The following is a 72,089-nucleotide window of genomic DNA, read 5'->3' as shown; positions in this document are numbered from 1 at the left end:
ATTGAATAAGAAAGCGCGTGGACCTTTCATTACCTCACGAAATTTTAATGTGCACCATATAACACGAAAAAAGAGCAAGAATTGGCCATTTATTGACAGAGGTTTCTTGACAGAGGTTTCTTGACAGAGGTTTCTTGACAGAGAGACCACAGTCAGTCTGTGTTGGCAGGAACATCTCTGACTCCATCACACTGAGCACTGGATCCCCATAAGGCTGAGTGCTTAGCCAATTGCTGTTTACACTGCTAACACATGACTATGCAGCCAGATTCAAGGAGAACCAGATCATTAAATTTGCAGATGGTACCACAGAGGTGGGGCTCATCAGCAAAAATGATGCAACGATGTACAGGGAGGAGGTCAAACACCTAGAGAGCTGGTGCAGGGATAACAACTTGATGCTTAATGTCACCAAAACCAAGGAGATGATCGTCATTTCAGCCTGAGCACACACCCCTCAGCATCTGCGGCTCCACAGTGGAGAGAGTGGAAAACATCAAGTTCCTTGGGGTGCAGATCTCGGACAATCTCACCTGTTCCAGGAACACCACTGGGATTGTGAAACAGGCCCAGCAGAGTTTGCACTTTCTGAGGAAGCTTAAACAAGCATCACTCCCCACTAACATCTGAACTACATTCTACAGAGGTGTGGTTGAGAGTGTGCTGACCTTTTGCATCACAACCTGGTACTCCAGCTGCAGTGCTGTCGACAAAAAAGCCTTGCAGAGGGTGGTTAGGGGAGCAGAGAAGGTTATTGGGGTCTCCCTACTGTCCAAGACCTCTTTCAGAATTGATGCCTCCAGAAGACACGGTACATCATCAAAGACCCCTCTCACCCTTTCCCTGAACTGTTTGTTCTTCTGCCATCAGGCAAACGTTACAGGAGCATCAAAACTAAAACCACAAGGCTACTAAACAGCTCTCTCCCACAGACTGCTAAATAGCTGCTCCACCTAACTGTGTTAGACACTTTTAACTTGCACTGGACATTTATAACTGATTTTAACTGACATGTGGCTGTTGTGTTTTACTATTTATTGTTATGTTTATTATTTAGTGCTGCGCTTGTTATGTTATGATTGCACTGCCCCTGAGAAACGTTGTCTCATTCTGCCCTGCAGAGCTGATGTATGGTTAGAATGACAATAAACTTTTTGAATCTTTTGAATCTTTTGAACCTTTTGAATTTGGCCCTGTGAGCTAACATATTCAACAGGATCTTTCTTAATTTCTATCTCACTATTTTCCTACCTTCTTTCCATATTCTTGATTCTTCTAATATCCAGAAATTAATGAATCTCAGATTAGTATGAGGTCAATGACTCGGCCTCTATAAGAATCAGAGGATTAAATTTGAAAGCAGAAATTTCTTATTTCTATCCTAAATTGCCTGTCCCTTATTTTGAGAATATGTATCCTAGTTCTTGGTTCCTGACTCCTCAAATATATATACCGAAGAGCATAATATCTGTGGTGCAGTCAGAGGTTGACAAGGCAGTCAAGCTGTTTATCTATTTTGAATAGGTTCACTCTTTCTGATACATGCGTGTAACATCATTATGTACTTTCCACTTCACAAGCAGTTAATTATTTATCCTTTCATGCCCATGCTGGTATTTTAGTTATTATTTATTTATTTTATTTCTTGCATCCAAAGGAGTAAAAATCTTTTTATGTTGCATCTCCATCACTATGTACAAGCAATAAAGAAGGGAAATGTGGGATGATAATTTCCCAAACACTGAAATTATATACATAATTGTCTTGTATGCATGTATGTACAGTCAGATACACAATCAGATACAATGGACAGTCAGATATGCAATCAGATCAATGTCAGTGATACCTCTGAGAATGAATCCCAAACTGGCAAACGCAGATGTTGCCATTGAAGGGTTGGGTCGTGTCTCCTTGCGTCCTGGCACTTTTGACTGAGGTACTTCAGCGTTGCTCTTTGAATATGCAGGTGCCTTTGTAGACTGCCAGGTGACAGGCATTACAATCTTTGGCCAAGGCCTCCCAACCAGTCACAGGGATATCGCATGCCTTCAAGGACGCTTTCACTCAGTCTTTAGAGCGCTTTGTGGGACCTCCCTGCTTTCTGGTGCTGTGTGCCAGCTCGGAAAAGAATACCATCCTTGGAAGGCAGTTATCTTCCATCCAGACCACATTTCCAACCCATCAAAGTTGAGCCTTCATGATCAGTGTCTCAGTGCCAGAGCTCTTGGTCCTTCGTAGCACTCGTGTGGTGGACTCTCTGCCTTGCCATGAGACGCCCATGGTCTTGCAAAGGCATCGCAGGTGGAACAGGTCAAGTATCTTCATGTGCCTGTTGTATGGGGTCCATGTTTCACAGCCATTCAGCACAGAAGTCAGGACGGCTGCTCTATAGACTGCCTTCTTGGTCTTCAGCCTGATGCCACGTTCTCTCCACACACCTGTACATAGCCTGCCCAAGGATGCTCCAGCTTTTGCAAGCCTGTTTGAGCCCTCTCGATCTAGATTGCAGGAGGAGTTGAGGCAGCTTCCCAGGTCGGTGAAGACATCAACATTGTTGAGCTGTGTGCCTTCACTCTCAATTGGGTGCAGGCTGAAGTAGAACTTCTGTCCTCTGCAGGCTGCTGGTTAGGCCGAATTTTTGTGCTGGCACGGTGAAACAGTCGGCGAGCTCCTGCAGTCCCTTTCACTGTGCTGCAAGAGCACAGTCATCTGCAAAGGGGAAGTCTCGTACTATTGCTTCCAGAACTTTGGTCTTGGCCTTGAGGCATCACAGATCAAAGAAGCAGCCATCAGTCATGTAGCAAGTTGTAATTCTCGCATCAGTCTGTGAGAGAACAGAGAACAGCATCATGTCAGACAGCTGGCTGAACAGGGTAGGTGCGTGGACACAGCCCTGCTTGACAACATTAGTTACTACAAAGGGGTCAGAGGTGCAGCTGCTTTTGATGACCCTGGCCATCATGCCGTCGTGGAATGACCTGACAATGCTGACCACCATGGAGGGGAGCCTAACTTGGTAAGGATGAACCAAAGGCTTGTATGAGTGACGGTATCAAATGCCTTTGTCAGGTCCACAAAGAGGATGTAGAGATTCTGGTTCTGTTCCTGGCACTTCTCCTGGATCTGTCTAACAGCAAAGATTGTATTCACTGTCCCTCCATTAGATCTGAAACCACACTGGCTCTCTGAGGCAACATCATCAAGGAGGTGAGAGGTCATCCTATTCAATATGGTACGGGCCATGATCTTCCCAGCTATGTCAGGAGAGAGATGCCTCTGTGGTTGTCACAGGATGCCCCTGTGGTTGTCACAGGATGCCCTGTCCCTTTGTTCTTGTACAGATGGATGATGTTTGCATCCCTAAAGTCCTGCGATACACAGGCATTCTTCTAGAATGGCTGCATGAGCTCTGTCAGCCTCTGAAGAAGGGTTTCACCACCCTCCTTGAAGACTTCTGGTGAGATCCCTTCTGGACCAAGGGCCTTACCTGGTTGCAGCTGGTTGACTGCTTTCCTAGATTCTACCAATGTGGGCGGGGGGGGGCATCATCAAGGGCCTCCAAGACTGGGCGCTGGGGCATGTCTTCTACAGCCTGGTTATCTATCTGGGATGGCCTGTTCAGAAGCAGGTTGAAATGGTCTGCCCAGTATTGGACAATGCCACCTTGGTCAGTGAGAGCGCTCCATCCAAGGAGCATACTGGTGTCGTGATGTTGGAGGAAGGTCTGTACATTGCCTTTAGACCACCAGAAAACTTCTTTGTATTGTTCTGGTCAGCATAGCGCTGAAACTCTGCTGCTTTGACCTCCACCATTGATCTTTCATCTTCCACAACTCAGCCTGGACCTTACTACGGAGGTGCTTCAAGCGGTCACGTTTGGGAGTTGACTGCTTGTCACTGAGCCAACTTGCAAAGGCTTCCTGCTTCTGCTTGAGAAGGGTGATGATATCAGAGTTGTGCTCATCGAACCAGTCCTGATGCTTCCTCTTGGGCTGCCCAAGAACAGCACTTGTAGCGCTGTACAGTCATAGTCATACTTTATTGATCCCGGGGGAAATTGGTTTTCGTTACAGTTGCACCATAAATAATAAATAGTAATAAAACCATAAATAATTAAATAGTAATATGTAAATTATGCCAGAAAATAAGTCCAGGACCAGCCTATTGGCTCAGGGTGTCTGACCCGCCAAGGGAGGAGTTGTAAAGTTTGATGGCCACAGGCAGGAATGACTTCCTATGACACTCTGTGCTGCATCTCGGTGGAATGAGTCTCTGGCTGAATGTATTCCTGTGCCCACCCAGTACATTATGTAGTGGATGGGAGACATTGACCAAGATGGCATGCAACTTAGACAGCATCCTCTTTTCAGACACCACCGTGAGAGAGTCCAATTCCATCCCCACAACATCACTGGCCTTACGGATGAGTTTGTTGATTCTGTTGGTGTCTGCTACCCTCAGCCTGCTGCCCCAGCACACAACAGCAAACATGATAACACTGGCCACCACCGACTCGTAGAACATTCTTAGCATCATCCGGCAGATGTTAAAGGACCTCAGTCTCCTCAGGAAATAGAGATGGCTCTGACCCTTCTTGTAGACAGCCTCTGAAGACAGCCCTAGTTGTTTCTGGGTCTACTTTCTCAGGCAGTTGCTCAAGTTGTTCATCTAGTTTGCTGATCAGCTCTGATGCTAAACAAGATAAGAGCTCAGGGTTACAGGAAAGATGCTAACATGCATAGAAGATTGACTGACTAGCAGAGGCAAGGAGTGGGAACAGAGGGGATTTGTTATGGTTGACTGCTGTCGACTAGTGATGCTATGCAAGGGTCAGTGTTGGGTCTGTGAATACTGCGGTTTAGAATAATGAAGGGGGATACTAACATATATTGGAAAGCCTGGATAGTGTGGATGTGGAGTGGATGTTTCCAATAATAGGAGAGCCTAGGACCAGAGGGAACAGCCTTAGAATAGACTTTAGAACGGATGAGGAATTTCCTTAGCCAGAGGGAATTCATTGCCACAGATGGCTGTGGAGGTCATTATTGGGTATATTTAAAGCGGAGGTTGATATGTTCTTAATCAGTAAGGGTGTCAAAGGTTACAGAGAAGGCAGGAGAAAAGGGTGAGAAGGAAATATAAATCATCCATGATTGGATGCCAGAGCAGACTCGATGGGCCAAATGCCTAATTCTGCTCCTGTGTCTCACAGTCTTATGCTCTAAAAATATTCAAAGACTTTGCCTTTGGGGAAGAGATTTCAAAGATTCAAAGATTTGAGAGGGGGAAAATCTGTCTTAGATGGGCAACCCCCTATTTTTAAACAATAATCCTTTGTTCCAGGTTCCACTATTAGATAAAGCAACCTCCAGCCTGTCAAAATCTCTCAGGATCTTGAATGTTTCGTTCAAATTGACTCAGTCTTTTCTCTATCCTGTGTGAAAATGAGGCATGGTTGTCAAATTGCAAATCTAAAGTTTTTTTTTAAATGTTTTCTGATCTATCCAATGTCCTCTTCCTTTTGCAAAGCAAGGCAGTGGATATTTTTCTACTGCTAAATCCTTGCTCCATTTTGCAAGCTGTCCTTCAGATGGAAAGTAAGGCCAGCATTCATATATGACCTTACACAATATGAAGAATAATAATTGCTACAATGTAGAAAATATTGCTAGTTTATGTAAAGAAATCTGATTATCCGTTTTATTTAGTTGGTCTTGTGAGAGCTTCCTGCTTGGAGTGGAAAGGGGAGTGCATGTGAGTGGGTGTGTGTATTTGTAGGTAGGGTGGTGAGCAGTGCAGTGAGGGTTTTTTGTAGTGGAGGTTGGGAGGAGGAGATGTCTGCAGAGAAATGACAGAGAAATGGTTTAGGTGAAAAGGCCTAATGCAGGATGAAATATAATCATCTCCATAACCACCAACATACAAAGTATAAATTGTCTCTTTAAATGCCACAAAATTAAAAAGGCTTTCTTTCTCAAAAACTGATGGAAAATTATTTTAAAATCATATGTGGAAGTAGATAGGATTTTTAAACTATGTTGATGTTCTTGAATCTGCTTCATTTTACACCAGAGAGTAAATTTTAAAGCAGCAACAGTAACTGTTTGCTTAACTCTAGTTTCAGTGTCCCCTTACATTTTGTGGTCTATTTCAGAGCTTTATAAAAGATGCAAGATGCAGCTATTAAATTGACACGGTTACATATCGTACAATTAGTGCAGCACAGTGACGCAGCTGGTCGGACTGCTGTCCCAACACTCCAGTACTTGGGTTCAGTCCTGATCGCAGATGCCATCTGTGTGGAAGTTGCATATGAGTTTCTCCCAGTGCTCTGGATTCCTTCCACATCCCAAAAATGTGCAAGTTAGGAGGTTAACTGGCCAGTGTACATTGCCTCTGGTGTGTCGGTGTCTAGTAGAACTCAGAGGTTGATAGGAAAGCAGGGCAAATGAAACTGTGATTAGCATAAATATGTGCTTGATATTTAGGATGGACTTTGAGGGTTAAAGGGTCTGTTCCCCAGTTGTACTTCTCTGTGACTCTAATCGATCTATTTGGGAGTTGACGTCTTTGTCCCATGGTTAGGAACAGCTTTGTGTGGCATCTGCTTGGAAGTGATCGTCAATGATTTGACTTGCACTATGGAGACAAGCTACTGTCTTGCTTGTTTCTGGAAACCTCTGCCACAAAATGAGTTGTTTCATGTGATAGTACTTGAATGCAGATCGACGTTAAATGTCTGGGCTTAAAGCTGGTTAGACTTCTATAAAATCTACCTAGCTCATTTGGGTTGAAATAAAAATAATCAGCTCACACGTATTATTGATCTATGGAAGTCTTTGGAGTTTAGTTCACTGAATTTAGTAGACTATTTTAATTTTTCTACAGAAATTAAAAGCATAAGAGTTGCTTCCTGATTTAATTCAGTTAACACATGGCCAGAGAGGGTACAACTGCAAATGAGGCCTTTACTTCTCAAATGGTGCTTGGGTCCATAGTTTGGCAGTGTAGGATTCAAAAATTAACTCTTTTTATTATTAAAGAAATACTAATAGCCATGTCAATAAAAATGAAAAGAAAAGTAAGAAATGAAAAATACAAGAAAAAGTTAAGGCAAATTTTATCTTCGCAAACACGAGGAAATTTTTTCTTGTTGCCTCGACAATATCCTAACCATCCTTCCAACCACTCCACAAAGCTGTTTTCTTGTACCTTACTCAAAACAAGACAAGACAAGACAAAGGAGCAGAAGTAGGCCATTTGCCCCATCGAGTCTGCTCCACATTTACCATAAAAGTAAATTCAAGCCAATTCAAATGTCTCCCAAAGTCTCCATCTACTGTACATTTCTCCTATATTACAAAGTCATCTACTGAACACGGCCTAACTTTGATGCAGAAGATTGCTGGTTCAAGTCTTGTTTCTGAAAACTGATGCTGCAGCACAGTCCTAGGGTAATGCTGCATTGTGATGGGTCTCATTCTTATACCTTCACACTTGAACTCATACCACACTGTTCCAACAGGAGCAAGGGAGGTCTGTCCCATATAAGATCTCTTTCCACAATAAGCACTGAACAGCAAATGATCTGGTCATGAGCACTGCTCTCTGTGGAACGGTCACTGTCAGATATTCTGTATTTCAAGAAAACATTTCATTTGCAAATTTCCTTTTTTGTTTATTGTAGTCATCATCCAGGCTAAATATATTAACCTATTGATTCCTCGCTTCACCTTCACATTAGCGACCCTTCTGTATAACAATTACTGTCAACTGAAACCAGATGGTTTCTTTCCTGACTGTTTGACCTATTCAAGGTGTCAATGAGTCCATCTGTCCCATAAAAACCTAACAGATTTTCAGTACTCCCTCAGTGCTGAACGCGGTTGTTGTTTTCTGCATTTACCTCTTTTCTTTTAATTTCCACATTCTCCTTTTTGATTTTCCCCTTCTCTCCTCTCCATTATTCAATTCACATCTCTAACCACCTTTTCTTTCCTATCCTTGCTGTAATTTCTTCACTTCACCATAGCTCTAGCCAGTAGGATTTTATCTTTTAACTCCCTTTTCCCAACTCAGTCCAGATCCAGCTTTTTTAAAATCCCAATGGCCTGAGTTATACCAGCAGTGCAAACAGAGAGCATGAAATGGAAAATGAAAATAAACAAAAACATTGTTAGTTTTGTATTAGCAATAAATAATATTGATCTATTGTCTTCGTATTACATTTGTGAAAATAGGAAAAGATGATTACTTTTATAAAAATCAAGAATCTTTTTGCAGAACAAGTCAAAAGAGTAATTTTATTTAAAAATTGAAAGTGAATTTCACTATGAAGTACTTCAGTGAAGAAGAATGAGCAAAAATGGACTTTGAGAATATTGCTATATAAGAAGTAGAGCATTGAAGTGATTGGTACTTGCATTATAATCTGTAATATCATAGATTTTGGTCTCCTTAAAAGAGAGGAAGTACTTGTGAGTGTTGGGAAGGCAGATTGTGCAGTGGTCATGTTAGGTGCAGGAGTCAGCCATCTGGCCCGTCGAGCCTGCTCCAACCTTCAATAAGATCATGGATGACCTTGCTGGGAATCAGATACACCTGCCTGCCTTTCCCCCATGACACTTAATTCCCCTGCTATGCAAATATCTATCTGATCATGTCTTAAGCATATTTAATAAGGTAACCTCTGCTGCTTCCCTGAGTAGAGAAGTCCACAGATTCACTACTTTCTGGGAAAAGCAGTTCCTCCTCATCTCTGTCTCAAATCACAGTTTAATCGCTGTTCTCTGTTATACTAAAAAGAAAGGGAGACAAGTGCAGGGATGTAATCATCTTGGGCTGTGGAAGAAAATTAAGAAGAAAATTAAATTTTGAATTAAACGTTGTTGTCAAGTTTGATTCCTCAAGACCTGGGTCATGAGAGTGAGAGGATTAAGTTGCCTTGCTTGTGTGAGCTAACAATAGCTAGCGGTAGATCATGCTAGTGATGAGGTATTCTCAACCTCTGTCCGAGATTGCAGAGGGACTGACTGTAGACGTGTAAATCCATTTTTATGTATCGTGCGGGAATGTTTCTATGCTTGCTGATATCTAACAAATGCTTCTTGAAATCACTGACCAAAATTTACTGTATAAATTTAAGATGTAACCTGACATTAGCGGAGTTGTAAAAGACGGCTCCCCTGATCATATATTAAAGGGTTAACGTATACCAAGGTCTGTGTCTTTATTTCTGTTCCCTAACAGAGTAAAGTCTCTCACAGTAATTAGGCGATGAAATTCTTTGACAGTAAAATACGACAAATCGAGGAAATTCTTCAGCAGGCTTCAGAGCAGATCTCTGAAGTTGTCCCAGTCCACTTGACGATCACTTTGTACAGGTTGCCAGGACACATTTTTGGGATTATTGGGTGAATTGCTGAACGGCCACTAATTTCCTCATGATTGCTAGAAAGTCGTGCTGTAAAAATAAGTTGGACGATTTTGCATTCTTCAAACTGAAAAATATTCTTTCCACATGGCCAACCTGAGTATTTCCTGTATTTTCCATTTTTACTTCTGACCTTCAGCATCTGCAGTCATTGTTTTCACCAGAGAGTAGGTGGGCAGAGATGAACTTGTTGCATTCTGGGGGAGACTAAGGAATCAGTATCAGGTTTAATATCAATGGCTTTCTGGGAAGAAGCTTAGGAGGATTAATGGCACCTAACGGCGACTCCTCTGCTTGCATCTTCAGAGACAGCTCTATTTCCATCTTTAATATCTCTATTTTTCCCTTTCAGTGTTCTTTTGAAGACCCTGACCTGGAGTTACACACTGACTACGGTTCTTTGCGGGAATTGGACCCGCTGTCGAGGTTTCACAATGGGCCATTATTCGGCATGCCAAGGACTCAAACCTAAGTGCTTCGTTCGCCTTCGGAGGACTGAGATTTTGTGGCTCCTGAGACGGTGGGATTAGAGTTCAGCGTCCAGGCAGAAGACCAGAATGTCATGGGAGGTGGAAGATCAAAGGCTGTGTGCCTAGAGACCTGAGATCTTTGGGCACAGAATCGGAAAAAATGACACAACACACTTTTTAACATCATAAACCAGCAAGTTGTTTGTTATGTGTCCCCTCTCCCTGTGAAACAGAGACATCTCTTTCTCCCTTTTTAGGGAGAGAGAGTGAGAGCCTGTGGTATGTCGAATACCGGGTGAACTAGTAGTCTTTGGGTTACTGCAAGTCTTCGTCTTTGCTGTTGCTTTGCTCATGCTTGAGTGCTCAGCGGCAAGCGCTGATGCTTTTTTTTTGCCGGTGAGGGGAGGGGGGATTGTTGCTTGCTGCCACTTATGCGCAGGAGGGAGGGGAGCTGGGGGGGGACTTTAGGGTTCTAACATTTAACTGTCATTTATTCTTTGGGGGCTCTTCTCTGTTTTCGTGGATGATTGTGAAACCTTTAAATATGTCATGAAATTCGATAACTTTGTGCCATACATGATAAATATAGAAAAAACACTGAATTACAGTAAAAAAACATAGGAACATAGAAAACCTACAGCACAATCTAGGCCTTTCAGCCCACAAAGCTGTGCTGTACATGTCCTTACCTTAGAACTACCTAGGCTTACCCATAGCCCTCTATTTTTCTAAGATCCATGTAGCCATCCAGGACCCTATTGTTTCCGCCTCCACCGCCGCCGCCTGCAGCCCATTCCGCGCACTCACCACTCTGCGTAAAAAACTTACCCCTGACGTCTCCTCTGTACCTACTTCCAAGCACCTTAAAACTATGGCCTCTCATGCTAGCCATTTCAGCCCTGGGAAAAGCCTCTGACTATCCACACAATCAATGCCTCTTATTATCCTGTACACCTCTATCAGGTCACCTCTCATCCTCCGTCGCTCCAAGGAGAAAAGGCCGAGTTCACTCAACCTATTCTCATAAGGCATGCTCCCCAATCCAGGCAACATCCTTGTAAATCTCCTCTGCACCCTTTCTATGGTTTTCACATTCTTCCTGTAGTGAGGCGACCACAACTGAGCACAGTACTCCAAGTGGGGTCTGACCAGGGTCCTATATAGCTGCAACAATACCTCTCGGCTCTTAAACTCAATCCCACGATTGATGAAGGCCAATACACCGTATACCTTCTTAACCACAGGGACAACATGCATTGCAGCTTTAAGTGTCCCATGGACTCGGACCCCAAGATCCCCCTGATCCTCCACACTGCCAAGAGTCTTGCCATTAATGCTATATTCTGCCATCATATTTGACCTACCAAAATGAACCACCTCACACATATCTGTGTTGAACTCCATCTGCCACTTCTTAGCCCAGTTTTGCATCCTATCAATGTCCCGTTGTAACCTCTGACAGCCGTCCACACTATCCACAACACCCTCAATCTTTGTGTCATCAGCAAACTTACTAACCCATTGCTCCACTTCCTCATCCAGGTCATTTATAAAAATCACAAACAGTACATGGATCAGAACGTGCAACTATGATGTGGCCATTACTGAAACTTGGCTGGAGGAAGAGCAGGATTGGCTGATGCAGGTACCGGGGTTTAGGTGTTTTAAAAGGAATAGGATGGGAGGTGGAAAAGTTGGGGGGGTGGGGGAGTAGCATTACTGGTCAGGGATAGCATCACGGCTATAGAAAGGGAGGACGCTGCAGAGGGAGTGTCCACTGAGTCCGTGTGGGTGGAAGTCAGAAATAGGAAGGGTTCAATCACTGTGCTATAGGCCCCCAAATAGCCCTCGGGACACTGAGGAGCAGATAAGCAGGCAGAGTTTAGAATGGTGCAGGAAATACAGGGTTGTAGTTATTGGATGATTTCAACTTCCCTCATATTGACTGTCACCTCCTGACTGCAAGGGGGATAGATGGGGCTGAATTTGTCAGGTGTGTTCAAGAAGGATTCCTGACACAGTATGTGGACGAGAGGAGAAGCCATACTGGATCTAGTTCTGGGTAATGAACCTGTTCAGGTGGCAGACCTCTTGGTGGGGGAGCATTTTAGTGAGAGTGACCACAACTTCCTTATCTTCAGCATACCTATGGAAAAGTATAAAAACAGAAAAAATGGGAAAGTGCTTAACTGGGGAAGGGATGAAGGGGGAAGGGGTTAACTATGAAGGGATGATGCAGGAACTAGTGAGAGTAAATTGGAAACAGATGTTCAAGGGTGAAAGCACAGAAGTAATGTGGAGGAAGTTTAGGGACCACTTGTGCCGGGTTCAGGATAGGTTTGTCCCACAGAGACAAGGAAAAAATGGTAGGAAAAGGGAACCGTGGCTGACGAAACATGTGAGGCAACTCATCAAGTAGAAGAAGGAAGCGTATGTTAGATATAGGAAGCAGGAGGGGCTCATGAGAAATATAGGGTAACCAGGAAGGAGCTTAAGAAAGGACCTAGGAGAGCTCAAAGGGCGCATGAGAAGGCCTTGGCATGTAGGATTAAGGAGAACCCTAAGGCATTCTATGCGTATGTGAAGAACAGAAGGATGACAAGAATGAAGGTGGGACCGCTAAAGGATAAAGAAGGCAACGTGCCTGGAGGCGGAGGAGGTTGGGGAGGTCCTAAATGAATACTTTGCTTCAGTATTCACAAGCGAAAAGGACTTTGATCAGGGTGAGGTCGAAATAGAACAGGCCTGTGTGCTGGACAATGTGGAGATTAAGGAAGAAGAACTGTTGGATCTTCTTAAAAACATCCAGATTGAAAAGTCCCCAGGGCTGGACGTGATATACCCCAGGTTGCAGTGGGAAGTGAGAGAAGAGATCGCTGGAGCAGCAGCTATGATCTTTGAATCCTCTTTGGCTGCAGGGGAGGTGCCGGAGGATTGGAGAATAGCAAATGTAGTTCCCTTTTTTAAAAAAGGTAATAGGGAGAATCCTGGGAACTATAGACTGGTGAGTCTTACGTCAGTGGTCTGCAAACTGTTGGAAAGGATTCTTAAGGATAGGATCTAGGAGCACTTGGAGAAGTACAGTCTACTCAAAGATAGTCAACGTGGCTTTGTGAAGGGAAGGTTGTGCCTCACGAACCTAATTGAGTTTTTTGAAGAGGTAACAAAAGAAATTGATGAGGGTAGGGCGGTAGATGTGGTCTACATGGATTTTAGCAAGGCATTTGGCAAGGTCCCCCATGAGAGACTCATCCAGAAAGTCATGAGGCATGGGATCAGTGGAACCTTGGCTGCTTGGATAAAAAAATTGGCTTACAGGAAGAACGCAGAGGATAGTAGTGGAAGGAAAGTATTCTGCCTGGAGGTCAGTGACTAGTGCAGTGCTACAAGGATCTGTCCTGGGACCCCTGCTCTTTGTGATTTTAATAAATGACCTGGATGAAGAGGCGAAAGGATGGGTGAGTAAGTTTGCGGATGACATGAAGATTGGAGGAGTTGTGGATGGAGCTGTAGGTTGTCGAAAGTTACAAGAGGATATAGACAGGATGCAGAGTTGCGCAGAAAAGTGGCAGATGGAGTTCAATCCTGAAGTGTGAGTTTCGGGAATTAGGCAGAAGGCTGAAGAACAGGACCTCAAGGGTGGCGTTCTCAGGATTGCTGCCAGTGCTACGTGACAGTGATGGTAAGAATTGGAGGAGATGGCAGTTGAATGTGTGGCTGAGGAGTTGGTGCAGGGAGCTGGGTTTTAGATTTTTAGATCACTGGCATCTCTTCTGGGGAAGGTGGGACCTGTACAGATTGGATGGGTTGCACCTGAACTCGAGGGGGAGCAATATCCTTGCAAGTAGGTTTGCTAGCATGGTTCAGGAGGGTTTAAACTAATTTGCGAGGGGGATGGGACCCAGAGCAATAGAGCAGTGAAAGAAGTGCATGGAGTAAAGCCAGATCTAACATACAGAGAGGCTTTGAGGAAAGAGAAGCAGAATAAACGGTGTAAAGACAGTAAGGTAGAAGGGCTGAAATGTGTGTACCTCAATGCAAGAAGTATCAGGAACAAAGGTGATGAACTGAGAGCTTGGATACATATATGGAATTATGATGTAGTGGCCATTACAGAGACTTGGCTGGCACCAGGGCAGGAATGGATTCTCAATATTCCTGGATTTCAGTGCTTTAAAAGGGATAGAGAGGGCGGAAAAATGGGAGGAGGGGTGGCATTACTGGTCAGGGATACTATTACAGCTACAGAAAGGGTGGGTAATGTAGCAGGATCCTCTTCTGAGTCAATATGGGTGGAAGTCAGGAACAGGAAGGGAGCAGTTACTCTACTGGGGGTATTCTATAGGCCCCCTGGTAGCAGTAAAGATACAGAGGAGCAGATTGGGAGGCAGATTTTGGAAAGGTGCAAAAATAACAGGGTTGTTATCATGGGTGACTTTAACTTCCCTAATATTGATTGGCACCTGATTAGTTCCAAGGGTTTAGATGGGGCAGAATTTGTTAAGTGTGTCCAGGACGGATTCCTGTCAGAGTATGTGGACAGGCCGACCGGGGGAATGCCATACTAGATCTAGTACTAGGTAATGAACTGGGTCAGGTCACAGATCTCTCAGTGGGTGAACATCTGGGGGACAGTGACCACCGCTCCCTGGCCTTTATAATTATCATGGAAAAGGATAGAATCAAAGAGGACAGGAAAATTTTTAATTGGGGAAAGGCAAATTATGAGGCTGTAAGGCTAGAACTTGCGGGTGTGAATTGGGATGATGTTTTTGCAGGGAAATGCACTATGGACATGTGGTCGATGTTTAGAGATCTCTTGCGGGATGTTAGGGATAAATTTATCCTGGTGAGGAAGATAAAGGATGGTAGGGTGAAGGAACCATGGGTGACAAGTGAGGTGGAAAATCTAGACAGGTGGAAGAAGGCAGCATACATGAGGTTTAGGAAGCAAGGATCAGATGGGTCTATTGAGGAATATAGGGAAGCAAGAAAGGAGCTTAAGAAGGGACTGAGAAGAGCAAGAAGGGGGCATGAGAAGGCCTTGGCGAGTAGGGTAAAGGAAAACCCCAAGGCATTCTTCAATTATGTGAAGAAAAAAAGGATGACAGGAATGAAGGTAGGACCAATTAGAGATAGAGGTGGGAAGGTGTGCCTGGAGGCTGTGGAAGTGAGCAAGGTCCTCAATGAATACTTCTCTTCAGTATTCACCAATGAGAGGGAACTTGATGATGGTGAGGACAACATGAGTGAGGTTGATGTTCTGGAGCATGTTGATATTAAGGGAGAGGAGGTGTTGGAGTTGTTAAAATACATTAGGACAGATAAGTCCCCAGGGTCTGACGGAATATTCCCCAGGCTGCTCCACGAGGCGAGGGAAGAGATTGCTGAGACTCTGGCTAGGATCTTTATGTCCTCGTTGTCCACGGGAATGGTACCGGAGGATTGGAGGGAGGCGAATGTTGTCCCCTTGTTCAAAAAAGGTAGTAGGGATAGTCCGGATAATTATAGACCAGTGAGCCTTACGTCTGTGGTGGGAAAGCTGTTGGAAAAGATTCTTAGAGATAGGACCTATAGGCATTTAGAGAATCACGGTCTGATCAGGGACAGTCAGCATGGCTTTGTGAAGGGCAGATCATGTCTAACAAGCCTGATAGAGTTCTTTGAGGAGGTGACCAGGCATATAGATGAGGGTAGTGCAGTGGATGTGATCTATATGGATTTTAGTAAGGCATTTGACAAGGTTCCACACGGTAGGCTTATTCAGAAAGTTAGAAGGCATGGGATCCAGGGAAGTTTGGCCAGGTGGATTCAGAATTGGCTTGCCTGCAGAAGGCAGAGGGTGGTGGTGGAGGGAGTACATTCAGATTGGAGGATTGTGACTAGTGGTGTCCCACAAGGATCTGTTCTGGGACCTCTACTTTTCGTGATTTTTATTAACGACCTGGATGTGGGGGTAGAAGGGTGGGTTGGCAAGTTTGCAGACGACACAAAGGTTGGTGGTGTTGTAGATAGTGTAGAGGATTGTCAAAGATTGCAGAGAGACATCGATAGGATGCAGGAGTGGGCTGAGAAGTGGCAGATGGAGTTCAACCCGGGGAAGTGTGAGGTGGAACACTTTGGAAGGACAAACTCCAAGGCAGAGTACAAAGTAAATGGCAGGATATTTGATAGTGTGGAGGAGCAGAGGGATCTCGGGGTACACGTCCATAGATCCCTGAAAGTTGCCTCACAGGTGGATAGGGTAGTTAAGAAAGCTTATGGGGTGTTAGCTTTCATAAGTCGAGGGATAGAGTTTAAGAGTCGCGATGTAATGATGCAGCTCTATAAAACTCTGGTTAGGCCACACTTGGAGTTCTGTGTCCAGTTCTGGTCGCCTCACTATAGGAAGGATGTGGAAGCATTAGAAAGGGTACAGAGGAGATCTACCAGGATGCTGCCTGGTTTAGAAAGTATGCATTATGATCAGAGATTAAGGGAGTTCGGGCTTTACTCTTTGGAGAGAAGGAGGATGAGAGGAGACATGATAGAGGTGTACAAGATAATAAGAGGAATAGATAGAGTGGATAGCCAGCACCTCTTCCCCTGGGCACCACTGCTCAATACAAGAGGGCATGGCTTTAAGGTAAGGGGTGGGAAGTTCAAGGGGGATGTTAGAGGAAGGTTTTTTACTCAGAGAGTGGTTGGTGCATGGAATGCACTGCCTGAGTCAGTGGTGGAGGCAGATACACTAGTGAAGTTAAGAGACTACTAGACAGGTATATGGAGGAATTTAAGGTGGGGGCTTATATGGGAGGCGGGGTTTGAGGGTTGGCACAACATTGTGGGCCGAAGGGCCTGTACTGTGCTGTACTATTCTATGTTCTATGTTCTATAAGTATGAGGTGATACATTTTGGAAGGACAAACCAGAAGGCTGAGTACAGGGTTAATGGTCGGTTACTTAAGAGCGTGGATGAACAGAGGGACCTTGGGGTTCCAATCCATGCATCCCTCAAGGTTGCTGCACAGGTTGGTAGGATAGTTAAGAAGGCCTATGGGATGCTAGGCTTCATTAATAGGGGGATTGAGTTCAAAAGTAGAGAGGTCATGTTGCAACTCTACAAATCTCTGGTGAGACCGCATTGTGTTCAGTTCTGGTCACCTCATTATAGGAAGGATGTGGAAGCTATGGAGAGGGTGCAGAAGAGATTTACCAGGATGTTGCCGGGATTGGAAAACAAGTCTTATGAGGCAAGGTTAGCAGAGCTGGGACTTTTCTCTTTGGAGCATAGAAGGATGAGAGGGGACTTGATAGAGGTCTACAAGATTATGAGAGGCATAGATAGGGTGGATAGCTAGTACCTGTTTCCCGGGGAACAAATAGCAAACACCAGAGGGCATATGTACAATATTAAGGGAGGGAATTTTAGGGGAGACATCAGGGGTAAGTTTTTTTACACAGAGCTGGGTGCCTGGAATGACTTGCCAGGGATGGTGGTGGAGGCTAAAACAACAGGGGTATTTAAGTGCCTCTTGGACAGGCACATGGATGAAAGAAAAGTAGAGGGTTACGGGGTAGTGTGGGTTTAGTATGTTTTTTTAATGAATATATGGGGCGGCACAACATTGAGGGCTGAAGGGCCTGTACTGTGCTGTAGTATTCTAGTGTCTAGTGTCTAGTAGGGGTCCCAGAACAGATCCCTGAGGCACACCACTGGTCACCAGCCTCTATGCAGAATATGACCTGTCTACAATCATTCTTTGCCTTCTGTGGGCAAGCCAGTTCTGGATCCACAAAGGAATGTCTCCTTGGATCCCATGCCTCCTTACTTTCTCAATAAGCCTTGCATGGGGTACCTTATCAAATGTCGTGCTAAAATCCATATACACTACATCTACAGCTCTTCCTTCATCAATGTGTTTAGTCACATCCTCAAAAAATTCAATCAGGCTCACATGGCACGACCTGCCTTTGACAAAGCCATGTTGACTATTCATAATCATACTATGCCTCTCCAAATGTTCATAAATCCTGCCTCTCAGGATGTTCTCCATCAAATTACCAACCACTGAAGTAAGACTCACTGGTCTATAATTTCCTGCGCTATCCCTACTCCCTTTCTTGAATAAGGGAACAACATCCACAACCCTCCAATCCTCCGGAACCTCTCCTGTCCTCACTTATGATGCAAAGATCTTGCCAGAGACTCAGCAATCTCCTCCCTTGCTTCCCACAGTAGCCTGGGGTACATCCCATCCGGTCCCGGTGACTTATCCAAATTGATGCTTTCCAAAAGCTCCAGCACATCCTTTTTCTTAATATCTACATGCTCAAGCTTTTCAGTCTGCTGCAAGTCATCCCCAAAATCGTCACGTTCCTTTTCCGTAGTGAATACTGAAGCAAAGTCTTCATTAAATATCTCCCCTATTTCCACTTTTCCACTGTCACACTTGATTGGTCCTATTCTCTCACGTCTCATCCTCTTGCTCTTCATATACTTGTAGAATGCCTTGGGGTTTTCCTTAATCCTGTCCACCAAGGCCTTCTCATGGCCCCTTCTGGCTCTCCAAATTTCATTCTTAAGCTCTTTCTTGCTAACATTATAACTTCTAGATCTCCATCATTACCTAGTTTTTTGAACCTTTTGTAAGCTCTTCTTTTCTTCTTGACTAGATTTACGACAGCCTTTGTGCACCATGGATCTTATACCCTACCATCCTTTCCCTGTCTCATTGGAACGTACCTACGCAGAACCCCATGCAAATATCCTCTGAACATTTGCCACATTTCTTCCATACGTTTCCCTGAGAACCTCTGTTTCCAATTTATGCTTCCAAGTTTCTGCCTGATAGCCTCATATTTCCCCTTACTCCAGTTAAACGTTTCCCTAACTTGTCTATTCCTATCCCCCAGCAATTCTAGTTTAAACTCTCCCCAGTAGCCTTAGCAAACCTCCCCGCCAGGATAGTGGTCCCCCTGGGATTCAAGTGCAACCCATCCTTTTTGTACAGGTCACACCTGCCCCAGAAGAGGTCCCAATGATCCAGAGATCTGAATCCCTGCCCCCTGCTTCAATCCCTCAGCCATGCATTTAACCTCCACCTCATTCTATTCCTATACTGACTGTCACGTGGCGCAGGCTGTAATCCCGAGATTACTATCTTTGATGTCCTGCTTCTCAACTTTCTCCCTAACTCACTGTCGTCTGCTTTCAGGACCTCCTCCCTTTTCCTACCTATGTCGTTGGTACCAATATGTAACATAGCGTCTGGCTGTTCACCTTCCTACTTCAGGATATTGTGGACGCGATCAGAAACATCCCAGACCCTGGCACCTGGGAGGCAAGCTACTATCCACATTTCTTTCCTGCGTCCACAGAATCACCTGTCTGAGCCCCTAACTATAGAGTCCCCTATCACTGCTGCCATCCTCTGCACCAGAGATGCAGCCACTATTGCTTCCCCCAGGTAGGCCGTCTCCCCCAACAGTACTCAAACAGGAGTACTTATTGATAAGGGGGACAGCCACTGGTGTACTCTCTAGCATCTGCCTCTTGCCCTTCCCTCTTCTGACTGTTACCCACTTCTCTGTCTCCTGAGGCCTCGGAGTGACTATCTGTCTATAGCTCCTTTCTATCACCTCCTCACTCTCCCTGACCAGACGAAGATCATCGAGCTGCATCTCCAGTTCCCTAACATGGTCCCTGAGGAGCTGCAGCTCGACACACCGGGTGCAGATATGGTCATCCGGGAGGGTGGGAGACTCCAGGACCTCCCACATCTGACACCGAGCACAGAAAACCAACCTCACACACATACTTCCTGTCTATATTCTAAACAGATAACCTACATCGCCTCGACCCTTTATCGCCTAAGCCCCATTGAGCTTTTCTACTCTCTCTCCCTCTACTCTGTTGTCCCCTCTTTGTCTTCTTTTTAAACTCTTCCCGCTGTCCTCACTGGCGCTTGCTCAGTCGTGCCCCGTTCAAACCGCTGAAGAAATAACCATCACCTTTTCAACTCTGTAAGTATACATAGTAATAGTTAAATTAAAATGAGTAGTGCAAATACAGGAATTTAAAAAAATGTAGTTCATGGATTCCATGCCCATTTAGAAATCTGATGGCAGAGGGGAAGAAGATGTTCCTGAATAGCTGAGTGTGTGTCTTCAGGCTTCTGCACCTCCTTCCTGATCGCAACAGTGAGAAAAGGGCTTGTCCTGGGTGCTGGGGGTCCATAATGATGGATGCCAGCTTTCTGAGTCATCACTCCTTGAAGATGTCTTAGATACTATGGAGGTTAGTACCCATGATGGAGCTGACTAATTTTACCACTCACTGCAGTTTACTTTGATCCTGTGCAGTAGTCCCCCACACCAGATGGTGATGCACTCAGTCAGAATGCTTTCCACAGTACATCTGTAGAAGTTTTTGAGTGTTTTAAGTGATAAACCAAATCTCCTCAAACTCCTAATGAAATACAGTGTAGCTGCTGTCTTGCCTTCTTTATAGCTGCATCAGTATGTTGTGACCAGGTCCGATCCTAAGAGGTATTGACATCTAGGAACTTGAAATTGTTCACTCTCTCCACTTCTGATCCTCCTATGAGGATTGGTTTGTCTACCCTCATCTTAGCCTTTCTGAAGTGCACAATCTCCTCTTTAGTCTTACTGACATTGAGTGCAAGGTTGTTACTGCAACACCACTCATCTAGCTGGTAGACGTATCTTACTCCTGTACAGCTTCTCATCACCACCTGAGATTCTGCCAACGATGGTTTTATCATCAGCAAATTTATCGATGGTGTTTGAACTGTGCTCAGCCGCACAGTCATAGGTATAGAGAGAGTAGAGCACACACACCTGAGGTGAGTCAGTGTTGATTGTCAGTGAAGTGGAGATATTATTTCCAATCCACACAGATTGCGATCGAGGATCCAGTTGCAGACAGAGGTACAGAGGCCCAGGTTCTGCAGTTTTTCGATCAGGACTGTAGGAATCATGGTTTTTAACACTGAGCTATTATCAATGAACAGCATCCTGACATGGGTATTTGTGTTGTCCAGGAGAACCAAGGCCATGTGGAGAGCCATTGAAGTATTGTCTGCTGTAGACCTATTGTGGCAATGGGTAAACTGCAGTGTGTCCAGGTCCTTGCTGAGGTAGGAGCTGATTCTAGCCATGACCAACTTTTCAAAGCATTTCATCACTGTAGATATGAGTGCTACTGGACAATAGTCATTAAGACTGTTCACGCTGCTCTTCTTGGCTGGTGGTATAATGGTTGCCCTTTAGAGGCAGGTGGAAACTTCTGACTGTAGCAGTGAGAGATTGAACATATCTTTGAATTGCCCTGTCAGTTGGTTGACACAAGTTTTCAGAGGCTTACTATATTGGGGCCTGCCGTCTTGTGAGGGTTCACCCTCCTGAAAGACAGCCTGACATCTGCATCTGAGACAGAGATCACATCGTCATTGGATGCTGCAGGGAACCTCATAGCTGTGGTTTTATTCTCCCTTTCAAAGCAAGCGTAAAAGGCTTTGAGCTCAGCTGGTAATGAAGCATCGCTGCCATTCATGATGTTCACTTCGCAGAAAGTAATGTCCTGCAAACACTGCTAGAGTTGACGTGCGTCCGGCGTCACCTCTAACCTCTCCCAGGATTATTTCTTGGCTCTTGAAATAGCCCTTCGCAAGTCATACTTGTTTTTCTGGTACAGGCCTGGGTCGCCAGACTTAAATGCCACAGATCTAACCCTCAGCAGACAATGAACCTGCTGGTTCATTCGTGGCTTTTGGTTTGGGTCTGTCATTAAGGCAGTGCACACACTCATCCACATGGGTTTGAATGAAGTTGGTGACAACTGTGGTGAACTCATCCAGACTCAAAGATGAGTCCTTGAATACAGTCCAGTCCACCGGTTCAAAACAGACCTGCAAGTGCTCCTGCACCTCTTTTCTATACTTTCAATGTCCTCACTACTGGTGCTGTAGTCCATACTCAGGGAGTAGAAGTACAGACAGGTGATCAGACTTTCCAAAGTATGGGCATGGACTCTGGGTTAGGCTGCAGGATTTGTGTAGTGCGACTCTGGGAGAAATATGATCAGCATACAGGAGTGGCCCAAAGGATGGGGAATTGTAGCAGATGGGACAGTGGTGAGGAAGGGATGGGTAGTCTTACCCAAGAAGGGTTGAGAAAGGAGCTGCAGAAGAAGAGAGTGTGAATTTGGTGCAAGATAGTTGGAATAAAGAGTGAAAAGAAGAGAGCAGAAGAGCCTAGGAGGAAAGGGGTTGTGCATTAGGAGGGAGGGAAGGGTCAATGGGAGAACAGATGACAGGTCTCAGGGAGAAGATGAAGGAGGGAGTTCACAGTTGTCTGAGGAAGAGAAGTTGAGGGAATAAGATAGAGGGGCTGAGGAAGTGTGTGCATGTATCTGTTTGTGAGTGCTTGTGTGAACTGTGTGCAGCAAAGTCTGTCTTGGATTTATTATTCGACCAATAGCTCTTACTGCCAAGCCTGTGGAGTAGCTGATAGTGAAATGGCCACTTGGTGTTAAAAACAATTTGCATACAGGCAAAATTCCACCCCTCAGAAGCAAAGTGGAACCAAATTATCCATGGCTGTCATTGGCCAAATCAAGGCCGGTGATAATCAGCATATAGGAGGGAGATTCAAAATCTGGCTGAGTGGTATCACAACAACAATCTCTCACTCAATGTCAACAAGACCAAGTAGATGATTATTGACTTCAGGAGGAGGAAACTGGGGGTCCATAAGCCAGTCCACATCTGGGGATCAGACGTGGAGAGGATCAACAATTTTAAATTCCTTGGTGTTATCTTTTCAGAGGATCTGTCCTGGTCCAGTACATAAGTGCCATTACAAAGAAAATACAACAGCACTTTTACCTTCTTAGAAGTTTGCATAGATTTGGCGAGTCATCTAAAATTTTAACAAATTTCTATAGGTGTGCGGTGGAGAGTACATTGACTAGTTGCATCATGGCCTGGTATAGAAATATCAATGCCCTTTTATGGAAAATCCTAGGAAAGTTGTGGATACGGCCCAGTCCATCACAGGTAAAGCCCTCTCCACTATCGAACACATCTACACGGAGCGCTGTCGTGGGGAAGCAGCATCCATCATCAAGGACCCCCACCATCCAGGTCATGCTCTCTTCTCGCTGCCGCCGTCAGGAAGAAGGTACCAGAGCCTCTGGACTTCACCAAGAGTTTCAAGAACACTTACAAATCCTCAACCATTGGGCTCTTGAACCAGAGGGTACAACTTAACAAATTTCACGTCACATGCCAGTGATAATAAGCCTGATTCTGATTCTGAATTTCACTCACCCATCACTGAACTGTTCCAATTAAACTGATCTCACTTTCAAGGACTCTTTAAATCATTTTCTTGATATTTATTGCTTACTTATTTATTATTCTTTATTTTCTCTTTCTTTTTGTATTTGTATAATGTTTCCTTTTTCTTTTTTGCACATTGGTTGTTTGTCCATCTGTTTGGGTGTGGTCTTTGATTGATTCTATTATGATTTTGTATTTACTGTGATTGCCTGCAAGAAAAGGAACCTCAGGGTTGTGTATGGTGACATACAGGAGATGTACTTTGATAATAAATTTACTTCGAACTTCAAAGGGCCTGACTAAGAAACAGATCACAAGTTTTGGACGCAACATTCTTAACACAGATTCTTTTGAAGTTACCTGATGGTCTTCTATAGAAACTTGCTTACCCAATGGATAAGTTTGTTATCTTAAGCATATTAACATCAAAGCCAACCGATTATGAAGCAAAGGGTGGAACAGGAAATACCATAGAACAGCAGGTCATGACAAAACACCAAGCATTCCTAACATAACAAAACTTATTTGGATCATGATATGACAGATGTAATGGCTCTCAAAATCAGGCCGGAATAAAAAAATTGCATTTCATTGCTATAAATTCATAATAGAGTTATCACTAACAGTACTCAAACATCTCAATGCTACAATTCCAAAATGTTGTAACATCCTTTCAGCATTTCCTGGTTTATTTGAGATTTCTAGCCTCTGCTGTTTTTGTGTAAATTTTAAACTATCCTGGCCTTCAAGCTCAATATCACTGTACCTTTGATATTATTTCTTAACCTCATGACCTCTAACCTTGAACAATGAAGGCAACTTTGTCATTAGTGTCCTTATCACTGGTAAATGATTCTTCAGTTTGTACTCTGTTTTGATTTTGGACTTCACGTTTCTCTACGATTGTCAGTGGGTCAGTATCACAGAATTCCTTGCGGCACAATGGCTGAAAAAGTTCAAGGAGAAAGCCCACAAGATGGAGTAAAACAGGCGTTATCTGCAGCTCAGGTATCATCAGCACCACAGGAACAAATATATCAAAACCGAGACTCAAGAGGCTCTGAGACTTCTTTCAAGAATTAAACTGCAGGGATCTTATAAATGATAATACGGTAACAGCAAGTCATGGCAGTGTTTGTACTTTGTCAAACACACCAACATTGTGACTGATTTTAATTCAAGAATCAAGATTCATAATATTATCAAAGAATGTATAAATTATGCAACCTTGAGATATGCTTGCTCACAGGTAGCCACAAAGCAAGAAGTCCAAAAGAACTCAATTTGAAGAAAAAAAAGAATAAAAATAAAAATGAAACACCAACACCCACAAGCAGGAGAAAGAAAAAAATTTAAAAATCATCAAACAATTGAAGCAGAAAATTACAGTATTCAGAACCAAACTTGAGACCTCAGATCCGTACCCTGGAGCAGCCTGAAGTAGGCCTAAAGCCTTGCTTATCAGTTCATCATATTAGTGGGCACAGAGCACAGCACCCTCAGCGCCATGGTGATGACCATCGCGGAGAACAAACAAAATCAGCTTTCATCCCAAGCGACCCCATGTCTTTTCAGTCTATCTGGGTTGGCGTAACTCAATAATGGACCAGCAAAAGGCCCTGGAGGGAGGAGTGAAGATCACGTAAAGTAAATTTGGCTCTCATCTCCAATCTGGGCTGTCATTTAACTTGTCTAAACAGTGAATCGTACCTCACACTAGGACCCAGCTACTACAAAGGACTCGGGGCCTAGACCACGCCACCCAGCAACTTGCTCCAGGCCCAGATTTCGCCGCCCAGTCTAAAGCTGCCAAATCTCTCCCTTTTCGTCTATTGTTTCCCTTCATTATGGATCCCCAAGTTAAGTGCTTTCTGCACTGGAGGACGGTGATATATGAGGGTCAGAGTTCAGGCAGATTTTATCACTAACACAGGCATGGAAGGTGATCATATTGGTAGCCACCAACAAAAATTAAAACAAGAAGACTTAAACTGCCACAGTTTATTCCAGTAGCAGAACTGATTGATCCAATGGCACATTTCTACACATAATTATCACAGAGTGAATGGGATTTTTTCCAACAGGGGTATAGAGCATCACTTGCAATTGAGATGCTAATTTTTCCATTGTCACATCCAAAATGGTGGTTGTTCATTTGTTATCTTTGCTGTCAGCGTCTTTCATTTGGAGGCTGTAAGAGGAAGCTCATCCTGGAATGATTGCATGCATTGCCTTTCCTGACAAGAGTGTTGGGCTGCTCAGGATACCTTGTGGAGAAAACCTTACAGCATGCAAACCTTACATTAGAAAATATTTGTTTCAATATTATAAAGAGGGCAACATCAACCACAATGTAAAGTGTAATTTAATGAAGGCATTAGCAAATAACAAAGTGCCAACTGTACCAAACCCATATAAACTCCACTCCGTCCTGGTGTCAAACTCTGCAATGCAAGTTCTCAGTAAACTGGAAGTGGTTTATGAAAGGATTAATTCTTCTTGAATGCTGGTAATTAATGAAACTACAAGCCAAGAACAGTAATTAGATGTGTCACAGAGGGGATTGAAAGGATATTGAAATGAAGGAAGTTTCCTACTGTGTTGCTGATTACTCAGGCAGTGGAAATGGATATCAGTGCAAACTATTTCTCTTGGATAATCCCACTTAGTGATCTGATCACTTAATATTTAATTAATTGACATATAATATTAAAACCTGTACCTGGGAGACGTATAACGTAGAACAGACCAAACTACATGAAACACAGGAAGTTAAAAAGCAGGTAAGCAAGGAATTAGAATGGTTAATAGAATGCTGACCTCTATTACAATGGATGTGAATTATGAAAGTAGGGAAGATTTGGTGTGCTGGTGAGTATGTGTACACTGTTGGTCTCTATTTTAATGGGTGGAACAGAAAAAAAAGATTCACTAGGCTGATTCCTAGGATCAAGGCAGATTGAGCCAATATTCATTGGAACACAGAAGAATAAGAAGTGATCTTTTTGTTACAAACAAAATGCTGGAGGAACTCAGCTAGTCAGGCAGCAGTTGTGGAGAGAAATGGGCTATCGATGTTTCAGGGCTAGACGCTTCACTAGGACTGTTCTAGCTGACTTTGTAGAATAGTATAAAATTCTGAGGTGAACTGACAGGATATTTTCTTAACAGACCATGTAGAACTTGGGGCATGGTTTCAGAATATAGAGCCACCCATTTAAGATGGCTATGAAGTAGAATTTCTTTTTTCAGAGGATCATGACTCTTTTTTTGAATTCCCTATCACAGAGAGTTGTGGTGGCAGATTCATTGAATATACTCAAGATGGAGTCTGACAGATATTTAAACAATGAATGAGTCAAGAGCAGCAGGGAAGAAGTAGGAAAGTGATTTTGAGGTCAAGATTGATTCAGCCATAATCTCACTGAATGGCAGAGTAGACCTGAGAGGCTGACTGGCCTTCTGCTTCCATTTCATGTGTTCTTATGGTTCTTCTTGGTATTGGCTAGGAAAGGATTTCATTTCTATATTGATCAGTCTTACTAGAGGGGCATATTGAAAGGCCTAGATAGAGTAGATGTGGAAAGCATGTTTCCTATAGTGGAAGAGTCTAGAACCAGAAAGCACAGCCTCAGAAAATAAGGACATCCTTTTAGAACAGAAATGAAGAGAAACTTCTTTAACCAGAGGGTGGTGAATCTGTGGAACTCATTGCTACAGACAGCTGTGGCCATTGGGTATATTTAAAACAAGGGTTGATAGGTTCTTGATTCGTAAGGGAGTCAAATGTTGCAGGGAGAAGGCAGGAAAATGGGATCAAGATAAATGATAAATCAGCCATGATGGAATGGTAGAGCAGACTTGATGGGCTGAATGGCCTAATTATGCTGCTATGGTCTTATGTTCTTATGGATGTTTGTTGGATTTAGTGGGTTATCCTTCTTATTTTGAAATGAAGCTGCTGAATGCCTTCTTAAAGTGTAAGCCCTTTTATCTCTTATGAAGAAGATACTTATTTCCTAGATGATTCAGTCAAACAGCTAGTCAATACTCATTCTCCAAGTCTGATTATAGAGAATGACTGTTGACCAAGTGTTTGAGTGCGGTGGACGATATAATGGAAGACGACTTTACTTACTGCTAGAGCTTAGAAGTTTGCACTTTCCAGTATGCCTCAGCAACACCAAACAGGATCAGAAAGCAAAGGCAAAGGACTCTACTACTCATAACACGCTGGAGGAACACAGCAGGTCGTGACCCCAGCATCTGCAGATTATCTTGTGTCTACTACTCATGTACTCAGTATCATTTAATTTTTTTATTTGCACTTTTTGTCTTTTGTTGTACATTGGTTGTTTGACAATCTTTATTTGTATATAGTTTTTCCATAAATTCTATTGTATTTCTTTACTTTCCTAATAAATGACTGCAAGAAAATGAATGTCAAGGTAGTTTGTATGGTGACATACACATATTTTGATAATACACTTACTTTGCCTTTGACTTTGAATTTACCAAATGGGAATGAGAGGTAGAAATGGCCATACTGCTCTTGCACCCTCGTCAGCTCTCAATGGGAGCACAGTGGAATCTGTAACTGAAGTTCGCCTTCCCACCCAATGTCCATAATCACTGAACCCCTTGGTATCTAAAAATCCATCGTTGTCAGCCGTGAGCATACTCAATGACCCATCTGAGAATGATCTTTCGAAAGATTTGCAAATCCATATGAAAACAATTCTTCACAATGGCCATCCCTTAACCAAGTTCATATCCCCTTGTTCTTTATCACTCAGCTGAAAGCCACCAATTTTTATATGCCTTTGGTAGAGTTTTGAGAACAAGGAGACATGGCCTCAGAGTTTATTTATTTGTTTATCTATTTAGAGATCCAGTGTGGAAAAGGCTCTTCTGTCCTAGTGAGCCACACCATCCAGCAACCCACCTATTTAACACTAGCCATTCACAGGATAATTTACAATCACCAATTAACCTACTAACCAGTATGTGTTTGGACTGTGGGAGAAAACCAGAGCACCTGGAAGAAACCCACCCAGTCACAGGATGGACATATAAACCTCTTACAGAGGATGCCAGAATTGAACTCGGAACTCCAATGCCCCAAACTGTAATTGTATCATGCTATCCACAATGCTACCATGGCGCCCCAGGACTAGGAACAGTCAATATCTTCAGCGTCACCATGAAATCGTCCCCTAAACTCTGTTAGTCTGGACCAAGATTGCTCGATCTTTTTTTGAGCATGGAAACCAAAACTGCACGCAGTAGTCCAAATGTGTTCTCACCAAATCTCTGAATGCCCACAAAAATAATCTGTTACTTTTGGTGCTACACACACACACACACACACACACACACACACACACACACACACGTAATTGAATTGCTGACACATTGCAGTTGCACTTGATGTCAGCCTGCCCAACATATGCCAAAAATAAACATGAGATCCTGCAGCTTAAGGAGGCCTTCACTTTTTTTGAACTAAGAAAAGAAAACTGGATACTAAATTTCTTTCTTTGATGCTCACGTTAGCTGTCTACAGATTCTGTTCTTGTAGAATATCCTCCTGACAGTATCCCAGAGTACTTGGGAACTGATATATTGTTCTTCACATAAAATACTGCTCAAATAAATTGTTTTTAATTCAGAATCTGGACACTAGCTCATCACTTTCACCTGAGCTTAATGATGGTTTTGATTAATATTTCTAATCCAGTTATGTTATGAAATATTTGCTTTGCACAAATGGGCCATTGATTTTATTTTAAATTACTGTTTTTAATTCAATAGAAGTTGAATGATTCCTGATGGAGATGGCAGTTTAATCGAAGTATATTAATATGCATTCACACTCCTCAACAAGAAGGTAACAAAATATGATTTTCATCTTCCGTGATGAGATATGACTAGCTGAAAAATGGAACAGGGTTCAAGATGTGGTTTTGCAATAAATAGGGATGAGAAGAATACTGTTTAAACTGGCCTTCAAAACACTGATCATATTCAACATTATTTAGTATTGCAATCACCAGTGGCATTTCTATTAGAAACTGATTCATTCATTTTCAATGGATACCCGAGAGATCATTATTTTGATATATACTTGGTGGAAGTAAAATATTGTTGGTGTGTTTTATTTTAACAAATTAATTTCAGAACATTGATTAGTGTAGCAGATTTGAACAGAAGTGGATTTTCGAAGCTTTTTAAAATAATGACAAACAAATGAGGCATTTGAGCACAAATGGAATTTTAAAAATGTGCCAAGCTTCAAACTGACAATTAAGTGCTTTCTTCTTATATCAGGTTGTAGCAGGCATGTATCAGGCACACACAAATAAAAAAGGGAGGATTTGGCAGAATGAGAATCCTCCCAACTATTCATTGTTGGAGCTAGATAATGATTTCACTCCTTACAAGTGAAATTCTAAAGGAATGTCTTTTCTACAATGAAACTGCATATAGGTGACAAAGGTCTAGCCCATAATCCAAAGAATGTCTTTCCACCCTTTATTGTGCTAGCTGCTTGGATCACATACAATTTTAGCACTGCCAATAATATAAATCTTTCTTTTTATTCTGCAATCTCTTTTAATTATCTCTCCTTTATTAGGTTCTTCATTTCCCCCCTTTTGGTTTATCTTTTATTCACCTTTTACATTGTTCATGGTTCTTTACCCCTATTGATTTCTTTTTAAGAGTTGGGCTACATTTTATATTCTTTTGTATCTTTTTAATTTCATCTTGAAATACTACTGTCACTCTTTAACAATATGAATGGGGGATCTCATTGTCCTACCAAGCAGGATATAGTGCTAAACGACACAGCTTTCTTTTTGCCAATGATCTCTCAAGCAGTGGATAGCAGAAGCAAAACCTCTGTCTGAACTTGAGAAGCGATCCATCTGGAAGCCCACGATAAAGAGACTGAATCCCACTAATACGTCTTTAGAACAAAGTATTTCCCAACACTCCAAAATACTTCAATATTTCTTAATACTTTTTTTACTCTTGCTTCAGTGACTTATAAAAGTTTACTTCATTACAATGCTTTACATTCGTTCTATTGCACATAATTAGCTCATCTAGCTCACGCTGGTGTACCAGCACCACACTAGTTCGATGATATAACCCAACGAAAATGTCCTTCCATTTCTTGCTCCTTCCAATTTTTTTCTAGTCTCTCCTTAAAGCCTGAGTTGTGGCACTCAAAACCTCTAAAGATAGAAGATTTTTTTTCTAAAATTCCAACCATTGTTAAACATCTCATGGAGACATGGAGTCATAGAACACCTCAGCACAGAACAGGCCCTTCAGCCCATTTAGTCCATGCCAATCTGTTCATCTGCCTAGTCCCATCAACTTCAACCTGGACCATAGGCCTCCATATCCCTCCCATCAATGTACCTATCCAAATTTCTCTTAAATGTTAGAATCGAACATGCCTCCACTACTTTTGGTGGCAGTTCATACCATGCCCTCATGATCCTAAATGAAGAAGCTTCCCCTTATGTTCCCCTTTAACATTTCAACTGTTGCCCTTAACCTTTAGTTCTAGTCTCACCCAATCTCAGCGGAAAAAAACATGCTTGCATTGACCCTATCTATACCCTTCATAATTTTGTATACCACTATCAAATCTCCCCTTATTCCCCTGTTCTAGGGAATCAAGTCCAAACCTGTTCAGCCTTTCTCTGTAACTCATGTCCTCAAGTCCAGGCGATATTCTTGTAAATTTTTTCTGCACTCTTTCAATCTTATTGCTATCTTTCCAGTAGGTACGTGAGCAGAACTGCACACAATCCAAATTAGGCTTCACCAATGTCTTATACCACCATCTCATAATTATGTCCTCATGTTCTGGATACCTCCAGAAATGGATGATGTTCTCCACAGCCAATGGATTCACTTCCAAGGACCCTTCATCTTGTGTTCTTTGTATTTATTCTTTACTATAATTTCTTCTTTTTGTATTTGCATTGTTGTCTTCTGTACTCTGGTTGAACACCTTAGTTGGTGGTCTTTCATTGATTCTGTTATGGTTATGATTCTATAGATTTATTAAGTATGCCACAAAAAATGAATCTCAGGGTTGTGTATGGTGACGTATATGTACTTTGATAATAAAATTTACTTTGAACTTTGAACAACTATTATTCTTTGCTTTATGAATATCTACTACCTCACTCTTCAACTCACCCTTTTTAAAGAAGACCCGACCCTGAATTTATAAATATTTCCTCTCGCTTCTGATTTTATAAAAAAATTATTCATTTATACGAAGTAGACATTGCTGGCAATGCCACCATTGCAGGCTACCCTGGCATCAACAAGAAGACTAAGTAGTCACCACAGTGGTGTATTTTCCTTCCTGAAGTACATTGGTGCACAAAATGTGCTCTTGAAAAATCTATAGAGAATGATATTGGCTTATCATTCCACATTAAATTAGTTACTTGAGATTAAATTCCCCAGGTACTTTGGTGGGATGTCCTTGGATCAAGGGTGGCTTGCCTTGCCACAGCCTAACCTCTACAATACTGTAGTATTGATATCATCCATACACGTGCTTCTTGCATCTCAACCATTGTCTCGATACTGTGGCGAGCATTTGGTCCATCATGACAGACGAGGAAGCTCTTTAACTCAACAACCGGTTTATTGTGATAGACACAAACAGATGAGGCACCATAATCCGGAGAGTGAACCCAACCAGTCTCACACAGACGGGGGAGGTGACCATCACACACCCCAGTTACAGTCAGGGTGACCCACAAATACACAAGCAAATAACTGTATAACCCAAGCGAAAATGTAACAATAAATGAACTGGAACTTCCCACCATAATCTCACAAAAGCATTTTAACACAAGAACAATAAACAGTACTGGTCATTAGAAATGCAGGGGCAGGCTGTCCACCACACCTCTACCCAGAATGTCACAACACATAATGATGATATTATCCCTCTGCTTTTCACCTCTTTTCTTCTAAAAGTGAAGTTTGCTGCCTGACCAGCTTAGTAAAACCTTGTAAACCTGCTTCATTGTTATTATTATTACTATAACTATAACTGTTTATCTACAAATTTTTCTTAAATGTTGAAATTAACCCTTGCACTGCTAGCTCATACCACTCTCTCACCACATAGGAGTCTAAGTGAAGAAGTTCCCCTTCATGTTCCCTTTAAATATTTCACATTTCACCCTTAACCCATGACCTCACATTCCATTCTCACCCAAGATCAGTTGAAAAAGCCTGCTTGAATTTACCCTATCTATACCCCTCATAATTTTGTATACCTCCATCAAGTCTCCTCTGAATCGTCTGTGTTCCTGGGAATAAAATCCTAACCTACTCAACCTTTCCCTATAACTCAGGTCCTCAAGTCCCAGCAACATCCTTGTAATTTTTTCTGCGTTCTTTCAATTTTAGCTATGTATTTACAGTAGGTGACCAAAACTGAACACAGTATTCCAAATTAGACCTCACCAATGTCTTATACAATTTCAACATAAAATCTCAAATCCTATACTCAATACATTGATTATGGAGGTCAATATGCCAAAAGCTTTCTTTATGACCCTACCTATCTGTGACACAACTTTGAAGGAATTATGGATCTGTATCCCCAGATCCCTCTGTTCTATACACTCCTCAGTGTCCTACTGCTCACCGTGTAAGACCTATCCTGGTTGGTCCTCCCAAAGTGCAACACATCACACTTGTCTGTATTAAATTCCACCTGTCATTTTTCAGGTCATTTTTCCAGATGATCCATATTCTGCTGCAAGCTTTGATAGTCTTCCTCATGGTCCACTACATCACATGAGTGGCAACATTCCTACTGGCTTTACGGAATGTAATAGAAGAGTACTAAAAGCATAGACTATGAACTTAAGAATGAAAAGGCATCGCACATTTTATTCGTGTAAATATTTTTATTATGAAAAATGGTTATTTTGACATGTAGAAAAATCCCTTCAACTTCCAAACAGTAGGGGGTCTCCCTATTCATTGTGCCAAACTGCACCTCTGCACACTTGTCAATGTTGAGACTAGCTCTTTCATTCTCAATCTACAAGTTCATACTTGTATTTTACAATTCTTGCTTTATCTAAATTAATTCTCCACTAGAGAGTAAATGAATATTGGTCAGGATATCAGAGATAGTTCACTTGATCTTTGAAATGATGCCACGGATTGTTTACAAAATCTATCAGGAAATGTCAGCGTTTAAAATATTACCTGAAAGGCAGCACGCCCAAAAGCTCAGCCCTTTCTTCATACGGCTATGAAGAGTTAACATCAATTTTATTTTTACGTCTCTGGAGTGAGTTTTAAATCCATTAGCTTCACACTCAGAGGCTGAGCTACGTCGAATGCACAGTAGTTAGTTTAGTCCAGATAATCAAACAGTTACTAATGCTTTGGATCTCCAGACTTCAGAATATATAGTAACATTATCATTCCCATCATCCAGAGGATTCAGTGATCACCACAGGCAGTAACTGCATCATTTTAGGATGATTCGTTACCATCCAGCCAAGACTAGAAAAAGCTATTCCATTTCCATTTACTGAGGTTGCCTGCAGATCTGACAAAATTACCGTTTAGTATATTTAGCACCGAAACAACCCACAAGTCTCCCTCAGTCTGCACCATTGCTTGCACTCCTTAGCCACATTCTGCAGATTAACCCATTATTCCCTTTTCACTCACAGTTATACGGGCTCTGTGAGAAATAAAATCAAGATGCTCACCTCAAACAGATTATAATGTTCACATTCTGGATAAAGAAGTTTTAAACCCCTTTTGGTTTTCTTAATCATCTTATTTTGATGTACTGCAAACAAAGCTTTGCATAACTTCAAAGACTTCTGTTTGTTCACTTTTCAACCTTTTCAAGAGTAAGAGCAGATCACACATTCAGGAAAACCATAATCTTTTCCCCCATTGATGCCATATCAATTCAGCATTTAGATTCAACATGTCATCTAAAACTTTGAGAACTTCTATAGATGCACAGCGGAGAGTATACTGATTGGTTGCATCATGGACTGGTAAAGAAAGCCAATGCTCAGGAACAGAAAAGCCTACAAAAAGTGGTGAATGCAAGACAGTCTATCACAGGCAACACCCTCCCCATCATTGGACACACTTACAAGAAGCCCTGCCACAAGAAAGCAACATCCATCATCAAGGACTCCCAAAATCTAGCCCATGCTACCCTTCGGCACTGTCATCAGGCAGGAGGTACAGGAACACCACCAGATTCAGGAACAGTTATTACCCTACAATCAGCAGGCTCCTGAACTGATATGGAGAACTGCAGTCACCTCGATACTAAACTGACTCTACGAACTGTAGCGTCACTTTCAATGACTCTACAACTCATGCTCTCAGCATCATGTATCTTGTTTTGTTATTGGCTAAACCGTCTTCTTTTGAACATTGGTTGTTTGTCAGTTTTGGTTTGTATCATTTTTCATAAATTCTATTGTTTTTCTTTATTTACCTGTAAATAGCTGCAAGAAATTGAATTTCAAGGAGATATTGTGACATATATGTACTTTGGTAATAAATTTACATTGAACTTTGAATATCTTATGATATCTTAATATCCATAAATTTGCATTTGTGGATGGTATAGTTTCACACTTATTTTATCGTCTTTTAAAATCTTTTTGGCATTCTCATTAGCATTCCTATGTCATTTTTTTGGTATGGCAACTAAAATTCCTCACACCACCACCAGGTTCAGGAACCATCAGATTCTTGAAACTTTGCAACCATCAGGCTCTTAAACCAAAGGGAATAACTTCACTCAACTTCACTCGCCTCATCACTGAACTATTCGCTTAACCTATGGATTCACTTTCAAGGACTCCATAACTTGTCGATATTACCTGATACTTAGTGCTTATTTATTAAATATCATTATTATTTTCTCCTTTTGTATTTGCACATTTCATTGTCTTTTGTACATTGGTTGTTGTCCACCCTGTTGGGAGTGGTCTTTCATTGGTTCTGCTGTGAATGCTGGCAAGAAGATGAATCTCGGGCTGTATAAGGTAACATACATGTACTTTGATGATATACTTTGAACGTTGAACTAGAACTGGACATTCCTCCAAGTGTAATCTAACCAATATTTTTAAAAAGTTGAAAACTTTCTACATTTCAATACCAGCTTTGTAGAAATAAATCAAAGTGCTTCCTTGTGGCCTTATTAACCTGCTTTGCTACTTTCAATATGATCTTGGCTGTCAATACTCATTAATATTGTGCTTTGTACTGATTTGATTGACAGCTCTATAGGCAAAAGCTGTCTAAATGTGGCAATAAGCTTTTTCCAATTCATTAGTTCAGTTATGCAGTTTCATTACCTGTACAGGCTGTTACAGTGAGGTGGTGCTTCGTGATGTGTACTCACATTTAAGCAGAGCTGAAGAAGGCCATTTTACTCATGAAATGTGTACCAGCTCTTTGGGATAAATACCTTCATTCTTTTCCTCTTTTACCAAAGCATTGAACATGTCTTCCATTCTAGTATATCTTCAGTTCTGCACCAGCCTTATAGAAACATAGAAACATAGAAAATAGGTGCAGGAGTAGGCCATTCGGCCCTTCGAGCCTGCACCGCCATTCAGTATGATCATGGCTGATCATCCAACTCTGAACCCTGCACCAGCCTTCCCTCCATACCCCCGATCCCTTTAGCCACAAGGGCCATATCTAACTCCCTCTTAAATATAGCCAATGAACTGGCCTCAACTGTTTCCTGTGGCAGAGAATTCCACAGATTCACCACTCTCTGTGTGAAGAAGTTTTTCCTAATCTCGGTCCTAAAAGGCTTCCCCTTTATCCTCAAGCTATGACCCCTCGTTCTGGACTTTCCCAACATCGGGAACAATCTTTCTGCATCTAGCCTGTCCAATCCCTTTAGGATTTTATAGGTTTCAATCAGATCCCCCCTCAATCTTCTAAATTCCAACGAGTATAAGCCTAGTTCATCCAGTCTTTCGTCATATGAAAGTCCTGCCATCCCAGGAATCAATCTGGTGAACCTTCTTTGTACTCCCTCTATGGCAAGGATGTCTTTCCTCAGATTAGGGGACCAAAACTGCACACAATACTCCAGGTGTGGTCTCACCAAGGCCTTGTACAACTGCAGTAGTACCTCCCTGCTCCTGTATTCGAATCCTCTTGCTATAAACGCCAGCATACCATTCGCCTTTTTCACCGCCTGCTGTACCTGCATGCCCACTTTCAATGACTGGTGTATAATGACACCCAGGTCTCGTTGCACCTCCCCTTTTCCTAATCGGCCACCATTCAGATAATAATCTGTTTTCCTGTTTTTGCCACCAAAGTGGATAACTTCACATTTATCCATATTAAATTGCATCTGCCATGAATTTGCCCACTCACCTAACCTATCCAAGTCACCCTGCATCCCTTTAGCATCCTCCTCACAGCTAACACTGCTGCCCAGCATCGTGTCATCCGCAAACTTGGAGATGCTGCATTTAATTCCCTCATCCAAGTCATTAATATATATTGTAAACAACTGGTGTCCCAGCACTGATCCTTGCGGTACCCCACTAGTCACTGCTTGCCATTCTGAAATAGTCCCGTTTATTCCCACTCTTTGCTTGCTGTCTGCCAACCAACTCTCTATCCACATCAATACCTTACCCCCAATACCGTGTGCTTTAAGTTTACAGACTAATCTCCTGTGTGGGACCTTGTCAAAAGCCTTTTGAAAATTCAAATATACCACATCCACTGGTTCTCTCCTATCCACTCTACTAGTTACATCCTCAAAAAATTCTATGAGATTCGTCAGACATGATTTTCCTTTCACAAATCCATGCTGACTTTGTCCGATGATTTCACCGCTTTCCAAATGTGCTGTTATCACATCTTAGATAACTGACTCCAGCAGTTTCCCCACCACCGATGTAGGCGTTGCATTCTAATCGGAAAAACGTGTGAAAATAATTCTCCTCTCATTGATGTCTCTTTTATACTATAATTTTAAATTTCTGTCTTATGGAAACAGATTCTCCTTTTTTGTTGATTTTCATTTTCATTATTTACTATTTCTCCAGCTGTTATGTTTATGAATATCTCCATTAGGTGACAGCTCAATTATCTGCGCTGTAAGGAGGCCAATTAATCTTCTACAGTCTCTCCATGCAACTAAAGTTTTTCACTTTCTTACCATTCTGATAAATCTGTTCTGCATCTCACCTCGGTCTTGACATCTTGCTTAAAGTAGATGGCCAGAATCGATCTATAGCGTTGTTGAAATAAAGCCTCATAAGTTTTTTGAAATACCTGCAACATTAAAGTACCACTACCGGTTCTGAACTGGTATTTCTGCTCCGCTGAAAGTGAGTTTTTGCTGCCTCACTGCTGTGTGCCATGACGCCAAGCCAAGTAGAGAATATGTGGTATGTGAGGGTAAGTTTTTCGCAAAGAGGCTTTTGAGTATATGGAACAAGCAGTTAGAGCAGGTGGTGGAGGCAGATACAATGACAATATTTAAAAGACATTTGAACAGGTACATATTGTAGATAGGAAACGCTTAGAGCATGGGTTCCCTATCTGGGGTCCACGAACCCTTCAGTTAATGGAAGAGCTCCATTGCATAAAAAAAGTTTGGGAATCCCTGGCTTGGAGGAATACAGGCCAAACACAGTCAAAGCTTACATAGTCATCTTTCTTGGCATGGACAAGCTAGGCTGAAGGATTTACTTCTGTACTGTGTAATTCCATGAATCTATGAATCGATTCAGCAGAGGCTACATGGCAGATTCCCACTTTCAAGTTAAAGCTTATTGGCTTAAGCCTCACATCAGGGAATTGAGCACAAAATCACAGTTGAATCAATCCTGGTTGTTTAGACTGATTGTACAGTGGAAGACTAAAGGTATATATACACATACTGTTGGACAAGAGAACTTCCCTGTGAGATGTTAAACTAAGATCCTGTCTGCACTCCTAAGTGGCTACAAATTGTTCCTACAACCATTTCAAAATGACTGCAAAATAATCTACCCATCATTGAGTAGATCATCTGCCCATTATTACAATGTGCATACACTGCTGCGTGTAACTTTGCTGCTATTTTTCCATAATTGCATCAGTGAAAAAATAAACACGTGAAATTATGTGGAATTTTATGAGGTAGTGGAAGAAATTGTAGCAAACACTATCACCAGAGACAGAGCAAAACTCTTGGGACTAAAGTTGGACAAATCACCAGGTACCTGAGGGTCTTAAAGGAAGTGACTTCAGAGATAATGGAGACATTGGAGTCTTCCAGATGAAGTTGTTTCATACACTGATGTTTTGTCCTCTCAGTATAACTCTTGTGATAGACTGCGTGACCCAGAGTTACTTCAAGGTAATGGGCTTTGAGCAGAATATCAGATAGACAATTTAGATTAGATTAGATTAGATTCAATTTTGTTGTCATTGTGCAGAGTACAGACACAAAGCCAATGAAACACAGTTAGCATCTGACCAGAAATGCAAAGAATAGTGTTATTTACAAAATATCTGCGAATAAAAAGTAAGTGCTACAGCACACAAATATAAAAGTACTGATAGTACAATATGGGTGCAATACTGCTTAGCGCTGTGATGCAGGGTCACAGCCTCAGGGGAAGAAGCTCTTCCTGTGCCTGCTGGTGCGGGACCGGAGGCTCCTGTAGTGCCTACCAGATGGAAGGAGAGTAAAAAGTCCATGGTTAGGGTGAGGTGCATTCCTGATAATACTTTTCGCCCTACCCAGGCAGCACTTATGGTAGATGTTCTCAATGGTGTGCAATTGGGTGCCGATAATCCGCTGGGCAGTTTTCACCACACACTGGAGTGCTTTGCGGTCTGATAAGGGACAATTACCATACCACACTGAGATGCAGTTGGTGAGTATGCTCTCAATGGTACAGCAGTAAAAGTCCGTCAGTACCCTGGGACAGAGGTGAGCTTTCTTGATGCTCCGCAACTCTGTCCTAGGATACTGATGACAGGTACAGTAGATATTTCATTTCTTATTCACAGGTAGAAGAATGTGCATTTTTGGTGTTGGTTTGAGCTGATCAGCTGCATAGAAACATTAAACCTAGCTGAGGTAATGGTTACAGTGCGCTCAACATGTCATCACACCACTGCAGAAAAATGCTTATTACACAGCAGTTATCCAACACCTACCACTCCAACCAGCCACAAAGTGTGTGACAGGTCTGTCATACTTTGATAGTGGGGTCAGAATGGACATCTCTACACACTTGGGGCAATTTACAGTGGTCAATTGACCCAACAACCCACACATCTTTGGGATGTGGGAATAGGCCAGAACATCCAGAAGTCCTGACCTTGGTGGGTGTGCCTGCTCACAGTCACAGGGAGAACATGCATAGCCCAGATGGACATCACCCGAGGCCAGGATTGAACTTGGGTGTCTGGCAGAGAGAGTCAGTGGTTATACTAGCTATGCTGCTATGCAACCCATTTCTTCTCACAAGACCAGTATGTGCAGATTGATAAATCAGAATCAGGTTTGTTAATTCGGTCCGGTAAACTGCCCCAAGTGTGCAGCTGAGTAGTAGAATCTGGGCAGAGCTGAAAAGAGTAAGAATGGGATCAATGTCAAATTAGCATAAATGAATGGTTGATGCTCAGTGACGGCCAGTTTCTGTGTTTCCATTTCTCCATGATGTCGGTTCTATTTATACACCTCCATCCACTCTCCTCATCTTCCACTATTCATGAAAAAGCGACTATAGCTTATCCAATTATTCCTCACAGCTACGATTTTTTAATAACCAAAAATAAAATAAAATGCAGATGCTGGAAACCTAACATAAAAAACAGAAAATTCTGGAAGTATTCAGCTGGTCAAGCAAGATATAAGGTAAAATAAAATGGAATTAGTGTTTCAGATCAATGAGCTTTCATCAGAATGGAATTAATATAAGATTGGAGCTGGACAATTTGAGAGTACGTTATTGGATATTATAGGTCTATCTTTCAATTAACCATCCAGCTGCAAGCTTGTAATTGCGTTATAATTAAAGTAACATACACTTGCTGAAATAGTTATCCTTTTTCTCTCTATGGGCTCTAATTAGATCTGAGATTGCTCAAATGAGTGGTCTAAAATCAATAAAAAACATATTAATTCCGTACATCTCTGCCATGGGATTACATTAAAAAAAACACTATTACTAATCCTACAGCTGAAAACGCAATCTCTTGATTGCCTTTTAGTGAAGTATTGACAGCTCTAATATATGACCAGTGAGAAGGCTGATACTACAGATTAAAATCTTGGTAGACTACAGCAACAGTAAATAGGATTGTCTCCCATTGTTATCATGGTGTAATGAAAAAGATGAAGGTCAGTTTTATTCAGTGCTCAGTTAGGGCATCTCAACAGGAATTTAAATGGTATGTCAGCGATGCATTTGGCTTATTGCAAACTTCACATATTCCTGGCATTGTAAAAAGAAATTCTCTCAAGATTGGACCACAAGTGAAAGCTGCCAAAGAGAAAAAAAACTAATATCTGAGGAAAATTATTGTACCGGTGTGGAAGTCACAGAGCAGGTCTTTTGTTAAGCAAAGAGTCTCTGTCTTCAAGGAGTTCAGAAGGTTGTAATTATGCATCATTTAATAGCTTTTAATATGACTTGCTTTGTTTCTTCTTAAGCAGCAGACTCAGTTTACTACAAAGCTCTTTTTATTCTGGTTAATGTGACTTTTACTGCAGAACACCTGCAGTGAAAAGTAGAACCGTTTTTGTGTATTGAAGGAAATATTGAGCTACTGACAAATGGAAAACACATTAAATCACATTCATGCTACCAACTTTTGAACATTTTGTAAGTAAAACCAGGTGAGTGCTTTTCTTAAAAGGATTAAATCCATAATTTACTATCTCTGAAAAAATCAGAGAAAAGATACTTTATCTAGGTTCTAAGAGTATTTGTTTACATTGCAAACTTTACTGATTATAATCATTGGGTTGCAACCTGCTTTAGGAACATCTAACTCCAAATTCTGGCAGATTTTGCCATTGTTTATTGTTCAAAATTCTCTAGATTATTTCATTGTATCTGAGTTTCTCGTCAGAATAGTGGTGAGAACAACAATTTCCCTGTTATTTATGTGAACATGGTGTTGCAGCTGAGGCAAGGGAAAGAAATGTGATTACATTTAGATGTCCAAAAGTTACAGCTTCACAATTGTTTCCATGTAAATGGATCTTACATTCATTCTCACCCTAGAATGTATTAAATGCCTCAAAGTCACTGCTGCACAGCAAAAAATAACTGACTTGCTTAGACACTGTTTTGTCCATTGCAGCCAAAGTACTGTTGGAACCACTGTTTTTTAATAATATTTTTTGTAACATTTGTACTTTTTTACAAACTTTTCACACTGACTGGCAATAAGTGGGATAGCAGCTAAACTTTTCTCAGTTTACATTGGCTAAGTACGAAGGGTGATTCCTATGTTCGTAGCCTAAGGTAGAAGGAGTCAATTTTAGAAAACCTAGCATATTTATTTTTCAACATAGTCCCCTCCTACATTTACACACTTAGTCCAGCGGTCGTGGAACATACGGATCTTGGACCTCCAGAAAGTGTCCACAGCAGGGGCGATTGATAAGTTTGTGGCCTAAGGTAGAAGGAGATGAATTATACAGCTCTCGTTATATGCACATTCAGGTCAACTCTTTGAGTGATTATGCAGAAAGTTTGAAGTTAATAACTCATATCCTTCTACCTTAGGCCACGAACTTATCAATCACCCCTAATGAGTTATTACCTGATGAGTTATTAACTTCAAAATTGATTAGCCAGGGCGTCGAAGGGTATGGGGAGGGGGCAGGTGGATGGGGATGACTGGAAGAATTGGATCAACCCATGCTAGAGCAGACTCAATGGGCCGAATGGCCTACTTCTTCTCCTATATCTTATGGTCCCTTTGCAATCTGTTAGTCACTCCAAATCTAATCCTTTTAATTCTCAAAAGTAACCATTTCTTGTAACTTACAAGAGAAAACCTGCAGATGCTAGAAATCCAAGCAACACACATGAAATGCTGGAAGAACTCAGCAGGCCAAGTGGCATCTATGGAAAAAATTCAGTCAATATTTTGGGCCGAGACCCTCAGGCAGGACTGGTGAAAAAAGATGAGTAGTAGATTGAAAAGGTTGGGGGAGGGGATGGAGAAACACAAGGTGATAGGTGAAACCGGGAGAGGGAGGGATGAAGTAACGAGCTGGGAAGTTGATTGATGAAAGAGATACAGGGCTGGAGAAGGGGGAGTCTGATAGGAGAGGACAGAGGGCCATGGAAGAAAGAAAAGGGAGAGGAGCACCAGAGAGAGGCAATGGGCAGGCAAGGAAATAAGGTGAGAGAGGAAAAATAGGATGGGGAATGGTGAAAGATGTTGGGGGGTGGGAGTTAGAGAAATCAATGTTCATTGCATCAGGTTGGAGGCTACCCAGACTGAATATAAGCTGTTATTCCTCCGACCTGAGCGTGGCCTCATCAGGACAATAGAGGAGGCCATGGATTGATATATCGGATTGGGAATGGGAATGGAAAGTGGAATTAAAATGGATGGCCACTGGGAGATCCCACTTATTCTGGCAGAAGTAGTAACTTATCCATATTGTAACTATTAGGACTTTATTTGAGGTCAGATTTGATAGAGGTATACGAAATGTTGAGGGATATAGAGAGAGTAATTACAAGCAGGCTTGTGCACTGAGCTTGGGTGAAATTAAAACCAAAGGTCATAGGTTAAAGGTAGAAGGTGAAATATTTAAGGGGAACCTGAGGAGGAACTTTCTCACTCAGAGAGTGGAGTGAAACTAAGCTACCAGTGGAAGTGGTTGATGCAGGTTCCTACAGCACTACTTAAGAGATGTTTGGGTAAGCACACTACATGGATGAGAGAAATATGGAGGCTGTGGTCGGATGCAGGTCAATGGAACTCGGCAGAATAACAGCTCAACATGGACCAGATGGGCCAAAGGGCCTGTTTCTTGCTGTAGCACTCTACGACTCTATGACTCTGTTGTTGTGAATTTTAAAAGCTCAAAAATTTAGAAAAGCTTTTGTTCTTATACTTTACTTTTTTTTTAATTCACACATGGATGTGGACATCGCTAGCAGGTCTAACTGGACTGTGCATGCTTATCTACCCTTGATATTGACAGCAAACCAATTTTTGGAACCCCAGCAATACAGGCCCTGAAGGTGGTCCCACAGTGCTGTTAGAAAGTGAGTTCCAGGATTAAGACCCATCAATCATGGAGACAGATTCCTCACTTCAATAGGTTTCAATAGGTACATTTAATGTCAGAGATACACATCCTGAATATACATCCTGAAATTTTTTTCTTCACAAACATTCACAAAAACAGAGGAGTGCCCCAAAGAATGAATGACAGTTAAATGTTAGAACCCCAAAGCCCCCCAGCTCCCCCTCCCACGTACAAGCAGCAGCAAGGCAATGACCCCCTCCCCCCGCCCACCAGCAAAAAGGCATCGGCACCCTCCACCAATCACTCAAGCATGCAGCAAAGCATCAATAAAGACACAGATTTGCAGTACCCCAAAGACTACTCCTTCACCCAGTAATTTGACATACCACAGGCTCTCTCTTTCCCTAATAAAGGAAAAAGAGGTGTCCCAGTTTCACAGCGAGAGGGGAGACATAACAAAGCAACTCGCTGATTTATGGTGTAAAAAGTCTGTTGCATCACTTTTACCAAGTTCTGCACCCAGAAAGACTCAGGTCTCTGGACACTGCCAGCAGCTAACCTGCTGTTCACAATGTTCCGTGTTCTCCCCTGACACCTCAGTCAGGGGCATCGGCCTTGGATCAGCCCATCTCCAGAATCACGAGAATCCAGCACCCTGAAGGTGCACTAGTCTTCCCGGCAGTGTCCTTGGGATATCAAAAAGCGGCTGGTCGTGAGGCCCCGAGAGCAGGTCCCATTCCCGCAAAGAATCTAAATCAGAATGTAACTCCAGGTCAGGGTCTTCAAAAGAACCTTGAAGAGGAAAAAAAGAGATATCAACGATGGAAATAGAGCTGTTTCTGAAGATGCAAGCGAAGGAGTCGCCGTTTAGCACCATCATCATTTGCTCCACCCTTCAGATAGCTTGTGACTTGCAGAGAAACTTGTAAGCTGTTACATTCTCCTTAGCCTACTGTCACTGCCTGTCCAAACAAATGCTGTTAAAGTAACACAGGTGAATTGCCTCATTTTGTAGATGCTTTACTCTGCAGTCCCAATCAAACAACGACGTCGTCCTCTTTCATTGCATCTTTAGGATGGAGGAGTGAACTCTGATTAATGTTTGCAATGTCCTGGAAGACACCGAACTTGAATTCTTCTGTGAGGCAAGCACTGGATCAAATCCTAACTTGGGTCTTCTCAACTGGTTTCTGTAAATTTACAGCAAAAGATTAGTTCAAGATTCAAAGCAAATTTATTATCGAAGTGTGTATTTCTCACCATATACCACCCAGAGTTTCTTTTTTTTGCAGGTATTCACAGTAGAGCAAAGAAATGCAATAGGATCAAAGAAAAACTAGATACAAACAAGGAATGACAAACAACCAATGTGCAAAAGACGAACTGTGCCAATACAAAATCATAATAATATTGAGAACATGAGTCCTTTGAGTCCTAAGGTTGTGCAGTCAGTTAGCTCATTGTTGAGGTGGATGAAATAATCCACGCTGGTTTAGGACCCTAATGTTGAAGGGTAATAACTATTCTTGAATCCGGTGGTGCGGGACTAAAAGTTCCTGCATCTCCTTCCCAATGGCAGCAGCAAGAAGATGGTGGGGTCCTTGATAATGGATACTGCTTTCTTGTGGCAGCATTCCTTGTAGATGAGCTCAATGGTGGGGAATGCTTTACCTGTGATATACTGGGCTGTATCCACCAATTTTTGTAAGCTTTGTTGTTCTTGGGCATTGGTGTTTCTATACCAAGCCATGGTGCAATTAGTCAGGATACTGTCCACTGTGCATCTATACAAGTTTGTCTAAGTTTTAGTGACATGCTGAACCTGGGCAAACTTCTAGTAAAATATGCAAGTGGAATTTTTACCCTAAGGTTTCCATGTCAGATAATTTATATCACAGCATTCTATGTGATATCATCTGGACAAAAAACCTGCTTTGATACAAAGACTTAGATATCATACTGAATCAGGAAATGAATAGTAAATACATGGGCTGATGGCAAATAACCTGTGTTTATGCAAATAACCCATATTTATGTGAGAAGCTACCACTACAAAGCTATTACACACAGGACCCAAGGAGTTGTGTGAACACAACAGAAGAAGGACAAAAATCTGAAGATACTGGAAATCCAAAACAACACAAGCAAAATGCTGGAGGAATTCAGCAGCTCAGGCAGCGTCTATGGAAAAGAGTGACCAGTCCATGCTTCAGGCTGAGAACATCCACCAGTCCTGACAAAGGGTCTCGGCCCAAAATGTCGACTGTTTACACTTTTGCATAGCTGCTGCCTGGCCTGCTGAGTTCTGCCAGCATTTTGTGTGAGTTGCTTAGAACAGAACAAGAGCCCTCACTCAGTGTCCAGGCATATCATGACTTAAGAGATGGAACAAGTCTAAGAAGTAAATGTTGGGACATGAGTTGGAAATTAGGAAGATATGGGGATACATATCAGAAATTTGAGAGTCTGGCAGGACATTGTGGGAGGAGGACTGTCAGAGGAACAGGATCATGCTAAGTGAAAAGGGGACAAGTGGAATATACGCAGTGTATATAATACTGAATGTGTACCACTTTAGTATCAGCAGCAAGTGACCGACTGCTCTCTACATGTGATAACAAATATCTCAGTGTTGGTCATAGCAGAACCAATCAGCTAGTGTGGATTACACCACACCAAGGATGCCTTCCCTCTCTGTAAGCTTTTACTGAATAATATACTCTTATTGTTAATTTTCTAGTTTCTTGGAAAGATATATTGAGACACGAGGTACAGCACAGAGGTGCAGGTGATAGACCAGTTGTCTCACAGCTCCAGTGGCCTGAGTTTAATCCTGATTTCTGCTGCTGCTTCTGTGGAGTCATTCATTCTCTGCTTGGGTTTTCCAAGGGTGCTCTAGTTTCAAAGATCCGTGAGTTGGATGGTTAATTGTACTTTGCCCCTACAGCAGAAAAAAGTGGTCAAATTTGGGGTGGGTTTCAGGGAGATGTAGGGAAATTTTTAAAAAATTAATGTTTTATTTGCGGAAATAACCGCTTGATGGTCAGTGTGGGCCAAAGAACCTGTAAGAATCTGTGACTCGGTTATGGTTGAAATGAGGTAGTGCAGGAGGAGGTAGGTGAGTAGGTGATTTTGCTGCGACCACAGGACGCTTGAGGGAATGGGTAAGCTGGTGAAGTCCAGGGGAGATTCACAGCAAGAAATACTTTTTTTTAATTTGAAGACACCTAAATGGAAGTATATCCTGACATGTAAAACATGGGCTGTGATTTGATTAGGAAGCACCTTTAATTAATGCCCCACTTCCTTTGTGGACAGCTGCATCTGCTTGCACCCATGTATGAATTTCCAGAAAGCACCGTTGGACGCTGTTGCACATGCTATTGACGTATGTTATACTCTTATAACATACGATAATGCTCAGTACACCTTGTACTTAATAAAATGGCCACTAAGTGTATGTTCATGTTCTTTTGCTGCTGTAGCCCATTCACTTCAGGATTCGACATCCTGTGCATTCAGAGATGCTCTTCTGCTCAGCACTGTTGAAACAGATGGTTACTTGAGTTATTGTCGCCTTCCTGTCAGCTTAAACCAGTCTGTCCATTCTCCACTGACCTCTGTTATTAACAAGGCATTTTTCATGCACAGAACTGATACTCACTGGATATGCTTAATTTTTCTCCCTACTGTCTGTAATTTCTAGAGACTGTTGTGTGTGAAAACCCTAGCTCAGCGATTTCTAAGATACTGAAATCACCACATCTGACACCAGTAATCATTCCACAGTCAAAGTCTCTTAAATCACATTTCTTCCCCATTCTGATCTTTGGTCTGGACAACAACCAAATCTCCTGACCATGTCTGTATGCTTTTACACTTTGCGTTACTGTCACGTGATTGGCTGATTAGATAATTGCATTAATGAGGAAGTGTACCTTATAAAATGGCAATTAGGTGTAGATCACTTTAATAAGATCATAGCTGAACTTTAATCTCAGCACCATTATTGAATGATTCCCTTAATATCTAAAAGTCCATAGATTTCTGGGTGCCTATATGTATTTGCACATCATTTACTTTGACATCCTGAATGCAAAGCTCTAAGCTTTGCTATAATCACTTAAATATGTTTGGAAGCTGTTTTTGATATCTAAAAAACAGGGGATGGAGCTTAGCCGACGATGGCACCTAATGGCGACTCCTTCGCTTGCTTTTTGGAAACAGCTCTATTTCTATCTTTAATATCTCTATTTTTCCCTTTCAGGGTGCTTTTGAAGACCCTGACCTGGAGTCACACACTGACATCGGTTCTTTGCGGGAATGAGACCCACTCTCGGGGACTCACGACTGGCCGGTATTTGATATACCAACAACGAGGCCTAGGAGATTAGCTCGCCTTCAGAGTTCCAGGATTTCGTGGCTCAAGGTTGATGCCTCCGTGGCAGTACATGGAAGATCGAAAGCAACGAGCTGGCTGCTGGCTGTGTGCCCAGAAACCTGAGTTCTTTGGGCACAGGGCTTGGAAAAAGCAATGCAACAGACTTTTAACATCGTAAATTAGTGAGCTGTTTGATATGTCTCCCCTCTCACTGTGAAATGGGGACATTTCTTTTTTCCCTTATTAGGGAGAAAGAGAGTCTGGTATGTCAAATTACCCAGTGAACAGGTACTGCAAGTCTGTGTCTTTATTGACACTTTGCTGCACGCTTGAGTGCTCGGAGGGGGGTGCCAATGCTTGTTTTGCATGTGGGGGAGGGGGGATTGTTGCTTTGCTGCTGTTTCATGTGGGAGGGGGCTTTGGGGTTCTAACATTTAACTTCATTCATTCTTTGGGGCACTCCTCTGTTTTTGTGGATGGTGGCGAAGAAAAAGAATTTCAGGATGTATATTGTATACGTTTCTCTGACATTAAATGTACCTTTGAAACCTTTGAATTCTGTTGTATTGTTGTACATAAACTTGAGGAATGGTGGTAGATGTCTCTATAATTGAGGATTGGAGGTCATGATTTGGAGCACAAAGCATTTAGAACAAAGAGCAGTGTTTGATGTTGACAACAACAGAAGTGTCATTGCCAACTTTAATGCCTTATGAAGACTTTAGATGCCAAATGACTATGAAGATAAAAAAAACAGAAACGATGGAAGTACACTGCAGATCGGGCAACATATGTGGAGGAAAATCAGTTTTAATGTTTAATGTCCATGACCTTTTATCAAGCAGTGATGTGAAAGGCGACTGATTAATTTGGTATTCGTGGTAATGACTCAGGGTAGAATTAGGCCTGGTCAGTTAATTCTTTTTCAAAAATAAACTGCCTCAAGAACTTTGAGGTTTACCTCTGTCTGACTTTTTACCTTCGCCTCCCAAAATGAGGTCCCAAAGGAGGTACAAGAGACAGTAGATGCTGGAATCTGAAGCAACAAACAACCTACTTGCAACTGTGGAGTGGGGGGAGGAGGAAATTACAACATTTTGGGTCAAAGCCCTGCATCAGGTTGTCATCCCAAAATAAAGTGTAGGCCTAGATTCTGTACATAAAGCAGTAGTGAGGCTTGATCCTGAATCTTCCATGTTCACGGTATGAGTTCCAGTACTAAGCAAGGTGAAATATATATGATTGAAAACAATCAACTCAGCAGGGGATTGAATGGCACATGTACCCACTGATTAAACTCGCCAACACATTGCGGAACCAGTTGAATTCATTCTCATCCAAGTTCTGGTTCAACCTTCTGATCACTCCTTTCAGTTTTCTTCCATTTCAAAATCCCCAGCAAGAATGTTCCAGAACCACTTTCCAGTCCAAGATTTATAAAACATTGTCAACTTTTATTTAAAAAGCCTTTCCATTTGTTATAATGTCCTAAAGAGTATCAAATTTAAGGCTATTAAATACATTTCAAAACAAGATACAATATAAAGAACTCTTATATATAGCAATGTTGTTTTTGAGAAGTTGAATGGGGCGCCAGCAGTTAATAGTGAGGCTGTGTTTAATGCTTGTCCTTACTAGTCACACAACATCTTAAACAATGAAGATATTTTCTACGGCATCATTTTCCCCATACCCATTTCTACCTCACCAGCAATTCTCTCAAATTCCTTCCCTGATTCTGATTTAAAGAAGAAAGTTGATCCCATTAATTTTTGGAAGATTTGCCTCTACCACAAATTCCATCCCTTACTTTTGTATCAGACTGAAACTGCACCAGGCTGTTTACAACTTTGGAGTCAATATTGAACTCATGCCTGAGTTCCCAAACCTGTTCTACCGCTGAGACTACCAGTCACTCCTGTGGCTCTGTCACTGGCTTAGTTTATCTGCTGTCAAAACTCTCACCCATGCTTTTGTCACTCTGTTGAATGTTCCAATAACACTTCAGGCCGAACATTCTCTGTGAACTTAAGCTCCACCACGTGTTTCCCAACTTGCATGTAGTCCTATTCACCCGCTACCCCGATGCTCATTGGCCAGCACTGGCTCCTCCAGATAAGCACCAATTTAATTTTTAAATATCAACTCTTGATTTCCTATCTGTTCATAGCCTAGTTCATCAACATCTGCATTAACACCTCCAGCACTACAACAGACTCAAATGCCTACCTTCCTCCAGTTTTGTTCCTTCAATCACAGCTTTAGAACAGATGGTACTGACTTCATTTCCAAATCAGAAATAACTGGAATTCTCTTCTTAAAACTTACTTTACTTTTTTCATCACTTCTTCTTTCCCTTGTTAAGGTACTCCTCAAAGCCTAGCTTAATAACAAAGCAATGTTGGGAATTTTTTTTTGGTAAAAATGCTTCTGTATACAAACACAAATCATTACTGTTGTTACTGTATTTAAGATGTATTCCTGGTGAAGGTAAATTTGAAATACAAAACCAGATTTCATAAGAGGATGAAGTGCAAAACAATCCATCACTAAACGTAAATAAATGAGTGTAGACGCTGAAACAATTAACAATTATTTGTGGATAAATTTGTACATGGTGGAAAACTGAACTGGATGCTTCAATATGCTGTTCGTTCGGTTGCTCTTGAGTTTTCCCAATGTCCCGTGTACGTACATCTGATGGTACTACTTGCACAATACTCTTTCCTTACCAACATAGATTGGAGATTAATGGTACAAATTATGACCTTTATTGAACAGCTACAATAAAGAGGGAACAGGTTACACTGGAACACTCAATAGACACCCTAGTACTGGAATCAGACAGAGCATTGCAGTAAATGAGCTTTTTTTTATCAGGCTAAAGAACGTAACTGGTGAAGTAGCACAGAGATCAGTTCTTGGTCCTCAATTATTAACTTTTTATTAATGGCCTGGAGGAGAGAGCAGAGTGTAAGATATCAAAGGTTACCAATGACATGAAAATAATGTATTTCCTTTCTGAATAGGGGCTATATAGACTGGGTTTGTTTTCCTTGGAATGAAGAAAGTCTAAGGGAGACCTGTTTCTAGCTTATAAAATCACAAAATGCAGGGTAGTTAGTAAGAAACGTTCCCTCTCAGCAGAGATGTCAAAGGCATAGGTTTAAGGTAATGGATGGGAGATTTGAGGAGCAATATTTTTCTCCTGGAGTGTATTTGAAATCCAGAAAACACTTCCTAAGAGGCAATGAGGACAGATACATCCACAGCATTAAAGTATTTGAACCACTATGGTACAGCAGGCTTGAATCTATCCTAGAAAATTGAATGAGTAAAGATACATAGATACCTGAGAGTCTACACATGTGCAGTGTACAGTTTCCATACTGTTAGACTGCTTAGTGTTTGAGTAGGAGGGTGGAGATGTCTTGCTCCAATTATATAAGACCCTGGTGAAAATGCGTCTGAAATAGGTACAGGTATGGTCCCTTAACTTTTAGACAACCCATTTTAAGAACCAATGCACTTGTGATAGAGGAAGTACAGTACATCCAGTAGATTGATACCAGGAATGACAGATGCATTGTATGAGGAGATAATGAACCTAGATTATTGAATACAGTGATGACAAAATTCTTATGGGACATGAAAGGGCAGATATGAAGACAATGCTTGGCGTGTACATTCAGGATAGAGTTTGACTGATTTTTGGATATTTAGGAAATCAAGGGAAATGAGGTCAGTGTAGAAAGAGTGCTGAGGTAAAATATCAGCTATGATCTCTGAGTGTTGGAGCATGTAGTACAACAAAGTGGGCCAAAAGTTTATTATTGCTTCCATTTCTTCTTGCATCGTTGTTGGCAGTTAAAGACCATCTCCTACGTTGAAGTGCCCACTTCACCCCTGCCACACAGCAGCATAACTAATCCCAAATATATACTTCATTATCTCCTCACCTGCTTCCTTTTTCTGCAGATCATCTAACTGTTTGTATAACATCCCGCACTGAATGAGCAGAAAATTCCTTTGATTAAGTATCAGGAAGAGCTAAATTATTGTTTTTGATCCTCATTGCAACTTATGCCTCATCTTTGAATCCATCCCTTTTCCAATAGTGTGGAGTGAGCCAAATTGCTTGCTTGTTAACATAGAAATTGTCACCTGTATTATTTCAGTGCATTACTGGTTGGTCTTGCTCATGTTTCAAGGTTGCCCGAAACTCAACTGTTTATGTTCCATCTATCAATCTGACAAGATTTGGATCAAAAACACACACAGTGCAGACCAAATAAACTAATTTACAATCACATTTCCCATTTTGTACCTCTCTCGATGTATTTGTCCAAAACTCTTTTGTTTTGCTTCACACATGAGCCTGTGCCTGAAGGAAATAAATGATGCTTGGGTTTTGTAGCTCGACCTGTATTACCAGACCAGTGCCCTGCCACAGGTTTTACTGATGGGGTGCAAAAGTTCTTATGCTGAGGCAGAGTTACAAAATACACATGGACTAAGATGTTAACTGTCCTGTGCTATCACTGGTGGGATCATCAGTTGATCTGCCACCTGTCTTCAGGAGTTTCGGCCCGCTTATGATCAAGACTCCCCCGAGGTGGTGGGCCAGCAGTGCTAAAGCACCATCTCCCACTGGTGAGCTTAAAAACTTGGCATCTGCCTCTGTCAGAGTTGTTGGTCACTTCCATCCAACAGATAGTCTGCTCTTCACGTGTCTATGCAACTACTGAAGGGTTTGCAAGATATGTATACACTGTCTGACTATCTGCCCCTCTGGACGTACTAGGTCCACACTCATGCTGATTCTTTCTCTGCTGCCTCAGCTACAGCCCTGCTGGTTGACTTGATCTCTCTTCTAGTGAAGCCAAGGTCATGCAGCCACTTCTGGAGAGTATAGGAATTAGTGGTGTGAAACAGTCATTGAAAGTCAGAGACAGTCACATGTTGTCAAACAGATATCCATGACACTGCAGTGATACAGCTTCTCATGATAATGGCGTGATATTCTAAGATACATTTTTTATCTTATAAAATTTATTTAGAGATACAGCACAGTAACTGACCCTCCCGGTTCAATGACACCCATGCACCAATTAACCAACTGACCTACATGTCCTTGGAATGTACAAGGAAACCGGAGCACTCAGAGATACACATACAGTTACGGGGAGAACATAAAATATCCCCACAGATAACGGCAGAAATAAACCCGGGTCACTGGTACAGTAATAGTTGCACTAACTGCTACACTATCGTGTCATGCCAAACATGCGGCCTTATATCAAATGTTGGACAACATTCCTGTGATATAGCTAGGACCATCTCTATTGTGTCCTTTGTAACATGTCCTCACTCTACTTCTGTCTCAGATCATCTGCTACTTGATTTCTCATCTGCATCTTTGTCACTTCTAGCCTTAACCAAAGTGCTTTCCGTAGAGGCTCTTTCTTGTTCTACCACCTGAGATCATCTAAAACCTTGTTGTCCTTGTTTTAACTCTCACTGAGTCCAATTCATTCTTTACTCCTCATTATCAGAATCAGAACCAGGTTTATTATCACTGTCTTACATGATGTGACATTTATTGTTTGGCAGCAAAGTGGCAAGACATAAAATTACTATAAACTACAAAATAAATTAACAGTACAGCAGAAAGAAAGGAATAATGAGGTAGTGTGGAATAACGAGGTAGTGTTCATGGGTTCATAGAATGTACAGAAATGTGATGATAGCGAGGAAGAAGTTGTAGGTGATCACTGAGTGTGGGTCTTTAGGCTCTTGTACCTCCTCACTGAAGGTCTAATGAGAAGAGAGCATGTTGCAGATAGCGAGGGTCCTTACAGATGGGTGGTGCCTTCTTGAGGCTCCATCTCTGAAGGTGTCCTTCCTAGTGTAGAGTGTTGAGTACGCTTGCAAGGAAATGAATTTCAGGGTTGTATATGTTGACGTATACAGTATATACTTTAATAATAAATTTACTTTGAACTTTAAGTTATACAGGAAGTTGAATAAATGACAATGGAACAATTGATTTGCAGGCTGCCAAGCAAATATTGCTACCAAATTAATCTTGACGCTTGCTCCAAAGTTCTTACACTTTGCTCACAATGCAATGATGACTACATTTCAAAAGTATTTATGCGTTACAAAGTGATGTGATGTGGCCTGATAGGACGTGAAAGGCACAAGTTTTCTTCTTTGAGTGGGTATCTCTGTCTTCCTTAGCTTGGCATTCTTGCTCTTTCTAAGTAGCTCATTCTCCCTCTTGGATCCACAAGCATTCCTAATGGAAAATCACGGCATATGAATCATCTTTAGAACATTCAATTGATGATTTAGTACTAATTAAACTTTGGGAACATATAAATGACTGAACAAGTCCACTGGCTTTAGCTCAATAAAACACAGACATCTTCAGGTGAACGCCTCTGTGTTGAGAATGCAACTATGGATTTTGATAAACAAGCAGAAGCCTGCTTGTGGGTTTTCAAATACATTTTCCAAGTTGTTATAACATTTATTTTTAACAGTAACTTCTACTGGTTAAATCTCATGAACTACTGTTTTAAAATATTAACTTTGACCAAGAAATTGCATTGAAACATTTCTTGTTTCAACTTTCTTTTCTACTCATTCACATTAGTTATATCAACATCAAGTCTAACACACTTCATCTCCCCAACCCAAAAAGCAAACTTGGTCTGCAACCAAGATCCAACTTACAAACCCTCGAAGGTTGATGATGACCGCATTCCTTCATGTCATGGGTTGCAAACTTCATTCCTGTTGCTCAGGAAAAATCACAGGCTGTGGTGGAGATCTTGGTCAGGTAAAGGACTTGCACCCAAGATCGCTCTGCATATCAACAATATTAAATATCTTGCTCATCTGAATTATTCTCTCTTTATATAACCTGGTACCTAATGTTCTTTGATAATTCTTCTTTAGATCAAAAAAGATCATGACATTGAAGAAGGCCATTTAGTCCATTGTGTTTATGGCAATCAAGAAATAGTCATAGTCATAGTCATACTTTATTGATCCCGGGGGAAATTGGTTTTTGTTACAGTTGCACCATAAATAATAAATAGTAATAAAACCATAAATAGTTAAATAGTAATATGTAAATTATGCCAGGAAATAAGTCCAGGACCAGCCTATTGGCTCAGGGTGTCTGACTGTCCAAAGGAGGAGTTGTAAAGTTTGATGGCCACAGGCAGGAATGACTTCCTATGATGCTCTGTGTTGCATCTCGGTGAATGAGTCTCAGGCTGAATGTACTCCTGTGCCCAACCAGTACATTATGTAGTGGATGGGAGACATTGTCCAAGATGGCATGCAACTTGGACAGCATCCTCTTTTCAGACACCACCGTCAGAGAGTCCAGTTCCATCCCCACAACATCACTGGCCTTACGAATGTGTTTGTTGATTCTGTTGGTGTCTGCTACCCTCAGCCTGCTACCCCAGCACACAACAGCAAACATGATAGCACTGGCCACTACAGACTCGTAGAACATCCTCAGCATCATCCGGCAGATGTTAAAGGACCTCAGTCTCCTCAAGAAATAGAGACTGACAGCTTAAATCCATCTTCCAGCACAGGTTCAATAATTCTGCCCATCATAGCTTTTCAAATCAAATTTAGTTTTTGAATGTGATGAACATTTCTGTTGTTATACAGTATCTATTTCAGAGTGAGTTCCAGCACCCACCTACTTCCGAGTAAAGCAAGGATTTCCTTATCTCCCTAAATCCTTGTACCGATAACTTTAAATCTATGACCCCTGTTTTTGTTCCCTCAGCTAAAGGAAAAGGGCACTTCTTATTAGTTCCACATAAACTCCTCAGCATTTTGAGCACTATATTTATATCTTTGGGTAACCTCATCTGCTCCAAAGGAAACAACTCTAATTATCCAGTCTTTGCTCCCAGCTATAACTTTCCAGTCCTGGCAGCCTCCTGCCAAAACGTACACCACATTTTATTTACTTCACAAAATCTTTTCCTTAAGCTCCATTAATTATGAAGCTTTGTGGAGAATCCAAAGAACAAGCTGCCAATAGAAATTTGTTTCCTTCCTATGTCTGCTAATAATGGCATACAAGCCATGGATGCAACAATCAGATCCACAATAGAAGCAGCTTAGTGCACCTGGTGCCAAGTCGCTATCAATGTACATGTGCACACATCTTCTGCTACTAGTGCACAAAGGAATTTAAACTGTGCACAAAAAGTTATCACCCTCTACCTCATTGGCATCTTAAGTATATTTCATGATGGTACACAATCACATTCCTTTTCCGGTTTCTGATGCAAATGGTGTTGACAACATGGAGCTTGCATTTGTCTGCAGATTTTAGAACTGGCTTATTTCCACTGTTTTTATTGGAAGAAATTATTGATTCAGCAGATCGAATTCCAAAGAAGCAAAGTGTGTGAAGTGCAAAGGAACTGCTACTTCATTTAAAATGGAATGGCTTATTATCCTTAGCATAGCTTCCTGTTTACTCCCACTTAAAAATTCAGTCCGCACATGTTGTTTTCACTGGGCAAATAATTGCAAAGCACAAGATTTTTGCGCACACTGGTCATTCCAAATTAGAGGGAACATTGATCGCTATGCTTCCAGTACTATCATAGTGTGCTCACACCTTACTAATCCAAGCCTATATGTCTTTGGAAGTCACCTCTTCTCCAAACCAGGCTCAATCCTACCTCTCTCATTCAGCTACTGCGTGTAAACTCTGTGTGTGTGTGTGTGTGTGTGTGTGTGTGTGTCTGCCTGTGACTGTGTGAGAGAGTGAGCACAATTGGGTGCATGTATTTATGTGTGTTGTTTGTTGTATGTATGTGTGTGCACGCAAGTTCGTAGGCCAAGTTGCAAGTTATTGCTATTCATTCATTAAAGCATGCAGAGGAATGGACCTTACACTAAGCATTTGCAGAAAGAAGATGTTCCTCTACCTATATCAGTGCTTCATTACGCCTCACACTCATCCCCATACCCTGTCCCTGTTCTCCAGCAATAAAGATCCGTGACTACTCCTTGGAAAACATAGACCACTTTCCATAACCAAGAAGCTAGCTCGTCCAATAGCAGAGATTGTCAACAAAATTCACCATCATTTCCTGTACATCAGTATTGCCTTTGGCCAGCTGAAGAAAAGGATGTTTGAAAATGAAGACTTGAAGTCTTTCACATCTTGCACAACATTTCTGGAGATACCCTGTCTTCAGAAATCCTCCAAATCCACTAGTCAGATAAGTAAACCACTGATAGCATGCTCTCCAGAAGGCAACATCTATCATCAAATATCCTCACCACTCATAGCATGCCATCTTCTCACAGCTACCAAAAAGCTAAGAAGCCTAAAGTCTAACACCACTGGGTTCAAGAACAGCAGTCAATCAGCGATCCAAAGCATGAGAAGACATAGCCCACTTAGGTTCACTGATTGAGTACATAAGGCACCGATTCACGGCAGTTTGCTGTTTAGAGCAGTGACCAATCAACAGTCAGGATCGGTTGGCAGGAACAAATTAAAATAAGGCAAGGGCAAGTGGAGCGGCCATTGTTGGAGTGGACAGCTTTAGAGTGGGGATATTGAGGCATTAGCTCTTCAAGGTTTCAGCGAGGAGAGACTTAAGCGATAAGTGAGAGAAGGTGAAAAGATTTAGGTGGATTTCCCCCCCCCCCGCAGTATATTATTGTTTTCTTTCTTGCAAGAAGTTGGAAGGCAAGGACACCTCCAGTATCCCCGATGACTTCACCTGCGAGAAGTGCATCCCAATGCAGTTTTTAACAATCTACGTTAGGAAATTGGAGCTGGAACTGGATGAATTCCAGATCATTTGGGAGGCTGAGGGGTTGATGGATAGGACGTGTGAAGAGGTAGTTACACCCAAGGTGAACGACACAGGAGATTGGATGTTCAGGAAAGTTTTCTTAATCAGTACGTAGAAGTCCCAACACAAGAGATTGCAATACTTGATCTGCAAGTATTGAGACAGGGGAATGAGACAGGGCAGGTGACAGAATTTTGTGTAGGATAACACTTTGCATCTAGCAATCATAATGCCATTAGTTTCAATGCAAATATAGACAAAGATAGGTCTGGTCCATGGGTTGAGATTTTAAATTGGAGAAAGGCCCATTTTGATGGTATCAGAAAAGATCTGGTAAGTGTGGTTGAGAGAGGCTGTTTTCTAGCAAAGGTGTTCTTGGTAAGTGGGAAACCAACAAAAGTGAAATTTTGAGAGTATAAAGCTTGTATGTGCCTTTCAGAGTAAAAGATAAATATAACAGGTGTAGGGAACCTTGTTTTTCAAGAGATATTGAGGGCCTTGTTAAGAAAAAAAAGGAGGTGCATAACAAGCATTGGCAGGTAGGAACAAATGAGACACTTATAGAGTATAAGAACTGCAAGAGAATTCAGGAGGGCTAAAATACTATTTATTATTTATGGAGCAACTGTAACAAAAAACCAATTTCCCTAGGGATTAATAAAGTATGACTATGACTATGAGAAAGCATGGGGTTGCCCTAGCAGACAAGGTGAAGGAGAACCCAGAGATTCTACAAAGATTTCAGAGCAAAAGGATTACAAGAGGCAAAATAGATCCTTTGGAAAATCTAAATGGTAATCTATGTGTGGAGCCAAAAGTGATTGGAGAGATCGTAAATGGAATTTTGCATCTGTGTTTACTCCAGCAACATGCACAGAGTCTACAGAAGTGCGACAAAGCAGCAGCAAGGTCATGGACTCGAAACAGATTACAGAGGAGGAAGTGTTAACTGTTTTGAGGCAAATTAGTTTGGATAAATCCCCAGGGTCTGACAAGGTGTTTGCTCAGACCTTATGGGAGGCAATTTCAGAAACTGCAGCTGCCCTAGCAAAGATACAGTGTTTAAATCATCCTTACCGACAGGAGAGGTACTGCAGGATTAGAGGATAGCTAATGTTGTTTCGTTGTTTGAGAAACAATGCCAGCACTAGTGGTGAATGTAAGCTTGATTTCAGTTTAAAACATTTAAGACAAGTACGTGGATAAGTATGTGGATGATAGCGGTATGTGGTCCAGGTGCAGGTCAAAGGGAGTGGGCAGTTGAAGTGGTTCCACACGGACTAGATGGGCTGAAGGGCCTGTTTCTGTGCTGTACTTTTCTATGATTCTATGAGTCTAACAGCTACTTTCCTTCAACCATTTGTTTCTAGAACCAACTGGATAAGCCTTAATCACTACAGTTTGCCATCCCTATTGTCACATTAAACTCTTTGAACTAAAATTAACATTTTTGTCCTAATTGTGTTCTTTCTTGTAAAAATTCTGTATAATTTATGTTTAATTTATCTATTTCTCATGATTGCCGCTGATGTGATGCCGGTGCAATGAAGTTTTTATCTCAACTGCACATACATATACTTGTACATCTGGCAATAAATTCAAGTTTGACTTTGACATTGATCATATCACGGCATCAACACCCAAATTACTCTACACTTACCCAATTCTGACATGCAGGCCATATCATTCAACTGTCTGACACAAAGCTACTAAAACAACTACTGTACCCTAAGTTATATCATGGCACCATGTTCTCAAAGCCTCCATAAGGAAAATGTAACATCTTCGCTGACTCATAGGGATTGCTCGCTTGCCTAGGACAACGCAAGATGAAGAAAGAATATTTGCAATGACACTGAGAACCTTGACATCCTCTACTGGGAATACAGGAAAGTGTAGTGGAAATAGCAGAAGTGGTTCACCTTTACCAATATTTCCAACTAACTAGCCGCCTGTTCCGCCTAACTAGCCTAACTAACGACCATGATCGAAGTCACTGGAGAGACACTGAAGCTAATTATATAGAAGTCTTTATTTAGCACACAACTGACATCATTCTTGACACTCTCAGAAGATGCTACCAAATGCAAATGTACAGCATACTTGTTTTATCTTTACGATCTAAGGTAATGGTAAGTGATTCAATACAATTTCAATTGCTCTAATGACGTTCTTTACTTCAGTACTTGGAAGCACATTGTAATAAGACACTTCAGAAGATCCAAACTCCTTTGGGAGAAACTAATAAACACAAATATTCTAAACCCTTTTAACAACAGAAAGCCAAATGCCCAAAATTACTGTTGTCAGGGCTTTCTCTGAGTACAGACTGTAAATATGGTGAGTACATAAAAATTATTCATTGTCTATGCCTGTGACCATGTTTGAGGTACTAACTGACAACATCTGTCTGGTCTGTCAGCTTCCACTCAAAGCACAATATTGCAAATAACTTAGCCCATGTTGCCTGGTTTGGTGCAATGCAATTAACACAACCCCATTGTTTTAATGTTTGGTTCTTGCATATGCAATCTCTTAGTCTGTGAAGCAAGCAGCCTATGCTTTTAACTTTAATTTACTGCTTGAATTTTACAAAAAACTGAAGGCTAATTGCAGGCTTCCTGAACTTATTTACATTTACAATAAGAACTGATGCCTGGCTCTAGTTTAAATTAATATCTGCCATACTGACATAACTCCAGAATACTCCTTAACATGCCCTCCTCTTGGCCTCCGGACATAAATCTGTCCAGGAAGGTCAATTTTTAAGGTGGATCTGATTAAGCAGGGCAGCAAAAATGCCCTTCACTTTGGATCCCTTCCCCAATTACTAACCTATGTGTACTTGCATCTACACTACCTAACATCCCTAATTGGCTATCTACAAGACCGCACAGAAATGGCAATTAAATATTCCATAGATTTGATCATAACCTCTTCGCCCCTTCAATTTCTGATAGCTAAAACTATCAGTAGTGGCTGTTGACAGTTACTCTGTGGGTAAGGTCACAGTAAGGTAACTTAGTTTCCAAGCAACACACACAAAAATTGCCCGTGAACGCAGCAGGCCAGGCAGCATCTATAGGAAGAGGTACAGTGATGTTTCAGGCCGAGACCCTTCGTCAGGACTAACTGAAGGAAGAGTGAGTAAGGGATTTGAAAGCTGGAGGGGGAGGGGGAGATCCGAAATGACAGGAGAAGACAGGAGGGGGAGGGATGGAGCTAAGAGCTGGAAAGTTGATTGGCAAAAGGAACGTAAGGCTGGATCATGGGACTGGAAGCCTAGGGAGAAAGGAAGGGGGAGGGGAGCCCAGAGGATGGAGAGCAGGCAAGGAGTTATAGTGAGAGGGACAGAGGGAGAAAAAAGGGGGGGGGGAGGAGGAGGAGGAGGAGGGGGGGGGAGATAAATAAATAAATAAATAAATAAATAAGGGATGGGGTACGAAGGGGAGGAGGGGCATTAACAGAAGTTAGAGAAGTCAATGCTCATGCCATCAGGTTGGAGGCTACCTAGACGGAATACAAGGTGTTGTTCCTCCAACCTAAGTGTGGCTTCATCTTTTCTTTTTTCTTTTCTTTTCAAATCTTCTTATTGTATATATATATATATATATATATATATAGGAAAAATAACATGAGTACATCGAAGTAACAACACTTACAATGCCTCAAAAAAAACCTACTAAGCAGGAAAGTGAGAAAAAAAAAAGAACCCATTAGGTGTACAACCCCGGAGCCATGCGTCATACAAAAAGCTTCTAAAAATAAACATTGGCTTCATCTTGACAGTAGAGGAGGCCGTGGATAGACATATCAGAATGGGAATGGGACGTGGAATTAAAATGTGTGGCCACTGGGAGATCCTGCTTTCTCTGGTGGAACACCTCTAGTCACCAGCGGCCAATCAGAAAAGGCTCCCTTTATTCCCACTCTTTGCTTCCTGTCAATAAGCCACTGCTTTAAGTTCACCACTGTCCCAGGATACTGACGGACTTTTACCGCTGTACCATTGAGAGCATACTCACCAACAGCATCTCAGTGTGGTATGGCAATTGTCCCGTATCGGACCGCAAAACACTCCAGTGTGTGGTGAAAACTGCCCAATGGATTATCGGCACCCAGTTGCCCACCATTGAGAACATCTACCATAATCGCTGCCTGGGTAATGAAGGTAGAGCAGTGCATGTAGTGTATAAGGATTTCAGTAAGGCATTTGATAAGGCTCCCCATGCAAGCCTCATTCGGAAAGTAAAGAGGCATGGGATCCAAGGAGACATTGCTTTGTGGATCCAGAACTGGCTTGCCTGCTGAAGGCAAAGCGTGATTGTAAGTGGTTCGTATTCTGCATGGAGGTCAGTGACCAGTGGTGTTCCACAGGGATCTGTTCTGTGACCCCCTCCTCTTTGTGATTTTTATAAATGACCTGGATGAGGAGGTAGAAGGATGGGTTAGTAAGTTTGCTGATGACACAAAGGTTGAGGGTGTTGTGGATAGGCTGGAGGGTTGTCAGAGGTTACAGCGGGACATTGATAGGATGCAGAACAGGACTGAGAAGTGGCAGATGGAGTTCAACCCAGATAAGTGTGAAAACCTACCTAATTAATGGTAAGACTCTTGGCAGTGTGGAGGATCAAAAAGATCTTGTGGTCTGTGTCCAAAGGACACTGAAAGCTGCTGTGCAGGTTGACAGTGTTGTTAAAAAGGTATATGCTGTGTTGGCATTCAAAAACCGTGGGATTGAGTTCATGAGCCGTGAGGACCTTGGTCAGACTGCACTTGGAGTACTGTGTTCAGTTCTGGTAACTTAATTACAGGAAGAATGTGTATACTATAGAATGAGTGCAGAAGAGGTTTACAAGGATGTTGCCTGGATTGGAGAGTGTGCCTTATGAAAATAGGTTGAATGAATTTGGCCTTTTCTACTTTGAGTGACGAAGGATGAGAGGTGATCTTATAGAGGTGTATAAGATGATGAGAGGCATTGATCGTGTGGATAGCCAGAGGCATTTTCCCAAGACTAAAATGGCTTACATGAAAGGGCGCAGTTTTAAGGTGCTTGGAAGTAGGTACAGAGGGGATGTCAAGGGTAAGTTTTTCACACAGAGAGTGGTGTGTGCATGAAATGCACTGCCAGTGACGGTGGTGGAAACGGATACAATAGGGTGTTTTAAGATACTTTTAGATACATAGATAAAACTTAGAAAAATAGAGGGCTATGCAGTAGGGAAATTCTAGGCAGTCTCTAGAGTAGAGTTAGCACAACATTGTGGGCCAAAGGGCCTGTAATGTGCTGTAGATTTCTATGTTCTATGTTCTCCCTGGGTGAGAAGGGGTTGGGAATGGTAGTAATCAGGCTCAGTTCGACAGGATTCTCAACCTGACATTGTCTGAACTCAATAGGTGCTATCCATCTCAATAGATATACCTGGGAATAACCTCTCCTTCAAATATCTCCACACCAATTCCCATACTAAGTAAAATATAAAGGATGCATAAAAATTAAACAGTACATTCTTAAAACCACAGGCTACGTATTCTTCAATCTTCCACTTATGTGCTGCTGAATACATTATGCCTTTTTTATTCCTTTCTATATAAAGGTCTGTTATTCCAAAGTTTCAAACTTATTCTGAGATACACAAAGAGACTCACAAACAAGTATGCCACTATAAAGTTCCTCCAAACAAGTGTACACTAACCCCTGTAGCATTCCGAATGGTTAGTAACCACCTTTTGAAACTAGTGGTCTTGTTTCACCAAACAACCCAAAACTGTCTGATAGCTGGTCCCTTATGCAAATACACATGCACACACTCACCACTCATTTATATCTACCGGTTCAGCTCTCCACTGTATTCATTGATCCTTCGTGATCCCGTGATCATTGACTTGAACAGACCCAAGTGTGGGTGCTACTCTTAAAAACACTCACATCCTTCGACGGCTGAGATCGCTGGCATGTCTGTGGCAGTGGGTAACAAATGTATCCCAGATGAGCCCTCAAATGTTGTGACTGTGATCAAAGTCATCAGAGAGGCATTGGAGTTAGTATTACAGGTGTCTTCATTCAGCACAAAAAGCAGTCATCATTCTGGAGACACTCTTGGCAGAGACTCACAAACTCAAGGGTGTGTCACCTTTTTTATACCCTTAAGAATAAAGGGAATTCAATACAATTGAATAGGTGATTCAATACAATTTCAGCAGATACGATGACAGTGTTTACTTCAATACTTGGGGTTGATCAGTGATTCTTTTGACATACATAGTGGACATTGACTTCTCTAACTTCCGTTAATGCCCACCTCCCCTTCGTACCCCATCCGTTATTTATCTATTATTAATTTTTTTTCTCTCTCCTTTTTCTCCCTCTGTCCCTCTCACTATACTCCTTGCCCATCCTCTGGGCTTCCCTCCTCCCCCTTTCTTTCTCCCTAGGCCTCCCATCCCATGATCCTCTCCCTTCTCCAGGCTTGTATCCCTTTTGCCAATCAACTTTCCAGCTCTTAGCTCCATCCCTCCCCCTCCTGTCTCCTCCTATCATTTTGGATCTCCCCTCCCCCTCACCCTTTCAAATCTCTTACTATCTCTTCTTTCAGTTAGTCCTGACGAAGGGTCTCGGCCCGAAACGTCGACTGTACCTCTTCCTATAGATGCTGCCTGGCCTGCTGCATTCACCAGCATTTTTGTGTGTGTGTTGCTTGAAATTCCAGCATCTGCAGATTTCCTCATGATAGTGGAAGCATTTTGTAATTGATAAGGCACCTCAAAAGATCCAAGCGCCTTTGGGAGAAACTAATTAACACAAATATTCTAAAACTTTTTGACAACAGAGAGCCAGACACCCAAAATTAATGTTGTCACAGCTCTCTCTAAGTGCATACTGTAAATAGGGTAAGTACACAAAAATTGTTGATTGCCTAAAACTGTGATCATGTTTGATATGCTAAGTGACAACATCTACCTAGTCTGATAGCTTGCACTCAAGTCACAGCAGTGCAAATAACTTAGCAAATAACAGCCCAGAAGAAGGGCCTTGACCCAAAACGTTGGCTGTCTCCTGATTTCCATAGATGCTGCCCGACCTGCAGAGTTTGTCCAGAATTTTGTTTGTGTTGCTCTGGATTTCCAACATCTGCAGACTCTCATATTTGTTAATAACTTAGCCTGGTTTGATTCAATCCAATTAACACAACCCCATTGTCTTAATGTTTGGCTCTTGCACATGTAATCTTTTAGTCTGTGGAGCAGCCTGTGCTTTTAACTTCAATTTACTGCTTGTAATTTACAAAAAAACTGAAGGTTAATTGCAAGCTTCCTGAACTTATTTACATTTACAACAAGAACTGAAGTCTGATTCTTGTTTGAATTAATAGCTGGTGTATTCACATAATACTCCCTAACGCTGCCATTGGAGCATGTTCTGCAACCTCTATGGTCAAGACTGAGACTCACACCAAGATTCAAGATCACAGTTTATTTAGTGCAAATACATACACTCATTGGCCACTTTATTAGGTACGCTTGTACATCTACTGGCTATTGCAAATATCTAATTAGCCGATCATTGTGGCAGCAACTCAATGCATAAGAGCATGCAGACATGGTCAAGGCACCAGTTGTTATTCATACCAAACATCACATCAGGGACAAAATGTGATTTAAGGGACTTTGACTGTGGAATGATTGTTGCTGGCAGATGGGGTGGATTGCTTATCTCAAGAAACTGCTGACCTCCTGGGATTTTCACACATATGAGTCTCCAGAGCAGGGTTTCTCAACCGGGATTCTGCGAGAGGTGGCTAGCGGTTCTTTAAGAGATCATGATTTTAAAAATTAAACATAGGTTTTTGAACTTCATGGGACACGTGATGCTAGCACTTGCAGTGGTGGGCGGTCTCTCTGCCCAGTATGGCAGTGCATAGTAGGACCATGTTTATTTGGTTGAGTTCATTCTCAGTGTTTGATGTGAGATAGAGGAGGCTGTTGATAATTAGTAGGCACTGTATTACATAGAGGGGAGAATGGTACTCTGATGAAGAGCGTGAAGTACGTTTGCTGCAGATTTCCAATTTTTACATGTGTGAGCAAGCTTTTTCTTTGTTAACGAGCATCAAGAGCAAGGATAGAAATCGTCTCATTTCAGTCTGCGTGTGTGTTTATCTCAAGTTCGACCCAGAATTGAGTATTTTTGCAGCAACGAACAAGCACAGGTTTCACATGCTAGGCCTATATTTGAGCCTGATCATGTCACTTAGTAAGAAAATGTTTTTTTCAAAGTCTTGTATAAAATTGTGCCTTAGGCTATATCTTTATTCATATTACTTTGGCATATGGTTTTTAGTAACTTTACTACTCAATATTGTCAATAAATTTTCATGTTGTGGATTGCATTATTTAAAATTTGTAATTATTATTTGTAATATTTAGAAATATTATTCAAATTAAATCTACCAAGCTTACCTTTAGAAAAATTGAATCCCATTTTGGCTACAGCCAGTTATTCAACAAAAATTTATTAAGTTTGCTTTATGAGTTTTTAAAATTTATGAAAGGGAAAGAAGGAGATGAATTTCAAGAAAGCTAAGTTAAGGTTAACTTCCTGTTTTTTTTTCAAGAAAGGTTGGTTAAAAATTCATTCTCTTCTCAAAAGATCATTGGCAATTATTTTTGGATTATTATATCTACAACTTACTGATCACACAAACATACCATTAGCTGTAGATATAATAATTTTTTACAAGGGGGTTTCCTGAGACCTGAAAATTATTTCAATGGGTTCCTCCAGGGCAAAAAGGTTGAGAAAGGCTGCTCTAGGGTTTGCAGAGGATGGTGTGAAAAACAAAGAAACATCCAGTGAGTGGCAGTTCTGTGGGTGAAACTGCCTGGTTCACGCCGACAGGAAGGCAACGAATAACTACGTGTTAGGTTAGTGACGTGCAGAAGAGCATCCCTGGATGCACAACACGTCGAAGCCTAACATGGATGGGCCACAGCAGCAGACGACCACACCAGGTTCCACTCCTGTACCAACTAAAGTGATCACCACGTACAGCGAAATGCACTGTGTGCATTAACAACCAACGCAGCCAGCGATGTGCTGGGAGCAGAGCACATGTGTCTCCATACATTCTGACGCAACATAGCATGCCTACAATGCTCAACAGGACAACACAGAACACAACAAACAACAAAACAACAACAGCAAAGCAAGCTACTCTTGGCACATTTTGGAACACCACTCTCATCAACTACCTCAGAAGCAACTCTGAGGTGGAACGGAGGCAAATCTGCCAGAATCCTAAGAGGAAGAAAGAACCTTGAGAAAGGGCAATATATAAGTGTAAATAATTAGTATTAAATAGTATTTGCTGGAAATAATGAATAGATCAGGCTGGATCTGTGGTAAGAGAAACAATTAGCATTTCAAATCACTGCCCTTTCATCAGTTCTTGATATAATTGTTGGGAGAAAATCTATCTGAAAATCATTTAACAAGTTTCAAACTTGAAACTGCCTGACCACTGGCCTCCGTTTGCCACAATACATCTGTAGTTACAGATGTCCTAAATTTTAGACCATCTGTTTGGCTGCTCCCTGCCCTTTTCCTACTTTCCTTAGTATATCAAGCTACATTTGCCCAAAGGTTACCAGTTGCATTGATCAAAACTTGCAAACTATTCTCTCATTTTTTACAAATCAGATTTAGGAAACTATCAACCATCCATGACCTAAGCAACCAATGTTCTGAACATAAAAGGTGCCTTCAAACATACTTCCACTGGTTTATAAAAGCTAATCTGCAACGTAAGCAGAATGCATTCAAAAGCTCCAAAAGGCAAGACAAATACTACTGCTGTTCTGTGTATTCTAGAGGAGCCATTAGAATGGAAGGTAATACATTTGGGACTTGCTCACATCATAGGAGATGCTGAATATAAATAATGCAATGTGCATGCAACTTCTTAGAATCAGAAAAGAGAGAGCAGTCACCTGAGCCAAGAGACTGTATGTAACTCAATCTTGGTACCTAAAAGCATCAGTCTTTTTTTGTGTTTATTCCGACGTGAAACCTGACACCAGAACATCTCCTGGGAATTGACTTTGTGTTAAATGCATTGGCCAAACAGCAGTAGTAATTGCTAATCTGACATGATCTGAATAAAACATGAGTGAGCAGCAGATTGTACTTGCAATGGCCATGAGGAACTTTTGGGTTACTTTGGTCCTGTTTCTGGACATGGCATTTATGCAGTATCTCGATAATATGGCAATACTGTATTCAGCTTGCTTATCCTAGCGATGCAGTCACATACTCAGCTAGTTGTACTTGGATGTGATCTCTGAGACAGGCATAGAGGTAGTTAGTGCTTTAGAACCAGGGTGTATTTTTACCACAGACCTGGGGACAACTGCTACCTATGGTCACACCTCAATTGTAATGATGTTAGTGAATCACAGACATGCATCTATAGTTAAACACAAACGTAACATGTGACCTATCAAATGCAGGTTGGGTGATTGCATTGCACAACTATTACATTCAGACACAAGGGTGACCCTGAGCTTCCAGTTGCCTGTCATTTTGCTTCTCCAACACACTCCTACCCTGACCTTTCTGCCTTTGGACTCATACATTTTCCCATCAAAGCCCATTATTAGCTCAAAAAGTAATGTCTCTTCTACTGACCAGGCACATTGCAGACCTCAACACATAGCATTCAATTCAACTACAGTATTTCAGAAAACCAGCCTTTCCAGTATATAATCAGAACTGTGCATTGTTTCCCAATTTTCTCCATTATTTCCATTCATCTCCTATTCAAAGTTGTTCTTTATGGCCAACCCTCTCAACAAGCATCAACACAATTTGTGTCAATTAATCAGTCTCCCTTGGTTTCTACCCTGTCTTAACAAAATTAATTCATTCTCTCAACCCCTTCTATTTTCTTGTTTTCCTCCCAATCTAACCTGCTGAGTATTTCCAGGGTTTTCTATTTCCTTTCAGTTTCCAGCATCAATTGTTTGCATCATTGAGCCTGTAACATACAGTACTGTGCAAGAGTCTTAGGCATATTTAATAAAATCCTGTAAAGCAAAGATGCTTTCAAAATAATAATATCAAAATGTTCTAAATATCCAAAACTACTATAAAGAGCATTAACCAGTTAAACACAAAATCAAATCAACATTTGGTGTGATCACCCTTTGCCTTTAAAACTGCATCAATTCTCTTAGGTACACTGGAGTGTAGTTTTATAAGAAAATCAGCTGGTAGATTGTTCCAAGCATCTTGGAAAACTTGCCATAGTTCTGCCGACTTTGGGTGTCTTGCTTGCTTCTGTCTCTCCAGTTATTCCCAGACAGCCTGGATGATGTTGAGATCAAGGCTTTGTGGAGGCCATACCATCTGAAGCCATATACAAAAACTAGGTTACCTAAGACTTTTGCACAGCATTTAGACCAATACAGCCCAAGGTCTTAGCCAAACTAATTAAATTAGAAATCAAACGCCCTGCTTAACTAATCTTTTCTGCCTACACAACGTCCGTATCCTTCATTTTCCAGTACATTCATATGCTGGCCTAGCAGCCTCTTGAATATCGGTATTATATTAGATATTTGCCTCCACCGCCACTCCAGGAAACACAGACAAAAAGAGTAAAAAGGTTTAATATCACAGAAAATGTGGGGGAGGGGGAGTTGGGGGAGGGGGAGTTAGGGGAGGGGGAGTTAGGGGAGGGTAGACATGACAAAGGAAATATTTGTGATAGTTTAAGGCCTGTTATTCTTTACTATGTCCCCAGTTTAACTTTTGAATCATAGAGTTACACAACATGGAAACAGGCACTTTGGCCAATACATCTATGTTGGCCAAGGTACCTACATGAGCTAATCCTATTTGCCTGTATTTAGACTCTAATCCTATAAACCAAAAGTATGAAGTGTGGTACTTCGCAAAGTCCAGTGTAAGAGAAAATAGAGCAAACGGCAGGACAATAAAGCATTGATATACAGAGAGTGACTGGAATTTGTGTTTATGGCCCAATTGCCGAGAGAGGCATTGAAGCAGATTGACAGTTCACCAACTTTAATGAGAACTCTGCAGAATCAAAGGAATAAACATTAAACGCTATGTTGTGCTTTGTAACTTCAAAACATTCTACTAATTCAAAGGAAGAGACCAGAATCCAGGAATACAGGTCTAACCGTGCTCACTTTAAGTGAGGTGCGCAAGTATCATGTGGTAGTGTGATGACATATGCAATTTGCATATTTATACGTATAACCCGTAATGAATTATTTAAATTAATAAGAATGCTTAACCAATGAGTATGTATATAGTATTACTTAAATAATACTTAATTATTAAATACACTACACTCCTCCCTGCTTAGCACTCCAACTCAATGGAGTATGCATCTCAACTCAACACAGTATAATATATACAACAACTACTATACTGACATCCACAGTATAGTAAATTGTTCCATTCAGGCCTCAAGATATAATTGCTATGAAGCATTTCTTACTCTTGTGAGATAACAACTTTCCTGACAAGGGGGACGCTCTGCTTGGCAGATGAAACTTATGGCTGAAAACAATCTCAGGTTTTGGAGTCTGTTCCATTGTTGTTGTAAGAGTTGATTCTGGAACTGCAGGAAGTGGTTCTGACAGCTCTGGTCACCTTACTTGTCGTTCTTTTTTCTTCTTCTCATTTGGGTGTCTTAATCTTGGGAAGGTGCATTTGTTCACTGGAGTATTCTCTTATTAATCCTTCTATTGTTCCCTTACGATCTGATCTCTCCTCTTGGCTTCGTTATCCACAACATCATCTGATGAACCCTCTGTTTTCATATCTTCATTGACTTTCTTTTTGGCCTTCCATTCATCCAGCTGGGCTTTGGTCTTTTACAGGCACCTTTTTATGTCCCACTTGAAGCTTATGCATGCAGAGTAGATTCTAGTTCTTTATATTCATAGAAGCAGAATGCTTGCAACTTTCATGAAGCTCCTTGAACTCTCTTCCAGATTAAAATCAAGCCACATTTTATGAATAACTGCCTGATAAACATATCAGAAGCTTTCTCAGATACGTTGCCTACAAAAACTGTTGTAGTCGGACCACTACTTTTCTCACTTCCACGACTCTTCTGAGCAGCATGGACCTTCCTTGATCCAATATGCTTTACAACCAGAGGCGAAGAGGTTGGCACCAACCCCTGTTTGCTGTCTGTTGGGGAACAGTTCATGACATACAGCACTGATACAGTTATGGCATTGCCTAGTACCGCCCCTTAATCCACTTTAAATTGGCTTTATTGCAGGGGCTGTTGCATGCAAATGACGAATGAATCTCCAATCAATTTATAGTTTTCCAGACAATCACACCTCACAATGCTGGTCCTCCGTCTTTTTTTTACCACATGCAAGCTCAGTGTGGCTTGTTGGTTGACACAATGTGTTCAGCCAGGTAGCTTTCTGTTTAGATGTTGCCATTTTGTTCATACTCATTTTCATTCCTGACTTACCAAACTGACAATGCTTAGGCAATCTCTTCAATTCAGCAACGTATGCTGAAATGAACTTCCCTTCTTTTTGTTTCCGCTTATGAAACACAAAGTATTCTGCAATCAGCAATGGCTTTGTTTCTAAGTGTTCCTGCATTACTTTGACAATAGCAGCAAAGCTCATTTCTGCTGGTTTGGTCGGAGCAGTCAAACTTTGAAGCACACTGTATGCCTTTAAACCCAATGAAGTCAGCAAAATTGGTACTCAGTTCTTATTGGCTATTTAATTTGCTTCAAAATACTATTGAACTAGCTCAGTATACATATTTCAGTTATCTTTTGTGTAATCAAGCATGTCAATTTTTCCAATGTAGCCAGCCATTTAGATTAGATTAGATTAGATTATGAGGACACTCAGTCCTCGTTTATTGTCATTTAGAAATGTATGCATTAAAAAATGATACAATGTTCCTCCAGAAAGATATCACAGAAACACAGGACAAACCAAGACTAAACTGACAAAACCTCATAATTATAACATATAGTTACAACAGTGCAAAACAGTACCGTAATTTGATAAAGAGCAGACCATGGGCACGGTAAAAGAAGTCTCAAGTCCTGATAGTCCTGAAGTAATTTCTGCTTTTATGTGATTATTATCATCTCATACAGACTCTTTATGAACCCATTTCATAACTTTTTTCAAAAACTCGATCATGTCTTCCCTTAACTCAACAGTCTCTGCACATTTGGTGTACT

The sequence above is a fragment of the Mobula hypostoma genome, chromosome 5, assembly GCF_963921235.1.
Source record: "Mobula hypostoma chromosome 5, sMobHyp1.1, whole genome shotgun sequence".
In the NCBI taxonomy this organism is placed as follows: domain Eukaryota; kingdom Metazoa; phylum Chordata; class Chondrichthyes; order Myliobatiformes; family Myliobatidae; genus Mobula; species Mobula hypostoma.
This window is presented reverse-complemented; position numbering follows the sequence as displayed.